The 72,089-nt window shown below is 40.7% G+C and overlaps 1 long non-coding RNA gene and 1 other non-coding gene across 2 annotated transcripts; one reads left to right on the top strand and one right to left on the bottom strand.

Moving 5' to 3' along the window:
- Positions 1–522: 522 nt before the first annotated feature.
- On the top strand, positions 523–628 carry LOC120439505. Its single transcript, XR_005612671.1, has one exon. It is a non-coding gene; the product is annotated as a U6 spliceosomal RNA (small nuclear RNA).
- Positions 629–40,298: 39,670 nt separating this feature from the next.
- LOC120438351 lies at positions 40,299–54,503 on the bottom strand. The gene is made up of 3 exons (XR_005611827.1): positions 54,444–54,503; positions 40,676–40,781; positions 40,299–40,359 (listed from the first exon to the last, which is right to left on the bottom strand). It is a non-coding gene; the product is annotated as an uncharacterized LOC120438351 (long non-coding RNA).
- Positions 54,504–72,089: the final 17,586 nt, after the last annotated feature.

Genomic DNA, 72,089 nt, shown 5'->3' with positions numbered 1-72,089 from the left:
CGAGAACACTCACGTTAACTTTTATCGAGTGGAAAAAAAGTTAGCTTGTTTATATTATGCTAACATAGCTGTGTCGCTAGCGGTCACGTAGCACATCATTATATACCAGCTAGCCAAACTTCAGTAACCCTACAAACGTCACTGCTGTTTAGTTTTCTGTCTTCATTTATGTTGGAAGTGATAGCAGAGCTGTACGTTTTAATTTGTTTCCAAAACCCCCGCAGTCAGGACATGCTATATTGTATTTAGATAGAAGCTAGCGAGCTAACTTCCTGCTAACTTCTAACTCCGTTAAATGTCATAAATTCCATTTTCATGGATGCCTGGATGTTAAACTCAATTGTTACACCTGGTAGAGCAGAACACTGATCATTTTATTAAAGATGAAAGACTTTAGACAGTTTTTCAACTCTCAGTAATGCCATAGTGATCGTTTGATATATGGACCTGCAGCGGAGTTTAGGCCCAGACACGGCCAGTGACGTCAGACTGAACAACCGGTGCAGGGGTGCCAAAGGGCTACCTTGCTTCGGCAAGCGCGTACGCTAAATTGGATACGATACAGAGAAGATTAGCATGGCCCCTGCGCAAGGATGACACGCAACTTCGTGAAGCGTTCCAAAGCGCTACCCCCGCCGCCCGCCCCCCTTACGCTATAAAGGTGTGTGTGAGGAATGCTCCTCAGATCAGCCTTTAGAATACTACTTCAAAGGATGATCTCCAGATGCATCTGTATTTTATTTATTCCCAGCCAGGGGCGATTCTAGGATCAGAGCTTTGGGGGTGTTGTCAGTCCCTGCATCCTTAAATGTTGTTGCTGCAAAAGAAGAATGGATTGGAATGGGAAAAAAAATACATATCCTAACCTTAATTACTGGGGGAGAATAATGAATGATGCTCATAGTGAGTAAAAAGTAAACTGAGTGCATTTTTTGGACAGAGATTAACTTTTAATGTGTATAATGTATAATACAGAAACATAAAAAAAAAACACTCCCAAAACAGAATAAATTATTACAAAATATTAATAAAAACGATAAAAATGGAGGCATCTTTGCCTGTGGTAGAATGTATACAATGTATGAATTTTTTTTTTTACTGCAGATACTAATTTTACTAATTTAATAATAATAATTTTGTGTTGTAAGATTTATGAGTTTCATGCTTTCATAGTGGTACTTAGGAGAGCTTGACATTTTTATCAAGTGTTACACACTGTAAAAAGTTTGAGAAACACTGATAAGTGTATGTGTGCTTTTGGAAAACATTTAAAGCTTCTGTACAGAATCTTTGAAACAAGCTTACAACATTTTTAGAATATAAACAGAGCGCTCTGCTTCTCTTTACAGCTCCTCACTCCACCAGGGCTCTGTTTGGCACTTTCTGATAGTGTGCAAATGTGATGTATGTACTGCGGCAGTCATACAGACAACTAGATGGTCCAAAAGTTGGCCTACCTATTACTGGCTGAGGTTTTAATAGAGTTGTGGCTGAACCACATAAAATATATCATTAATTTTAAAATCCCCAATCAATGATAATGTTATGTTGGAATGTTGTTAAAGGGGGTCAAAAATGTTTCAACTCAGTTTGTTTTGCAGATTCTGTATAGCAGCTTTAATATAGGGAGAACACAACTTCCAGATTGTGTGAGTAAAATCAGGTTTTGTCTCTTTGTCAGTTTAACAGTTTCTGTTTTGCCTGTCAGTTGTCTGTTTTATTACCTGGTTCTTCCTGACCTTGTACTTTCTCCTCACGTTCCCCTCTTTCTTCTCTCCCATTTTGCACTGACAATCATACACAAATAGATTGCATTCAATTAGATGAAAAATTACATTAATATGAAAAAATACTATTAAGATGACTAACAAAAAGTCCTCTCTCAGTATCCATTGCAAACAGGACAGTGGTAACAACAGTAGGCTACGGACAATCTTAATTTTTAGATTTTAAATAGGCTATATAAATTTCAATGGGAGCAACAGGACGGTCAGATGTGGCTAATTTTACTACAGAGTAGGACGGATTGTAGAGTAGCAAACGTCTTCGGAAAAGACGTTTTCAACACTGCAGGTTACCTGGTGTGATGTTTTTCTGCTAAAAAGAAACATGGTCTGAGTCCTACCTAACTATATAAAGAGTAACTGAAGGTTAAATGCAGCTAACATGTCCTGTTTTAAGCCAGACACTCAACCTCCGCTCCGCTGCCTCTCAGCCGCCATCACTCTGGCTGAAGCACCCCAAAAAATGGGTCAATATCGCCCCTGCTCCCAGCGCAAATGAAGACGTCTGATTTTGGAAGTATTGCTACCATCAAAAAGAATCGTACTTCAACAGCTCCTGGATGAGGTCTTCTGCTGCTCTCCTCAGTATCTGTTCACAGTTTATTGTGAAGAGGTTGAGAGAAGAGTGAGGCTGCGTCCACACTAGCCCGGATAGATTGGAAAACGGCGTTCTCTTCTGAAAACATTCCATGTCCACACTAGCATTTTCAGTCGTTTTCACAGTGTTGCGCGTCCACATTGAAACAGCTGAAAACGCTTATGTGCCAGTACTGCACATGCGTGAAACGCAAGAAGATTCGACCTGCCTCATTTCTGTCTGCTGCTTATTTACTTTCTGGTGTTTTGACAAACCATCGTACTTTGGCAAAACGTCCTACCGTAAGTAGTTTATGCAGATTTCTGCTGTCACAGAGTAATTCCAGCACAAATTTAAGTTTGCCACTTAACTTTGCCCATCAGAGTATGCTTGTAGCTCATATTCAAAAAGCCAGGACAGTTTGCCACTTAATTTTACCCATTAAAGTATGCTTGTAGGTAACATTCACAAAGGTATCATGGTTTGGCACTTAATTTTACCCATCAGAGTATGTTTCTAGCAGTTATTGACAAAGGTTTTGCGCATGTGCTGAAACAACGTGTAGGATGGTATGTTAGGTAGGATGGATTCCCAGAACACGGGCTCTTTGAAACGTGGCAGCAAAATGTTGAGGAAAAGCACAGAGTTTTTTAAATGGACTAACAATGAGGTGGACTTGTTGCTGTGAGTAACACAAAAGTAAAAAGTTGCAAAAGCGATTGAGAGTTAAATAATTTCAAGAAATCTGGAGCATGTACAGACTGATATTAATCTTTAATAGGACTGTCAAAATTGAGAGCAAACAAAACAACTGCTGTATAACGCCCTCCGCTATCCTAGTTTAATTGGTCACATGACTGCATCATAAGGTTAACATGCGTCATCGTTTTAGAAAGTTTCCGTTTTCGCTGTCCACACTGCAACGCAAATCCACCGTTTTCAGATGTATTCGTTTTCAAGAGCGTTTTCAAACCACTGCGCTTTCCATCAGCGAAAACGTCGTCTCAGTGTGGACCGGATGCCAAAATGGAGAGAAAACGTTGTATTGTCAAACAAAAACGCGTTAGTGTTGACGTAGCCTCAGGCTACACTCACACTATTCAGCAGGTGTTTCCACTTCAATGTAGTCCACATCTATTCCATTAAAATATGCTCAACAAGTGTCAGTCCCATACTAAACACGCTTATCTGGCTAAGTGTTTTTTGCTCTCCCACAAAACCATCTTCACTAGGGCTGTGCGATATGACCAAAATCTCATATCCCGATATTAAGACATCTATCGTCCGATAACGATATAAATCACAAAAATGTAACATTTTCTGTAAATTCTGTGAATGTCGGGCAGCTCGACTTGCGTGAAGTGTTTCCAGCTGGGCGTCGCGTTCCTGGAGTCGAGTGTTTTAACCCATGCATGAAACGATACATTTTTAGACATAGGTTGTAACGGCCGCCGTTTTATTTGTAAGTATTTATTACACAGCGTGCTGCGGGGAAAAGCCTGTTCTAACGTTTGAGTCTAAGGTTTATTTTTTTTAGCACCTGACTGCTCTTTTTTGCTTCTCATCCGTAAATACTCTGCATCTTTCACGTGATTCAGTTTATTTTGAAAAGTCTCAACAGGATCTTGAGCTTTATTGTGAAAGGTTTATGTGGAAAATAAACAAGCGGACACGCCGTGGTTTTACCGTCGGTGTTGCTAACGACAACGCATAAAAACAAGCGCTTGTCCATCCGTAGTGTGGTTATATTAAATATAAAAGAAAGAGAGAACTTTAAGAAATTAATGTAGCCATTACAGTGACCATCAAAATGATGAAAAAATATGGCCGGAAACAGTTTATTTTGCGACACCACTAATCAAACGATAGCGTAAAATGAAACGATAGACGTTTTTATATCGTCATCCGATATATATCGTTATATCGAACAGCCCTAATCGTCACCTGTGTCTCTTTCTTCTCTCTGTACTAAAACTAGAACCTCTGTTGTAGGAGCTTTTGACATTCTCTACTTCAATCTCAGTGTCTTCCGTGTTGGGTGATTCTCTGCGTTCTTCCTCCTCTTCTTGCTTCAATCTCAGGGGTAGACTGCCCTGAGATATGTTTTTCCACTGACTAGGGGATTATTCTGCCCCTGCAGTTGAGATTTGAGATGGACAGATCCGATATTACGTATTGGTCCGATACTCACCTAAATTACTTGATCAGTTATCGAAAAGAAATACAAAATTTAATCCGATCCTTTAAATATCAGAAAAGCACTTCACAAAAACTTGCGACATAGCGTAACCCAGCTCATAACCTTAGCACGTTGGAGCAGCATGCGTCATGTGATAGAGGGGCTGTGGCGTAAGAGAGCTGTCGGTGGTCTCGTGGAGCATTTGGAGCTTTGCTACGAAACCAGCATTTCATCTAAGAGAAAGCTGTCCCGGAGAAAGCAAGAAAGCATTCTTACACTAAGCTTAACAACCGATATATGGAGCGACTGCCTCTTCTTCTCTCCCCTTCCCTCTCCTGTTGCTACTTCAATCATAAAACTGATCAATGATCAGCTGATTGGCTTTTCTGTTGTAGTCTTGGATCCTGGACCTGACCACACACATGCAAAACCAGTGTGCTGTGCTGTGCAGTTTCTCAACAATGACGTGCATTTTTGGAGATGTGTTCGGCAAATAAACAAAAACGTCATATTGCCAGAAGTGTCATCACTAAAAACACTATGTCGAAAATCAAGCCTTTTATCATCACATTCTTGGTCTACCAATAAACAATGGCCTAGTGTTTATTTTTATCTTTTGTAAAGACAGCATCTGTGAGGATCTCCTGTTGCTACTTCAATCATGAAACTGATCAATGATCAGCTGATCGTCTGACTTTCATCCTCGATGACTTTTATATCTCGTCAGGACTGGATTTTATATTCCTGATGGCAACTTGACTTGGACGCGGTGAGTTTTCTTCTTTCTCGGAACTCCTTCCCCCCCATTTGTTCATTTTTCTGCTCTCCCCAGACCAATGGTAGAGGTCGAGGGCTAGCTTCAGTATTTAAAAACGATTTTCGCTGTCGGCAACTGCCACCTGTTTCATATGCCAGCTTTGAGGGGCAGCTTTTGGAAATGAACTGCGCTTCATCAGCTGTCTGCGCGGTTGTTTATCGTCCACCGAAATGCGTTAAGGATTTTAATCTCAATTTTGCTGACTTACTGGGGAATCTTATGTTAGGATATGGCCGTGTTTTAATTACTGGTGATTTTAACATCTATGTATGCTATGAGACTGGACCACTAGTAAAAGATTTCCTTGCCCTTAGAGTGGGTAAGTGATCCAACCCACGAGAAAGGTCATACACTTGATCTGGTGCTGGCATATCTTCTTGATGTCTTTATTACAGAAATCAAGGACTGTGGGATATCGGATCATTTTTCCAGTTATGTGCAGTGCGTAACGTGGAGTTGGACAGCGAGCGACCTGCGCATCAGATGCGCATGATAAATTCAGTAACTGCTGCTCGCTTTTCCTCCGCTTTTACTAACTCGGTCCTCTGTGATCCCAACCCCGGTGTGAAACTATCAGCTGATGACCTAGCTAACCTTTTTAACTCAATATCCTCCACTATCCTTGACTCTGTTGCTCCACTAAGGACTAAACGCACCAAATCTTCACATCAACCTTGGCTCAATGAAACAACCCACGCTCTCAGACGTGAATGTCGACGTTAGGGCTGCACGATTAATTGTTAGAAAATCGCCATCTCAAATCATACTTATGTGCGATCTCATTTCCAAATGACAACGATTTAAAAAAAAAAAAAAGACGAAGAATTGTGATTCTCATTTTATGCAAAATCGTGCAGCCCTAGTCGACGTGCAGAGAGAAAATGGAAAGAAAACAAGGTCCAGGTGTCTTTGGGCATCCTGCGTGACTGCTTAACAAAATATCAGAAAACTGTTAAAGCTGCAAAATCTGCTTTCCTGTCCGGTGTAATTTCTACCAACTTTCATAAGCCCTGAGTTCTTTTTAATATTTTTAATTCTGTGATTAACCCCTGTGCCACTGTTCCTATGGAGGCTTCCTTTGCACTTTGTGAAAACTTTTTGAATCACTTCATTAAAAAAATCTCAACCTTACAAACACTGTATTCCCAGGCAGTGTTAGACCTAGATCCACCTTGTAAATGCTCGGCTGTTTTTCAGCAGTTTGAGCCTTTGACCTTTTCTGCACTGAAGGAAGTAATTGATCACTTAAGACCATCTAATTCCCCACAAGATATTCTTCCTTCTCGCCTCCTTAAAGAAACTCTTCATGCCATCGGGCCTAGTATTTTATTTTTATTAAATACTTTATTGTCAACAGGTTGTGTACCAGCTGTTATTAAACATGCTGTTGTGCAACCCATTACTACGAAGAAAATTCTTGATCCAAATGTACTTTCTAACTTCAGGCCAATTTCTAAACTCTCTTGAGTCCAAAACTTCGGAAAAAGTTGTTTTCAAGCAACTTCAGACCTTTTTAGACACTCAAGGCATTTGTGAAGTGTTCCAGTCTGGTTTTAAATCTCTTCACAGTACTGAGACGGCGCTTTTACAAGTTTTTAATGATCTTCTTTTAACTGTCGACTCAAGTTGCTCTGTTGTTTTAGTCCTTTTAGATTTGACTGCTGCCTTTGACACAGTTGATCACAGCTATGGGAAGAAATCTGTGCCATCAGAAACGGAACTGGAATAAGTTAAATTTGAATTTGAATTGCTCGGATTGAATCTGAATTGTAACTTGAATAAAAGCTTTTGAAAACTGAATTTGAATTAGTCTAATTTGAAATTGAATTTATGGTTTGAAAATGAATTGATTTGCTTTGAAACTGCATTTTATCCTTTAAAAATTCAGCTCTCGAATAATTTCAGTTTCACTTCTCACCATTCAGTTTCAGTTCTACAATTCAATTTCAGTTCCAAAATTCAGTTTTTTGGGACTTACATCCGGTTCCGGTTCAAGCCCAGATTAATAGAACTACGTTCTAGCAGACTGAAAGTGTTACTGACGGGACTCTACAGCGTCTTGAGCTGAATTAAGACTTCAGAAGTCATTCGTCATGTCGAATGACCAGCGGATAAACTTTCAGTTTGGTAATAAATGCATTACATGTATAAGAACAAACGTCATGTTAACAATTGATAGCCGTACAGTAACTTTTATGCTTATTGTAGCTGCTAGCTAAAAACGCAAATTTAGCGTAGGTTGCCCTGGATTCAGCTTTGACAAACAAATATGATCGACTGTTTCTAGTAGAATTCCAAAGTTGTCATCTTGTACCCTGTCAGAGCCCTGTATGCTTGCAGAGACCCCTACAGTAGGGAAACATGCAAAACGGTGTCCAAACCTTTGTATTTTCGCTTTATTTATGTCTTACACAGCATCCCAACTCTTTAGCTAACTTAATAACTTTAGCTAAAGTGAATAGTTAGTCTAATTCATTAGTGCAGCATTACTGGATCACCTATAATGATATACAACTATCACTGAAACAGCAAACTTTGTAAATCAACAAACAACACCTCTCATTCTCATGGCCACAGCTGTAGATTACACTATTTTTTTTCTTTCTTTTTTTTTCTTTCTGTAATGCTGCCGATCTCCGACTTTTATCCCCATGTGATGTCTGTGTTGTGTGTGTGTGTAAGGTCGGGGGGGCGGGGGGTTCTATTCCACTGCAGGGTGACCTGCATGTGGCCAATAAAGCCTTCATTCATTCATTCATTCATTCATTGCTCTCCGTTGTTTTTTCCCTGCCAGCTGGCTTCTGTATCACGTGGTATAAGACTCCGCCCTTGTCATATGTTGACCTGGAAGAGTGAGCGCTTGTTTTCATGCAGATTATGTTCCGGATCAAAATGCGGTACAATCGTCTTTTTTTCCACATCATTGTCATTTGGAAATGAGATCGCACATAACTATGAATTGAGATCACGATTTTCTAGCATTTAATTGTGCAGCCCTAAATGATGCCATTGAACAGATTTTTGTCCATTATTTTTAATTTTATACCACAGGCTGAATTGTAGGTGGTGCTGCTTGGGTCCAAACTGTCATACAATATGAAACATGAGAATATCATGGAATGCTGTCACAGTCTGGCAGACAAAGACTGTATGGAGTGATGTAGAGGACCCAAAATGCAGACAAAATGGAATGTGGAACAAAACTTGAATTAACAAAAAGCGAGCCGTTTAATGAGGCTGGTTTAAAAAAAAAAAAAAAGGTCCAACAAAGGGCAAGGCAAACTGAAGTAAAACTAGCATTAACCTAAACTGGAAGAACTAAACACACAACATGAAAAACTTGCACATGAAATTTAGAAACATGGCATGGAAAACTCATCGTTTATCTGATCAGGAACAAGAAACTAAGAATCTGTTAGTCTCACTCATTTAAACCCTCTGCTGCATTCTGTTCACCCCTGCTATCATTCAATCATCTTTCCTAATATAACATTAGTCCACTAGTTCATATATCGCTTCTCATCTCACTAAGTGAACCGAACAAGATGATAAAATCAGAAACACAGGCTTAAAATACCATCTGGTATTCATGAGCTTCATTTCATGTGTGTGTATGTGTTAGTAGGATTAAAACATTCTGTGCTTATGTATGTCGTTTTAACTACTTTCCCCTTTTTCTGAAACAAATCTGTTTACTACACCTTCTTGTTTCAGAAACATCTAAAGAAGAAAGTCTCTATTGTAGTCAGGCACAGCTAAATTCTGTTTGTGAGTTAACCTAGCCAACCACACTGTGTGTTGTTAACACCTATAACATGTACCCCCTCGTGATGTGTGCCACTTCCTCTATGTCCTTTATTTGTACCACCATATGGAGCCACAGACATCGAAACACACAATTCATAGATGCTTAGATGATGAATTGTAGAATAAATTCTCCATTTGTGAAATAATTTTAGAATTCCACATTAACAAAGTGAGTTTCGAAATGTTTTCTAAAAACCTCACTGCCATCCTAGGGGAGCTAGGATGGTAATGAGGTGCTTGGAAATGTTGTAGGTGGCTGAGTTTATACTGCTACCATTGAGACTGATCGGGACTCCGTCTTTGTGGATCTATGGAAGTCCATATATACAGGGTGTAGCATCCCCTGGGTAAAGGCAGTGATATGGAGGGGGGTCAGGGGTTTTACCCTTTTAAGTTCTTGTAGGCAACTGATGACTTTCTATTTGTATCTGGGGTTTGTTAGGATCTCCCTGTTCTTTCGATCTTTGGGCTGACGGAAGGACAATACTCGGTGTATAAATGCTCAATCAACAATTACTTTATTACACACAATTCAACACTTTTGAGCATAAACCATCATGATGGGGAAACATGCATGCAGAGGGTCACAGCAAATCTTAACCCGGTGGAGGGTTACTCAAACTCTTACAGCCTTAGTGGCCCCCACCTAGTCGTAAAAGCCTAAACATTCACATTCTTTCTCTCACACGGCGCCTAAGTTATGACCTCGGCTCCCTGTGCAGTATGCTCTGTTCTTTTCTAATCAGACAAATAAGGTGATGACTCTCTGAAAACAGTATTACTTATACCCCAGCAGTATAATGCATTATAAAACAATATCATTCATTCACCATAAATCAGCAGTCTAATGTGATCTCCAAAAGTTGATTCTGTTCATCTGGACGTAGCGTTTTGTGGGAGAAACGTTTCGTCACTCATCCAAGTGACTTCTTCAGTCTAGATGAACAGAATCAACTTTTGGAGATTTAGTTTCCTGGATGATTGAGAATGCATCAAGACGTCTAATGTGATACAAATCAGTTTAATAGGTGTAATAATTATCACCTTCTATTAATTCAGGAGAATAATGCAAACTAAAACTACATAATAATATCACAATCTTTAATTAGGGGTATAACATGGCATAAGATAATATCACAATCTCACAGGTTTCACCTTGAAGCTTCATAGGTATTGTTGTTACTGAGGAGTTTAGTCATGTTTATTTGCTCTGCTTCTTTTTGTCAGGGATAAAATACATATATATACTTTTTGTGTCACAGCTGAGTAACAGGAGGAGAAGAGTCTGGTGGTGCAGCAGAGGAACAATTTCAGCCATTTGGACTCAGCTCAGCCACTACAGAGGAAGCAATGACTTCAACACAAAAGGTGAGAAAAACATCACAGTTACACTGTTATTGAAACTGTGTGCACAGCTGGTTGGTTTTTAAAAACCCATCAACAGCAGCTTCATCTTTTCCATCCTGGGCTCCTCCATATATACAGAATCTACATTCACAACCAAAAACCACAGAAGTTACAAGAAAATACAAAGATCATATTTTCTCTACACACATTGAAACAACAATATCATCAGTTGAACTCAATTTTTTTCTGAAATAAGAGTTTCTCTACTGAGATCAATATTTCTTCAATAATGTAATTTTCATTACAACTCTCATTGTAGCACATCATTGTAATGTGATACTGTCACCAGAAGGTGGTGGTAACACACCTACAATGTGTTTTTTTTGACATGTTTGATTCCACCAATGGAGGGAGTTTCAGTTTGTTCCACGACTGCATTTCACTCACTGCCTCTGTTTGTATCTCTGTCACTGCAGGACCAACATGGAGCAAGAAGTCAGCGCTCTCAGGAGGCCGACAAACCTCACAGAAGAAAGGGAGAGAAAACCTACAGCTGTGATGAGTGTGGGAAGGATTTTACCCTGGCTCGAAGCCTAAAAACACACCAACTTATCCACAGTGGAGTTAAACCTTACAGCTGTGAGTTGTGTGGAAAGTCTTTTACCCAGGCTCAAAGCCTAAAAACACACCAAGTCATCCACAGTGGAGTTAAAGCGTACAGCTGTGACCTGTGTGGAAAGTCTTTTACCCAGGCTGCACACTTAAAAACACACCAAATCATCCACAGTGGAATTAAACCTTACAGTTGTGACTTGTGTGGAAAGTCTTTTACCCAGGCTGGAAACTTAAAAACACACCAACTCATCCACAGTGGAGTTAAACCTTACAGCTGTGACTTGTGTGGAAAGTCTTTTAACCGGGCTGAAACCTTAAAAACACACCAACTCATCCACAGTGGATTTAAAGCGTACAACTGTGACTTGTGTGGAAAGTCTTTTACCCAGGCTGGAGACTTAAAAACTCACCAACTCATCCACAGTGGATTTAAAGCGTACAACTGTGACTTGTGTGGAAAGTCTTTTACCCAGGCTGCACACTTAAAAAAACACCAACTCACCCACAGTGGAGTTAAACCTTACAGCTGTGACCTGTGTGGTAAGACTTTTGCTCAAAATAGCGACTTACAGAAGCATCTAGTTACCCACTCTGGAATTAAGGCGTACAGCTGCGAATTTTGTGGAAAAAGTTTCAGCGACAAACACTACCGAAATAGTCACCTCCGGATTCACACTGGAAATGATGTTTACTGCTGTGATCAGTGTGGGAAACTGTTTGCAACAGATTCACAGTTACAACAACACATGTTTAGCCACACTGAGGAGAGACCTTGTAAGTGTAACCTGTGTGAGAAGACTTTTAAAACTCCACATCAGCTGAATAAACACCAACAGATCCACCCCCAGCGGCGTTCGTACGGGTTCTTGAAATTGTTGGAAATGCTTGAATTCTAATGTTGTCTTTTCAAGGTTTGAAAAGTGGTTGAATTTCAAATGTGGTGCTTAAAAGTGCTTGAAAATGTAACTGTATTTCATTCACAATAAATAGCTAACTGACTGAATAGTTTTCTTATCAGATAGAGAAATAAAATGAGTTGCAAAAGCAAAAGCAAAATTTCCTCGCCTGGGCTGCCTTACGTCTGTTTCAATATAGACCACGCCTCTCCTTGGACAGTCGGGGATGAGTGCGCTAACATACCTGTAGGTCGCTGTTTTAATGAGTTTTTGATGGAAAACAATAATGGCGTTTGTGCTCTCCGGTCACCTGATAGGTGAGTCCTAGTAAATAATTTTCCACTACGCGTACGTTACACATGCTATTTTTTTTTAAAATTCTGATTATTATTTTGCTAGCTATCAAACTGGCTGGAGAAATGATTGTTCTACTAGTGAATGTCAAAGTTGCTGCAAAAAAGCCTCCAAAGGCAACGCTGAGTGACACACCTGCTGTCAGACCTGCAGGTTTATCCCTGTGCTGTTCTCATCTGTTATAGTGGAAAAGCTTAAAAAGGGACCTTGAAAGTAGGCCTGCTCGATTATGGCAAAAGTGATAATCACGATTAAAATTCGATTAATTGAGCAGCCCTACTTGAAAGTGCTTAAAAAATGCTTGAATTTGACCCTGAAAAAAGCGTACGAACCCTGTTTCCTGTAGTATATAAAAATTTGTGTATCTCAAAAATAAAACTATGAAGACACTGAAAATAAATTTCCTGTGGTGGGAAACTAGTTTGTGCAACTTTTTTGTATTTACAGTTTTGAGGGATAAGCCTCTTTAAATTTCTCTAACTAGAAATATATGTTAAAAAAAAAAAAACTAAAAAGATTTTCAATTTTTTTGTAGTTTATTGCACTGTTTTTCAATTTATGTAGTTACTATGGACTTAATGCATACATATTATTAAAATTTGGGCTATAACGGTTGTATTGATGTATAGCAACTTGAAATGCTCCCACAAATGGCACTACAGTATGTAAAATGTAAAGATAAGCTCTGGCGGACTTGGTTCTATGGTAGGTGTTAAAGGGTTAAATAGCCTGTGCAAATATATTAGTGTTGTCTTCTCACTATACATACTCTTAACTTTACGCAAGAGAAAATAAAGTATAAAAAAATGATATTTTTCGCAAAGAAACTCTGTCTTGTGGTTTTGCAACAGGGTGCTGCTTTATGTGCACCCGGATTTGCGACATGCTTTACGATAACTCAAAACAAAGACTGCACCCTCTCCACTCGCTGTTTAAAGACTGCATACTTTCCAGATGACCACAGGTCAGGTGGCATATCGTGATAAATATTTTTTCCATATCGCCCAGCACTACATTGTATACATTCTACTACAGGCAAAGATGCCTCCATTTTTATAGTTTTTATTATTAATATTTTGTAATAATTTATTATGTTTTGGGATCGTTTTTTTATGTATCTGTATTATATTATACATTCACATTAAAAGTGAATCTCTGTCCATAAATTGCACTAAGTTTACTTTTTGCTCACTATGGGCATCATTCATTATCCTCCCCCAGTAATTAAGGTTAGCATATGTATTTTTTAAATTCCAATCCATTGTTCTTTTGCAGCATTTAAATAACCTTTATCAGATTTGATGGTTTTGTTACAGACTTTTCAAAAGTCGTTTTGTTTTTCTTTCACAAATGTGGGGATTAAATTTGTGTTAAAATGTATAAAACACTGATGTCATGTTTTAAGACGAGGACCCAGGCACAGAGAGACTTGATGAATTTAAGAATCTTATGATTTTATAAAGAAATTTGCAGACTTGCACAGAGATGGTAAAATTTTGATGAGTGATAACGGAGACGAAGACAACAAACAACGAGGACAGGGAGAAACGGGTTTAAATGCACCAAGGAGACAGTCAGAGAGAACTCAGGACAACTGGAGACATTTAAGGATGCAGGGACTGACAGAGGCAGGGAAGAAGTCTTATCGTGATGTGTAACGTTTATCTTGCCTGACTGGGCAGCTGTCTGTCACCCCCAAAGCTCTGATCCTAGAATCGCCCCCGGTGTGCCATATGATTGCATTAGCAATACAGGGCTCGCAAAATTTCAAAATCTCTGATAGCCCTTCGGGCAGGGACTCTTCAGTTTTTGGTAGCCCAAAATAAATTTAAGTAGCCCGAATAAAAAAGGGAGCAATTTTTTTATGTTTTGTTTCCTGTTTTGTTTCTGTTACAATATTATACTTTAATGTATAATATTGTAACGGAAACAAAACATTAATCAAAAAATTGTTGAAACACAAATTACAATATTGTATAAAAATTACAATCATCAAATGAAATACTTGGTTGTAATTGAACAGAAATTTCTATGAACTCGTAAGAAGTGTACAACAGGAATCAGTCTGTGTCAGATCTTGAATTTGAAATTTCCACTGAAATCACTGGTAAGAGGCAAGTGGAACCAAGATCTTGGACATTTGCTTTTTGAAGTTTGCAAAGACTGCTAAATTTTGCCAGTGGTCAGTAGCGGTTTTAGATACGGGCGACACGGGCGGTTGCCCGGGGCGGCATCATGATGGGGGGCGGCATCACGGGCATCGGCAAAAAAAAAAAAAATGCTCGTACTCATGCTGCCCCGACGGCAGCCAGCGCATATTGGGAATGTCATAGGCACCGATTGGTTTTCGATCGCCCATTTGCTGGGAGTAAGGGCCCTCCGTTTGCGGTGCGCCTGCTGCTTGCGGCACAGGGAGGAGAGGGCGGGCGGCGGGGATTCTCTGGCTGGCTGGAGCAGCATCTAATAACCAACTCGCAAAATAAAACAAAATTAAAACAAAACAACAAACACGAAAACACCAGACATTATGATACAGACTTATAATTTGCACCGATGTTTTTTCGAAATTCTATACACGAAAACTGAGCGCGAGAGCCCTCGAAAGCGCCTGCGCGCTGCTGAAGTCAAAGTAAAATTTATTGTCATGTCCGCTACATACAGTCCAGTATATAGAGAGACGAGACAACGAGGCTCCAGTTACAGCAGTGCAAATAAACGAACAATAAATATAGTAGAGTAAGAAAATAAATATACACTTTAGGACTCGGGGTAAAGGGATCAATAACAATTTAAAATTTATAATTTACAGTTTGATGATTTAAAGTCTCACACATAACCCGTCGAAAGGGAGGAGACCTGCTGCTTCCAAATAGAGCACATTTCATTCATAATGTTGTAAATCCAAGCCCATTATGTATTCATGATTTGAATCCTGGCTTGTGTGAAATCCCAGAAATGCACCTTAGACAAAGTTAATCTGTGAACTAAGGTGTAGGTCTATTAGGTTATGTTGTGGTGATCCTCTGGTTGAGGGATGGGTGTTCATACTGGAGTGCAAAATTAAAACCAATGGAAGATGGACAAGAAAAGTTCAAAGCCATCAGGTGCTCAGTTTAGAAAAAGAGAAAAGAAGAGGAGAAGAAACGAACAAATGATACAGGTAAACAGATGTGTCATTGGATAATGGCAGGTCATCCTGAAACAATCAGAATCAGAATACTTTATTAATCCCTAAGGAAATAATGTGGGTTACAGTTGCCCCAAGAAGAAACGGTAAAAATAGTAACAGTAACAGACTAAACTCCAAACAATACATTATGTTACAGATTTTAATATTAATTAGTCATTGTCAATTGTTGATTTGTCCTGTTCTCATTGTATGACGAATTATGATGGCTGTTTGGTAGCCGTTTGCATACTATGCATACTCTCTCTCTCTCTTCATATGTGTGTGTGGACAACAGTTTTATGTTAATGTACAATCCTTAACATGTTTTGTGTGGGGGGGGGGGGCGCCAGAGGGAGTGTTCGCCCAGGGCGCCAAACAGGCTAGGACCGCCACTGCCAGTGGTAGTTCACTCTTTGCAACATAGTAGGCTGTTCTAAACAGATTTTTCAGGTTCATTTTTAGTATGTTATTTGCAGACTGAGCAAAAATCCATTCCTTGCATTTCTCATGGGTCCTAATGGGGGCCTTTCTTAAAATTACTGGTCCCAGTAACAAAGGCACTTGTTGACTCAGAAATCGAGGGAAACCAACAACACACCTGGCAGAACATTATGTTATTTACGCGGGTGCACATAAGTGGTCCGCATGTGCGCATTCGCTGTCAAAATAAGAGACGCGCACCGGATAAGAAGTTGCAATGCGCGTTTGCGTCCATATAAAACTCACTGTTTTTGTCCGCTAGAGTGGGATTTTCATGGCACATTCTGCACCAAATCTCTGTGCATTCATCATTTGTTTAAAGCCAGCTCACCTCCTGCAACCACTTTTCCTGGAATATGGGCTTCTTTTGTGGTTCGGACTCCTTCTGACATTTCTTTGGAGGTGGAGGAACACCAAAGTAATTGCTTAAAGGAGCTTCTTCCACATCTTTAAGAGTTCTAAACAAATGTCTGTCCTCCTCCAGAAAATCTTATGGACGCAAAAACGCGTTGCAACTTCTTATCTTGTGCGCGTATTTTATTTTGACAGCGAATGCGCACCTGCGGACCACTTATGTGCACCCCTGGTTATTTAGCTTGTCATATTCCAGCCACAGAAATTATTTTGTCCATGAAACCATAAAGCTGCACTTTCTTTTTGCCTTGTCTGATTTGTCATAACTTTTCCGTTTTGTGGTAAGCTTTTCTTTGGCTGTCACTTCTTCACCCTGACCGGTCTTATTTGGCTCAGCAGAACTAAAATATATATCCTGCTGCCTTTACACACGCACTCACATAACGCTCAGCGATTCTCTGCGCGATCAACCTCTCACATGTTTAAGCTTCCTGTGGGAGATTTCACTTGTCATGTTTGCATAGTAAACTAACGATTGATAAGACGATGTCAGAGGAATTGGTGCGCAAATTATCGTCACTCACCAATCAGTACTGTCGCTCTCTATACACAGTTCGCGCGATTTCAAAGTGAAAGCAAAAAACAAGCACAAATTCAAATGCGATTTCAATATGTCACATATAGGGCTGCTCGATTATGGCAAAAATGATAATCACGATTATTTTCACTGAAATTGAGATCTCGATTATTTGATGATATTTATTTAACAATAACAATGTATTGAATAATGGCTTTAAAGATTGTCAAAAATAGTATAAAATAGTGTGCAAATGCTGATAACAGTGCAAATGTTTGCAATATAAAAAATAAAATGTAAACATCTATGTTTAGTGAACTTTGCCATGTCGCTCTGTGGTGCAGCGCGAGAGTAAAGCACGAGGGAGGTGCTAATAATCGGTTCATATATATATGTGTATATATGTATGTATGTATGTATGTATGTATATATATATATATATATATATATATATCGATATATCTATATATATATATATATATATGTGTGTGTGTGTGTGTGTGTATGTATATATATATATGTGTGTGTGTATGTGTGTATGTATATATATATGTGTGTGTGTATGTGTGTGTGTATATATATATGTGTGTGTGTGTGTATATATATATATATATATATATATATGTATGTATATATATATATATATATATATATATATATATATATATATATATATATATATATATATATATATATATATATATATATATATATATATATATATATATATATATATATATATATATATATATATATATATATATATATATATATATATATATATGTATGTATATATATATATATGTATGTATATATATATGTGTATGTATATATATGTATATGTGTGTATATATATGTATATGTGTGTATATATGTGTGTATATATGTGTATATATGTATATATGTGTGTGTATATGTGTATATGTATACGTGTATATATCCTGAAAGATAGGATCATGGCCAAGCTTGAAACCTGGATCGCCCGTAGAAGTACCCTCAGAAGGTCTGCTAGATGATGTTAATGCAGCACTACGGATGATACCTACAACCACAATTACCGACACTAACAAGCTGATCTACACTACGGCAGCAGTGATCAGTGAGATGCTTGGCTACAAGTTGAACAGCCACAAGGGGGCAGTACCCTCCATGAAGAAGGAGGCTAGAGGGCAAGATCAAAGTAGCACGGAGGGAGGTTAGCCAACTAACGGAGTTGCAGAAAGGTGCGACAAAGAAGGTGAATAAGAAATACAGCAATCTGTCCATACCTGAGGCCTTGGAAACTGCCAAGCAAAGACTCACAGCCTTGGCAAGCCGCTTGAGGAGGTACAGGAGAATAAACCAGCTGTTCTCCACAGAACCAGCAAAAGTGTACTCTCAGTGGCAAGGGAACAATAACAGAACAGCACCACTAAGGCTGGAGATGGAGCAATACTGGAAGAGCATATGGGAGAAGGACGCAACCCATAACGGCAATGCTCAGTGGCTAGTGGATCTGAGGGCAGACCATAGCGACCTCCCTGAACAGGGTCCAGTAACCATCACAGTGGCAGACATCCAAGAAAGGGTCTCCAGTATGAAGAGTTGGACAGCACCAGGGCCCGACATGGTTCACGCCTACTGGCTGAAGAAGCTGACTGCACTCCACGAGCGTCTGGCAGCACAAATGAACCAGCTGCTAGTTAACAAGAGTCACCCGGAATGGCTAACCGAAGGTCGGACTGTCCTGATCCCATCCAACTACCGACCAATAACCTGCCTCAGTACTACATGGAAGCTCCTGTCAGGCATCATATCGGCTAAGATGAACAGGCACATGGGTCAATACATGAGCGGGGCACAGAAAGGGATTGGCAAGAATACCAGAGGCGCAAAACACCAGCTACTGGTAGACAGAACAGTCAACCGAGACTGCAAGACCAGACTGACCAACCTGTGCACAGCCTGGATTGATTACAAGAAGGCCTATGACTCAATGCCCCACAGCTGGATACTGGAATGCCTAGAATTGTACAAGATCAACAGGACCCTAAGGGCCTTCATCAGGAACTCAATGGGGATGTGGCGTACAACACTAGAGGCCAACTCCAAGCCCATAGCACAAGTCATCATCAAGTGCGGGATCTACCAAGGAGATGCTCTGTCCCCACTGCTGTTCTGCATAGGCCTGAACCCCCTCAGTGAGATCATTAACAAGACTGGCTACGGATACCGACTACGGAACGGAGCGGTTGTCAGCCACCTCCTGTACATGGATGACATCAAGCTGTATGCCAAGAGTGAACGAGACATCGATTCACTGATACACACTACCAGGATATACAGCAATGACATTGGAATGTCATTCGGACTGGAGAAGTGTAGTCGGATGGTAACAAAGAGAGGGAAGGTAGTCAGAACTGAGGGGATTGAACTACCAGAAGGCAACATTGCAGACATAGAGGACAGTTACAAGTACCTGGGGATCCCGCAGCGAATGGGAACCATGAAGAGGCCGCTAGGAAAGCTGCAACCACCAAGTACCTGCAGAGGGTCAGGCAAGTCCTGAGGAGTCAGCTGAACGGTAAGAACAAGATCCGGGCCATCAACACCTACGCCCTGCCCGTGATCAGGTACCCTGCTGGGGTAATAGGCTGGCCAAAGGAGGAGATAGAAGCCACTGACATAAAGACAAGAAAGCTCCTTACCATGCATGGAGGGTTTCACCCCAAGTCCAGCACCCTGAGGCTGTACGCTAAGCGGAAGGAAGGGGGCCGGGGACTGGTGAGTGTCAGCACCACAGTCCAGGATGAGACAAGAAACATCCACGAATACATCACGAAGATGGTCCCAACTGACAGCGCGCTCAGTGAATACCTCAGGCAGCAGAAACCCAAGAAAGAGGAGGAAGGCGAGGAACCATCATGGAAGGACAGGCCCCTGCACGGTATGTACCACCGGCAGATAGAGGAGGTGGCTGATATCCAGAAATCCTACCAGTGGCTGGACAAAGCTGGACTGAAAGACAGCACAGAGGCACTAATCATGGCAGCACAAGAACAAGCTCTGAGTACAAGATCCATAGAGGCTGGGGTCTATCACACCAGGCAAGACCCCAGGTGCAGGCTGTGTAAAGATGCCCCAGAGACAATCCAGCACATAACAGCAGGGTGCAAGATGCTAGCAGGCAAGGCATACATGGAACGCCATAACCAAGTGGCCGGCATAGTGTATAGGAACATCTGTGCCGAGTATAACCTGGAAGTCCCGAGGTCAAAATGGGAGATGCCCCCAAGGGTGATGGAGAATGACCGAGCTAAGATCCTGTGGGACTTCCAGATGCAGACGGACAAAATGGTGGTGGCTAATGTTGGGATTTAGAGATTCTTTTATTGCTGCCATATAATCTGCCTTATGATAAATGCATTAATAACATGTTTTAGAGTATTATTTTAACAGTAATATTGTTTACAGGGTTCATATTGCATTGAATATGTTTGTCATCACATTCATTCTATTCACAGGTTGAGTTCATTTTATACACATTGCATATCTGTGCTTGTTTAGAGTTGATGTTCCATCCAAGAGGGTTTTAAGCTTCACTGGTGAGAGTGTCCAGGTGATACATGTTGAGGGAAGATGAGAACATAGCAGGTTAATTGCATGCATGCTTACAATACACATAAATCTAGTAGCAGGCCTGAGCGAAGGCCCGAGTGTCTTCTGCTTCTTATTTGAGACCTGCGCCAATTCAGTCTACTTAGTGATTGAGGACGAGGGTCCATTATTAGCCCTTAGAGGCCCTGAAGCTTGAAGTTATTACCTTAAAAGGAAGGTGTTATCAAAAAGAGAAGTTATATGTCTGTTTATAGTTATTAGAGATGTACAAGATGTACCCTTGTCTGTAAACAATGACTGGACATAATGTATTTTTGACCTGTATTGACGTGTATGTGGGGGTGTGATCCTCTATGCTATAAAACCAGAACCCAGTGTATTTTTATCAGAGCAAATAAGCCATATGCTGATGGTTGTTCTCCGTTGTCAATAAACTCATCGTTTGATTGCACTTTTCTGGGCCTCCGTCGTTTGTTGTCTGGTCTACAGTTGATTGATCTCGCTTCACTAACCAACCGGACATAGTGGTGGTAGACAAACAGAAGAAGACGGCTGTAGTGATCGATGTAGCGGTTCCGAATGACAGCAATATCAGGAAGAAGGAACACGAGAAGCTGGAGAAATACCAAGGGCTCAGAGAAGAGCTCGAGAGGATGTGGAGGGTGAAGGTAACGGTGGTCCCCATGGTAATCGGAGCACTAGGTGCGGTGACTCCCAAGCTAGGCGAGTGGCTCCAGCAGATCCCGGGAACAACATCGGAGATCTCTGTCCAGAAGAGCGCAGTCCTGGGAACAGCTAAGATACTGCGAAGGACCCTCAAGCTCCCAGGCCTCTGGTAGAGGACCCGAGCTTGAAGGATAAACCGCCCGCAGGGGCGAGATGGGTGTTTTGTTTTGTTTTTTATATATATATATATATATATATATATATATATATATATATATATATATATATATATATATATATATATATATATATATATATATATATATATATATATATATATATATATATATATATATATATATATATATATATATATATATATATATATATATATATATATATATATATATATATATATATATATATATATATATATATATATATATATATATATATATATATATATATATACATATATATCTATCTATATATATTTATATATACATATATATGTGTGTGTGTGTGTGTCAGCTGAGTAACAGGAGTCTGGTGGAGCAGCAGAGGAACAGTTTTGGACTCAGCTCAACCACTACAGAGGAACCAATGACTTCAACACAGAAGGTGAGAAAAACATCACAGTTACACTGTATTATTGGTTGGTTTTTAAAAGGACGTTAACAGCAGCTTTAATTTTTCCATCCTGGGCTCCTCCATATATACAGACTCTACATTCACAACCAAAAACCACAGAAGTTACAAGAAAATACAAAGATCATATTTTATAAGCACACACTGAAACAACAACAATATCATCTGTTGATTTTTTTCTGAAGTAAAAGAGTTTCTCTACTGATCAATATTTCTTCAATAATGTAATTTTCATTACAACTCTCATTGTAGCACATCATTGTAATGTGATGCTATCACCAGAAGGTGGTGGTAACACACCTACAATGTGTTTTTTGACATGTTTGATTCCACCAATGGAGGGAGTTTCAGTTTGTTCCACGACTGCATTTCACTCACTGCCTCTGTTTGTATCTCTGTCACTGCAGGACCAACATGGAGCGAGAAGTCAGCGCTCTCAGGAGGCCGACAAACCTCACAGAAGAAAGGGAGAGAAAACCTTCAGCTGTGATGAGTGTGGGAAGGATTTTACCCGGACTGGACACTTAAAAAGACACCAACTCATCCACAGTGGAGTTAAACCTTACAGCTGTGAGTTGTGTGGAAAGTCTTTTACCAAGGCTGGAGGTTTAAAAAACCACCAATTCATCCACAGTGGAGTTAAACCTTACAGCTGTGAGTTGTGTGGAAAGTCTTTTACCAAGGCTGGAGGTTTAAAAAACCACCAATTCATCCACAGTGGAGTTAAACCATACAGCTGTGATTTGTGTGGAAAGTCTTTTACCCTGGCTGGAGGTTTAAAAAAACACCAACTCATCCACAGTGGATTTAAAGCACACAGCTGTGAGTTGTGTGGTAAGGCTTTTGCTCAAAATGGCGACTTACAGAGGCATCTAGTTACCCACTCTGGAATTAAGGCGTACAGCTGCGACTTTTGTGGAAAAAGTTTCAGCAACAAACAGTACCGAAATATTCACCTACGGATTCACACTGGAAATGATGTTTACTGCTGTGATCAGTGTGGGAAACTGTTTGCAACAGGTGCACAGTTACAACAACACATGTTTAGCCACTCTAAGGAGAGAGCTTATAAATGTGACCTGTGTGAGAAGACTTTTAAATCTCCACATCAGCTGAATATCCACCAATAGATCCACACCAGAAAGTAACTCTACAAGTGCAGTTACTGTGAGGATGTATTTATTTTTATTTTGTAATTGTAACCTGAGTGTTTGGAACAAGTCTGATCAGTAAACTTATGGAGTTATACTGAATGAACTGTTTTAAAAAAATGAAGAAGTAACCTGAGTGTTATAATGTAAACAGTAAAATTCAATTGGACGTTGGCAGGGATGCTTTTTATTTCAGGTGACGTTCAGGTTTAAAATGTTGAAGGAATTCCCTGACTTACCCTGTCTTTGTTTAGAAGTGGAGCAAAGCACATGGATCCATTTCTCAACCCTGTCGTCACTGTGGTGGTGGGAAAGAGTTTCTCTGTGACCTTTGTGGAAAAACTTCAATCATCAACAGGACCGAAAACCACATCAACGTAGACACACTGGAGACAAAAGGAACTACTGCAAAGAATGTGGGAGAGGCTTCCACACACCAAGTACATTAAAAATACATGAACTCTTCCATAGTGGGGTCAAAAAGCACATCTGTGACCAGTGTGGGTCATCCTTCACCACAGCACATGAGCTTAATGAAAAAGCATAAGCGAATCCACACAGGAGAGACACCATACAAGTGCAGACACTATGACAAAAGCTTCTCACAATCAGGACATCATAACAAACATGAACGTACACACATGGAAGTGAACTTCAGCTGTGACCAGTGTGACAAGAGCTTCAGGAATCTCAGTTCATACTCCGAACACAAACGATCCCACACTGTAAATAAACTGCTTCACTGTTACCAATGTGCAAAAACATTCACTTCATTATCTGCTCTGTGCAAACATCAGCCTGATCATGCAGGACTGAAATCACTGGATCACAATGAATCTGAAGAGAGAGAAAGATCCTCTTCTGGTTTCAGGGTCGGACTTAAAAACCTTGAGATCAGGCTCCACAGAGTTCAGATGGAATCTCCTGTAAAGAGTGTCAGCTGATGTCACACTTGGATCTGATGAGGTAGCTCTGATTTCTGGAGGTGCAGTGAATAATCCTGAATGTTACATTTAGGAAGCTGCATGTATAGATATGCATATCAAGTTTATGTTTTTTCCTTTGAGGGATTTTAATTCTCTAAAATGTTATCCCTGTTTCATTTTAGTCTTTGTTTCCTTAGGACACAGTAGTAGTTGTACTTGTTACTGTATTATTAAACTTATAGGAATGTCTTTTTTTTTTTCAAACTAATCATGTATCAAAATTGCAGATATGGTTTTATATATCAATTTCTTTTATTTTAGCTTTCTTAGTTTTTCTAAAATTAAATTCTTTTTTATGTATTCATTTTATGTGTTACCTAAGTTAAATTTCAATTCTTCATTCATATTTAAATTTTGCTGTTGTAAAATCTTCTCTTAACTCATTTTCTCCCAAAACTGCAAATGTTTTCACAGCAGTTGTTCGTAAAACTTCCAAAATGAACTAAATCTGTCCACCAGCTTTGAAATAACACCTACTGTGACTTTATGTCCAGAAAAAAGAAACTCAAGCTAAACTGGTTTTGGGCTGTACTTCCATATAATACCAGTTTGTACCAGAAGATGAAGCAGTGAGTCAGTGTAACCTTTATTCAATTAGGCAAAGAACACAATCTTATTCACAGTGGCAGCAAAGAAATGTTGAAAGGTAAAAACAGCAGCACACATCAGGACCATTTTAAAGATCACAGGTGACTTTTACTTAATTCAAATTCTGTTAAACCTCTATTTTTTTGCTCCTCCTTTCACTTTTGTGTTTTTAGTCCTTGAAGTCCACATGTTGTTTTTTAATGAATTTTGATCCACATGTTTGCAGCTGTTTTCTTGTTGATTTGAAGTTTGTATTATGAAATCCTGATAATGTTAAAGCGTTAGTTATATTTGATGAAGTCTGTGTAGAGTTTATCTTATTAAACAGTTTGGTGTGAAAAATACAGAAATGGTCTCAGAACAAGTAGTTTGAGCCATGATTTCAGATACAAACTAATTTAACTGTTTTCAGTGGTACATGTGGAGGTTTATCAGAGGAGAAGACTTGGCTGTTCTCCACTCACACTGAACAAGGATCCTGCAGCTCATTAAAAACTCTAAAATGATCTTCAAGGATAATATGTTTGATTTTTCTTAAAAAAGTGCTGCTGATATGAAGTTTTCAGACAGTGTGTTTAAGATACATTGTGGTTAACGTCTCACACATTCCAATAAAGCAGATGTTCCTGCATTGCAATAGCGGTTTGCAGATGTGTTCTCCCCCCTGCTTGTCTACAGGACTCTCATGGAGCACCACTTTGAAACTTTGTAACTCTCTCTCTGCAAAATACAATATATAAAGACCAATGCTGGGCAATTAATTATATAGTTACTTCTTCAAAAAGGTTACTGAGTATTGCAAACAACAAAAATGTTTGCAGCTGTTTACCTAAAATTGCTGCTAAGGGATTTTTTTAAACAAACACTTCAAACTATTTACAGAACAATCAACTGTTCTGCATCAAATCTGATGCCACACAAATTATTTGTGCCTCTCCAGAAAATAATTTCTGTCCACTATGAGATAAAGGAGAACATCAAAAGCCTGATACCTGCAGGCCTGACAACAGGAGATGTATCACTCCTGTAACATTTAGCAGTCGCGTCATTGTTCTGACACACACAACAAAACTATTGACTACACTACACACTAACTACACAAGATCTGCGCTAAACATCGCAAATCTCTCACATCTCAAAACACCGCCGTCATTCCTAAAATTTCCTCTTCTTAACAAGTTCTGTTTTTTAACAACTAAATGCCATGTTTTGATTGGTCAACATGGTACATTTTTTTGACCAATGGGAAAGGGTGGGGTGTTTTGGTTTTGTCTTTGCTCACAGGCAGAGAGTGCTTTATAGCGTTTCCTTATAAAACACAGTTTCTTCCCGCAGTAAATATAAACAACAATAGTATTCAGGAAGAAAACCAAACATTACATTTTTTTTAATCACAACTCTGGTTTTACATGGCCTATCAACACAATTTAAAAAGTGAAACAAGTCTATATTAAAGGCCTATCAGTCAAACAATACTGTTTGGTCTTGGTCTAAACAGAGCGCGTTGTGTGTGACGTCTTTTTTGAGCATACAGGCTGCTTTGAGGGTTCACACTAGAGCGTGTTTGCTGTCACATTTTATTTGTAGTGTGAACAAGCAGACAAAAAATTGTATTTGATCAAAAAATTGGAATTCAGCATTAAGACCTGCAGTGTCAATGTAGCCTGAGAGGACCCTGCCCGTCAATTCTCGATGCGAGGGGGGTACCCGGCGTGTCAATAAGTGAAGCAGAGGGAGCCTGACCATGCATCGCACATTTGACGAGTTAGGATTGAAAACGAATTGAACATCTATATTCAAGATGTTTTAAAGAAAAGAACAATAGAAGCTGAACAAACCTACAAAAAGTATAAGAATAAACTGATAATAATTAGGAAGCAGAAAAAGAAATTACTACAGTGAACTTTTAGATGAAAATAAAATCAATGTGAAAAACATGTGGACAGCAATAGGTCTGTCTAGTGCAGACCTATTGCTGGCACAGCCAAGACAATTCAATTGCCGCTAGCACAGCATTGGGCACCAGGCAGAACTCTTTGTGTGATCTCGTGCACGAGGGAGAGAACCGTGACGAGCATACCGTATTTCTAAGATTTTCAAGGCCGAGTACAATAACCTCAGTTTTATCTGAATTAAGAAGCAGAAAGTTAGCGGCCATCCAGGTCTTTATATCGTTAAGACATTCCTGCAGTTTAACTAATTGGGGTGTGTTACCTGGCTTCATGGATAGATAGAGCTGCGTGTCATCTGCATAGCAGTGAAAATTTATGCTATGTCTTCTAATGATGCTGCCTAAGGGAAGCATGTATAATGTAAATAGAATTGGTCCTAGCACTGAACCCTGTGGAACACCATAATTAACCTCAGTGTGTGAAGAGGACTCTCCATTTACATGTACAAGTTGGAGTCTGTTAGATAGATATGATAGAAACCACTGCAGTGCAGTACCTGTAATACCTACAGCCAACACATTCTCACTCCCAACTCGTCAAACGTCTGACGCATGGTCAGGCTCCCTCTGCTTCACTTAGAAGAATTAACGTCCTTAGAGAATTGATGTGCAGGGTCCTCTCATTGAATACTATACTGCTCCCTAAACGTTGCTTATTGACGACAAGAGATTGCTGCGGAAGAGCCTGTTGTCCGTATATTTATACATTTCCAAAATCACATTGTAGTGACGTATACAGAACACAATAAATTATATAATGTAAGCAACTACCTGAGAAACAGCAGATACAGCAGATAAATTAATTATAGGCTATTACTTTTGTATCGTTTATTGCATTTATGGAGGGAGTGGTGTATGCTGGGTAATGGCACAGCTAGCGACTGTCAGTCCCAGACTATCAGTCCCAGACTATCAGTCCCATAGATATGGGCCATCTCCTGCTAGATTGTTCAGAAGGTTGTTATCATCCATCCAGATGGAGGATCACTAACTGGAGCGTGGAAGACTCCAGAATCCACTCTGGCTGGAATCTGGTGGATACAGCAGTGTTACAGGTAAGACCATTTAAACGGACGGCATTTATAGAATGACTATTAAAAGTCAGCGAGTGTCAATAATGTTAATGTGGTTATGTTAGTAATACACTGAGTGCTAATATAACAGCTTTAAGATGCATTTGTAGATATTATTACGTGTTTTACCGTCTTTATGGTGCTAGCTTAAAGTTACGGTGTAAACGTTAGCTTATATTGTAGTAAAGCTGTTACTGTTTAAACGATGTTAGGACAGAAATATTAGCTTCTGTCATGACTGATGAAGTTACTAGTTAATAAAGTTTCCAGTAAAGTGATTAATCGCAGCCACAGATTGACAGTAAATATCCCGATTAGCTTCAATGCATCTGTAATAAATATGTGCAAGTTTCAGTGCTTCGTTTAAACTGTATGATACTTGTACTGACCCAGGGTCAGTGTAAAATACAATCCTAGCTGTGTGAACAAAGCCTGGCTCCTTTAATCCTGCATGACAAACCTCAGGATGCAGGTTATTATTACTCTTTCCTGCTGGCACACCTGTCACACCTGAGAGTCAGCTAGAAACTTACAGTGACGTGGACATCATGCAAAGACTGCCAGACTCTGTAATACTGTAAATGATCAGTGACTCAGGTTAGCACTAAACTTTAAACGGTACCTCTGTGTCTCTGTGTGTGCTGAACATTTAGGACTGAGTCAGGCTGCATCAGCTGAAGCTGTTATTTGTATATATCAGTATTTTTTTTTAATGCCCTTTTTGCCTCCGGTACTGGGGGCATGGGGCTTAAGTGGTTAAAGATATAAAGACCTGGATGGCCGCTAACTTTCTGCTTCTTAATTCAGATAAAACTGAGGTTATTGTACTTGGCTGTGAAAATCTTAGAAATATGGTATCTAACCAGATTCTTACTCTGGATGGCATTACCTTGGCCTCCAGTAACACTGTGAGGAACCTTGGAGTCATTTTTGACCAGGACATGTCCTTCAACGCACATATTAAACAAATATGTAAGACTGCTTTCTTCCATTTGAATCACCCCCAAAAAAAAAAAATAAAATAAATAAATAAATAAAAACAAGCTAAGTCAGGAAAGGAGGTGCTATCTAAACCCTATTTGAAACATAAACCAAACAAAAGACACATGCTACACCTAACTCCCTAACTGAAATAAAAAGGAGAATATTAAGGCAGCTCACCCCTTCTGCTTCAGTGCCTATTTACAGTTTACTATTTACAAGTGAAAATCTGTCTACACACTATGTACAAAGCTCTGTAGGTCTCAATCACACACATGAATGTCACAAAGTTTGGAGGCCAAGGATGGCTCTGCTGCTGCTGTCACTTGCTGCCGCCAACAACTGCTTGTGAGAGATGTTGTAAAAACAGCCACATGATGAGGGGACCAATAACCCACCGCCAGCTCTCCAATCAGAAAGGACCTGTAGATACTTAAAGACATAGCGCAGAAACAAACTCTAGACGGTCAGGACCATAACGGTTATTGCCAATAACCTTCAACTATTAAAATACATTTTGCTAAATGACTTTAATGTCTCCTGTATTAGATCAAAATAAGAGAAAACAGATAACCACTGTTGTGATCCCCTTTATCTCTCACCTGGGTTTGTTAGTTTTGTCTAGTCAATTAATACAAAGAAGGACTGGCTTTGTTGAGCTTCCTCAGTTAAAACCCTGAAGTTCAAGATTACAGAAAACAAACTGGAGCAGAATTAAGAGAAACTCTATATTTGTTTTTTTTATCAGTACCTGTGACAAGACTGTTCATACTGTGTTGTTCTCTCTGCAAAGGTTTCTATCAGTAAATCTCAGAAAGACAAAGTAGACATTTAGGGTCAGGTCCCGAGCTACTGCTAAAGATACTCTTACTGTGCCACGTGCATATCTTTGGAAATTGAATTAGGTAGCAAAATTTGAGAATTAAAATCAGTTAATTAACTAAAAGGACAGAAAACAAGTTGAAAACCAAATTGAAAGGAAATATGTGTCAGTGTGGCCATATCATCAGCATGAATATCAAACAACTTCAGGTTCTGTCACGACCGGGTAGCCAACACAAGGAAGAGGACTCAGATGCAGACACCACACAGAGGCTCAGTGTAAAACAAGATTTTATTTTGGCAAAAAAAATCACTAAATATGAACTAAAGGTGAGAGGCAAATGAATCTACCCTCTGGAATTGCTCAAACCCATACACTAACACGCGATGCTACAAACTCAGGGGACTAAGAAACTGAAAATTAACCCACACTATGGCAAGCAAGAAACTCAGTGTACAAAATTCAATATCCAAGTGGGACACTATGAACAAGAGCTGAACTATGAAGTACTAAACTATCCATCCATCTATTCGCTTCCTCTTATCCTTTTCAGGGTCGCGGAGGGTGCTGGAGCCTACCCCAGCTGTCATAGGGCGAGAGGCGGGGTACACCCCGGACAGGTCACCAGTTTGTCACAGGGCTAACACACAGAGACAGACAACCATTCGCGCTCACATTCACACCTATGGGCAGTTTAGATCTTTGGACTGTGGGAGGAAGCCGGAGTACCTGGAGAGAACCCACGCAAACACGGGTAGAACATGCAAACTCCACAAAGAAAGACCCCGGCCTGATGGTTTAATTGAACTCAGGACCTTCTTGCTGTTTGGCAACAGTGCTAACCACCGTGCTGCCCCTAAACTATACTATAGTACTAAACTATATTAGAGCAATCTCAGTAATTCACTCAATAGTCACAAAACATGAAATCATGAGACAAGAGTCAGACTACGTGTGTTGTAGCAGAGTAGTTGGGGTCTGGGATGAGGGTCCTTCCTGCTGCTGTGATGCCAGGGGCAGTCTGCTTGTCTCCACCCAAGGGAAAAGGGTAACATCTCCTGGGTCTAGGTGCTGTTTCCCCCTCTGGGGGCAAGGGTACCTGGAGCTGGGGTATAGAGTATGTTTGGGAAGTGTGACACTGTGTGTAGAGTGTCCATTTGTGTCTGTCTCCACATTGGGTGAGTGCCTAACCCCTTTAACAGTCCACCATATACAAGCACAGGTGAGCCCATAAATGGCAGGAAGTAAACATTCTTTACTAAATAAGGAAACCAGAACCTTTACATGGAATGTACCTGCAGTTTAAGACAAGGTTTAAAAATTTAAGTACAACAATGACAACTTTTATCAAAATCACTCCAAGAACTACAGATCAACTTACCTCAAAATATATAAAGCATATAAACAATTACAGCAATATGATACAACAAACACAGCAGTGCTACTAATGCTAAATACTCAAAGCTTCATAGAACTGAAACAAACATTTTTAGGTCCATTCTGCTGCTGATACATACTTTATGTTTTCTGAATATTAAACTTGTTGCTGCCTTTCATAGTGTGTAATGTGAAGGCCCTGAGTACTTTCTCCCACACTGAAAACACTGGAATGATAAAATTATATTAACATTACCTAATAAGACTGATTCAGGACAGACAATTAGTTATTTAAAACATTTCTAGCAGTCCTTCACAAACAGTGAACAGTCTATTCTCTCCATCTGTCAGCTGCTGCTGGCTCTTCCTCCTCCTCACACACTGCTTCCTCACACAAATCAAAAGAAACAAGTACTGTTGAAAAACTATAATACAAAAATTACAATTAAAATTGTTAACAACAAAAACAACTGGTGAATATATAACTAATATGTAAACATCTTAACAATCCCCCAAAGTCACGTCACATGACAGCGTAACATCTAAACACAAGAGGGGGGAGGAGGAGCAAAGTCTGCCTGCCATTCGCTGACACGGGAGCAGCAAGTCCGGCGACCTGGCTGTTTCGTCTTTGCCGAATGCACAGCATTGCAAACAAGAGCAGAAATTAAAGTAAAGAATCGATCTCACCAGGCTAGAATTGATCCGATACCGACTTGGTATCAAATCGATACCAAGTCGGTATCGATTAATAACGCATTGAATAATGCGATAGTGATTCATTAAATCCTGAATTGATTTCTAAATATAAATGTATTTTGCCAAAAACGCAGGGAGCTCACAAAACAATTTCAATGACCACCAAACGGTTAAAACAATAAATGAGAGCAGGTGAACAGATTCCACACAAAGACGTGAACACAGAGCGCGGACCTGATGGATCAGTGACATGTCGTCTTTCTCACCCGATGGCACGAATACGCCGTCGGCGCAGAAAGTCAACTTCTCACTGATTCTGAGCTGCAGCTTTTGTTCCTCTCCGACCAAAAGAAAGCTTCATTTTTGCTGTTTAATACATTTGTTTTTTTAATTATGCCAAATTGAAAAACGCTTAGTTTGCTTGTTAATTTGGGTTAACATAGTCTGCAAGGTAGGGGGGAGGTTGTACTTGGCGCCTTGGGCGAGTTGATTCTGAGACATCTTCATTGAAGAAGAAACTAGGCTGCATCTTTAGGATCCAAGGAAAGCACCATCCGGCTCGAAGGACCAATGTTAATTTGGGTTGAACCCAGGACTGTATAGGTGTTGGCTGAATAGCAGTGGTGTTCACCTTGGGGTGTCGGTCAGAACACACAGGATGCACAGTTAAAGGTTATACCGTCTTTACTGTGATTCCTCAGCTTAACAGCACAGTACAGCAACACAGTAATGCAACCGCAGGCTTACAAATTGGCGAGGGGTGTGGGTGTGGTCTGTGAACAGAACACATACAGAATACTAAATTTAATAAAGACCTAAGTCATGAATTATGATTCATTAGCTTTCTTCGAATTTAACCAGAACTACAAATGGGAATTCCTATATGAACATTTACATGCACAAGTTTCATACACTACTCCCAAACCCTTACAGTACATGACACTGATTGCCAATACACCCAACAACAATATATCACAAAACACCAAATGGCTTTAGCTTACAGCTAGCAAGCTGTAACAAGTAGCATTAGTAGCATGAACTAGCCGCATAGCGAACAGGTCAAAACACATTGCACTTCTACATCCACTAAATGTCTAACTGGCATAAAAGACTAAAACTGTCCTTTCCAGGCAGGGCTCCACGTCTACTCACAGTTCTTTAGCGACGCACACAACTCACACCGTGTGTAGACATCCCCTGCTGAGTCAGTCTGTCAGGTGGCTCTTGCTATGTCTTAGCTCCAACTCTGATCACTGGAACATGTGCTCATTAGTGCAACTGTGCTCTCTCGCCACAAGGGGGCTCCCCCACACAGTTGACAGCCTTTCCAATATTGCTGTTTTTCTGTGTTTTATCCTCCGTTACTTTGAAACAGTTACTGAGTTAAAATTGAATTTAATCAAATCGATTATAGAAATCAGTGATGATACCCAGCCCTAGTGAGTAACCTAAGCCCAACAGAAGTGGATGTAGCTGTGGGTAATGAGAAAAGATGAAAAGGTTGATAACACATTATATGCAGTAAATGCACTGCCCAAGTGTCCCCTCTCCCGACTGCCTGTCAATAAAGAACTTTGTGTTGACAAGATTGTTAGGTAATCATTTACAAATCTATAATATCTGCACTGCAGCAATGTCTATTTGTGTCTGTCTACATGTTGGGTAAGTGCCGAGTATTTGGTTGTGTATATGGGGGTGGGAATGCACGTTTGAGTCTGTGTGCGCCTGTGTCTATATGTCAGGTTGGGCCTTAGACTCTACCTCTCTGGGAACATCTCAGGCCCTCCAAAGTACGGAGGCCTATCTCCCCTCACCACACTCCCTGCTGGTGGCTGATGCCCTCAGACGTTGGTGTGCTGGTGGTTCTTGTCAACTGGGGCTGGGCGCTCATGTATGTACCGGCTCACTCCTGGTGGCCAATTGGTGGGGCCTGGTGCCTGTGGCCCGGCTGGGCCCCTTCCGGGGGGTGGGGTGCCCTCAGGCCTCTGGCCTCTGGGCCTGAAGCTCGGTCCTCTCTGGCGCAGCTGGCCGCTGGCAGAGCCCGCGGGCACGCCACTGCAACCCCCTCCGGCCTCTGCTCTGTGGCTGCTGGGTGACTTCTCGTTTGGGGGTCTACTCAGCTCTTCCCAGGAGGGTGGCACGGTTCCCCCCCTTTGGTGGTCCTCCTTGGGTCCTCATACTCTGGGGCCTCTGGATGTCTGGGGCCTGGATCTCCTCCATAACTGCTTCATGCCCTGGGAGACGGGGCTATGGCTCCCCACACTCCCTAGCAAATCGTTACATGGAGAAACCTTTGGAATACAAGCATGCTTATCCACACAGGTGTACACACGGGTGTTCACAGACAAACTACACCTTTCTTGGCTACTACCTCAAAGCATATTGTGAGCTATCTATCTTGCGTGCTGCACAACAACATTTGATATTTAGTATCTACTGTTATCTACTGCTAGCTAGTTTATTGTGATGGTGCTGTATTTATTATGTAGCTGTTTTTTGGGGGTTTGTTTGTTTTCTCTTCTGTTTTTTTTCTCCACAGGTGATCCAGGTGTTTTGTTTGTTTTCTTTCTTTCTTCTCCCCTTTCTCACATCTCTTCTACCCTCTATTTTTCTTTCTCTCCCTCTCTTTCTTTCATTCTTTCTCCCTGTCCTATCCCCCAGTCATGTCTGTCCTGACTGTAACAACTGAAAATAAAATAAATACATAATTATAATAAAGGTCAATCAAATGGACCAATATGGCAAGGCCATGATGATCCACTTGGTAAAGTAAATCCGCTTGGCATCTCTCTTGGCCTTAAGACAACAATTCTGATGGCTAAAGATCCAAACGGGACAGGGAAAAAAAAAAAAAAAAATCTGCATGGACAGCGTTAACTGATGAGGTTGAAAAATTCAATACTTACTGTGGTGTCGCGATTGAGGAATGACCAGGGACGGTAACTAAGATATTGACAACGCCACCTGGGGGAGGGTGTTACAACCCAGGAAAGATTTCTCTAGCCAATGTACGTGTTGCACTGGCTACCAAAGCCCACAGACTCGTTATTAACGGCAGAGGTGAGACAGGTGAATTTTACAAATCGAAGTTTATTAAGAACTACTACTAAAAACATAAAATTATAAAATCAAAAAGGCACCTAAGGTAGCAGGGTTGAGACGGCAAAATAGACAATTAAAACACTTTATTAACAAAACGATGATTAAAACGACCAGACTCCGTACCACGATGTTACCTATGCCTGGTGTGTACACTCGCATGCATCGGGGAGGGGATTCCACCTCACGTGCCTAGCCCCTCAACAAGCGGCCGCACCTCCACTAAAGCAATAAAAGAAAGCATAAAACGTTAAACAAATTAGTAAAAGATCTACATAAAACAAATACACCCCAAATCACTGTTCGTTATAAAAGTATTGCGTAACAAACAAAACAGCATATGACAAGACAGCAGCAGTATAATGCAAACCTGCAACAAAAGAGGGGAACAGTTGTCAAGAGTAGTGATGGGACGTTCTGTATCGAGGCTTCGAAGCGTGTGTCGAGTAATGGAGGGGGTTTTCATGCGCGCGCCGATCGAGGCTTGCTTCATTTATGGGAGGAGCTGAAAATGATGACGTCCGAAGCCTCGCTGCCCGGCTGTACCACGTGACTGGTTCATGAAGCGGTTCGAACTTTTCCGCGAGCTATGACAGCGATATAAACCCCTTTGACTTCATTCAAAATTTGGGTGTTTGATGGAGAGTTGCGATTAGTGAGAGTTTGGAGACAGTTTGGAGAAAGTTTGGAGGTTTATGAGAGTGAGGAGAGAAAGTCAGGAGAGGATGGAGCCAGCTAAGAAGAGGAGGATGTCCTCCCGTGTGGAAACATTTTGATTTTATTCCTCCCAACAAGGTATGTACATTTCTACAGAAGATGTATTTTCATAATACTGATGGTGCAATACAATTTATGTTAAGCTGTCTTTACTTTTGTACAAGGTGAAGTGTTTGCTATGTGCCAGGGAGCTGGGATATAACAACAACACCTCATCCATACTTAGGCACTACAGAGCTTTGCATAAGAATAAGGGGAACACCGACTGTGGAGCAAGACCAGGTGAGCCATCAAATGCCATGATAATATAGCATGCAGTAATGTTACTAAATGATATAACAATATTATACAACTGTAATAAATTACGTGTGTGATATTTATATTTGTGCTTTGTTTTTATTGTCTTTCCTCAGGAGAACAATCTCAAATAGATGAAGACCTGGTTAGCATGGTGATTGAGGACCCCCAGCCATTTAGCATTGTGGAGGACAAAGGATTTAAAAGATCTGTTAAATCATTAAATCCTAGCTATGTTCTCCCCACGAAAAAGGTCATAAAAGCAGTGAAAATCTAGTTTTTACAGAATAAAATGTGAACAGGCAGGACTGAGGCTCAAAGCCTCAGTGTGTAGCTGTCCATACCTCAACGTTACAAAAGCACAACCACTGTCCACACCCCAACCACACCTCACCTCACAGTAAATGATCATTTCCATTTCAAGCATTTCCAAATAATCATTTTCCATACTGCCAGTATAAATATACACAGTATACTGCCATCACTACAATATACATGTTTTACACACTCCTTTTGTTGTTGACATTTACAGGCTGTGTGCAAAATGCCACACGCTTCAAATTCATGCCAACTAATATTTTTACGTCCACTAGATGTCCTACTAGAGCAAATGAAGCTTCACGAAGCTTTGCGCTGGAGTGAACCAATTGGATGAAAAGCTTCAGTGCTTTATGAAGCTTCATCTGCCCATCACTAGTCAAGAGTCCACCCTACTATATGCCACATTATAATAACACAAGAGTCACACTTACCACTCTCTAAAGGGCAATACTAAACTGAGTAGCTTTCCTAGAGAGATCTGCAGCGCATAGCTGCCTAAAGCTCTCAGCCACCTTGACTGGACAAGACTGCCAAATGCCTCCTTCTGGTAGTGGAGCACAGCTGTTTCTTATAAGCCTGGTAATTGTCGGCTGGGAAGGTGTGGATGCCAGTGGTGCGTTTGTGGACAGCATGTAAAATCCTACCCCAGAATCTACTTCACTACATTACATTTAAAAGTTTACTCTTTGGCCACCACGCTTCTGCCATCTGCCATTTTTTGTTTTTCAAAATAATTAGCCACAGTCAAAGCTGTGCTATGAATTCTGGGATGTGTTGGGCCGCGAATGATACACCTGACTCATCCTTCAAGTCTGGGGAAATGAAGGGCGCATTTGGGATTGGGACAGCCTTCATCACGTTGCTGTGGTGTAATCAGCCTTCAAATGGGGTCTCAAAATTGTACCAAAAAACTCTGTACCTCCCTCCATCCAACCACACACTTCTTCGGGTTTGCCATCAGCCCTGCCTGCCTCAGGGAAACCGGGACGGTAACCAACCACTGCACATGCTCCTATAGCTATCACTATGAATGACGACATCATCCAGGTAGGAAACAGCATATGCAGTGTGAGGACGCAGCTATCGCTACAGGAGGTGCTGAAAAATGGCCGGGGCTTCAAACAAGCCAAACAGAAGTGTGACGAATTGGTACGAACCATACAGAGTGGAGAAGGCCGTTTTTGTCTTTGGACTCTGCAGACCAGGGAATCTGCCAATCAGCTGTGTTTCAAAGTGGTGCTCCATGAGAGTCGTGCACACAGACAGGGGGGAGAACACATCTGCAAAGCGCGGTTGCAATGCAGGAACATCTGCTTTTTTGGAATGTGTGAGATGTTAATCACAATGCATCTTACACACACTCTCTAAAAACATCATGCCCACAGCACGTTTTTGAGAAAAATCTAATAGTTTTGTCCTTGAAGATCATTTCAGAGTTTTTAATGAGCTGCAGGAACCCTGTTCTGTGTGAGTGGAGAACAGCCAAGTCTGCTCCTCTGATAAACCTCCACATGTACCACTGAAAACAGTTAAATTAGTTTGAATCTGAAATCATGGCTCAAACTACTTGTTCTGAGACCATTTCTTAATTTTTCACACCAAACTGTTTAATAGGAAAAACTTTACACAGAGTTCATCAAATATAACTAACACTTTAACATTATCAGGATTTCATAATACAAACTTAAAATCAACAGGAAAACAGCTGCAGAACATGTGGATCAAAATGAATTTGTTAAAAAACAACATGTGGACTTCAAGGATACAGTAAATACACTAAAGTGAAAGGAGGAGCCAAAAATTTGAAGGAATTTGAATTAAGTAAAAGTCACCTGTGATCTTTAAAATGGTCCTGATGTGTGCTGCTGTTTTTAACTTTCAACATTTCTTTGCTGCCACTGTGAATACGAATGTGTTCTTTGCCTAATTAAATAAAGGTTACACTGACTCACTGCTTCATCTTCTGGCACAAACTGGTATTATATGGAAGCACAGCCCAAAACCAGTTTAGCTTGAGTTTCTTTTTTCTGGACATAAAGTCACAGCAGGTGTTGTTTCAAAGCTGGTGGACAGATTTAGTTCAATTTGGAAGTTTTAAGAGCAACTGCTGTGAAAATATGTGCAGTTTTGGGAGAAAATGATTTAAGAGAAGGGATTACCACAGCAAAAGTTTACATATGAATGAAGGATTGAAATTTAACTTAGGTAACACATAAAATGAATACAACTACTAAACACTACTGTGTCCTAAGGGAACAAAGAATAAAATGTAACAGGGAGAACATAAACTTGATATGCATATCTATACATGCAGCTTCCTAAATGTAACAATCAGGATTATTCACTGCAGGTCCAGAAATCAGAGCTACCTCATCAGATCCAAGTGTGACATCAGCTGACACTCTTTACAGGAGATTCCATCTGAACTCTGTGGAGCCTGATCTCAAGGTTTTTAAGTCTGACCCTGAAACCAGAAGAGGATCTTTCTCTCTCTTCAGATTCATTGTGATCCAGTGATTTCAGTCCTGTATGATCAGGCTGATGTTTGCACAGAGCAGATAATGAAGTGAATGTTTTTGCACATTGGTAACAGTGAAACAGTTTATTTACAGTGTGGGATCGTTTGTGTTCGGAGTATGAACTGAGATTCCTGAAGCTCTTGTCACACTGGTCACAGCTGAAGTTCACTTCCATGTGTGTGCGTTCATGTTTGTTATGATGACCTGATTGTGAGAAGCTTTTGTCACAGTGTCTGCACTTGTATGGTGTCTCTCCTGTGTGGATTCGCTTATGCTATTTTATTGAATTATGTCCAGTGGTGAAGGATGACCCACACTGGTCACAGATGTGCTTTTTGACCCCACTGTGGAAGAGTTCATGTATTTTTAATGTACTTGGTGTGTGGAAGCCTCTCCCACATTCTTTGCAGTAGTTCATTTTGCCTCCAGTGTGTCTACGTTGATGTTTTTTTTTAGGTCCCGTTGATGATTGGAGGTTTTTCTGCAAAGGTCACAGAGAAACTCTTTTCCACCACCACAGTGACGACAGGGTTGAGAACTGGATCTATGTGCTTTGCTCCACTTCTAAACAAAGACAGTGTAAGTCAGGGAATTCCTTCAACATTTTTAACCTGAACGTCGCCTGAAATAAAGAGCAACTCTGCCAACGTCCAATTACATTTTACTGTTTACATTATAACACTCAGCTTACTGAGAGAAAATGAGTCTTCATTTTTCCAAACAGTTCATTCAGTATAACTCCGTAAGTTTACTGATCAGACTTGTTCCAAACACTCAGGCTACAATTATAAGATAAAAATAAATACATCCTCACAGTAACTGCACTTGTAGAGTTACTTTCTGGTGTGGATCTGTTGGTGTTTTTTCAGCTGATGTTGATATTTAAAAGACTTTCCACACAAGTCACAGCTGTAAGGTTTAACTCCACTGTGGATGAGTTGGTGAGATTTTAGGCTTTGAGCCAGGGCAAAAGACTTTCCACACAGGTCACAGGTGTAATCTTTAGCTCCACTGTGGATGAGTTGGTGAGTTTTTAAGCTTCCAGCCCGGGTAAAAGACTTTCCACACAACCCACAGCTGTAAGGTTTAACTCCACTGTGGATGAGTAGGTGAGTTTTTAGGCTTTGAGCCAGGGCAAAAGACTTTCCACACAGGTCACAGGTGTAATCTTTAACTCCACTGTGGATGACTTGGTGTCTTTTTAAGTCTCCAGCCAGGGTAAACGACTTTCCACACAGGTCACAGCTGTAAGCTTTAACTCCACTGTGGATGCGTTGGTGTGTTTTTAGGTTTTGAGCCAGGGTAAAAGACTTTCCACACAGGTCACAGGTGTAATCTTTAACTCCACTGTGGATGACTTGGTGTCTTTTTAAGTCTCCAGCCAGGGTAAACGACTTTCCACACAGGTCACAGCTGTAAGGTTTAACTCCACTGTGGATGACTTGGTGTCTTTTTAAGTCTCCAGCCAGGGTAAACGACTTTCCACACAGGTCACAGCTGTAAGGTTTAACTCCACTGTGGATGACTTGGTGTCTTTTTAAGTCTCCAGCCAGGGTAAAAGACTTTCCACACAAATCACAACTATAAGGTTTAAATCCACCGTGGATGCGTTGGTGTGTTTTTAGGTTTTGAGCCAGGGTAAAAGACTTTCCACACAAGTCACAACTGTACGCTTTAACTCCACTGTGGGTGACTTTGTGTGTTTTTAAGTTTTCAGCCCGGTTAAAAGACTTTCCACACAAGTCACAGCTGTAAGGTTTAACTCCACTGTGGATGAGTTGGTGTGTTTTTAAGTGTCCAGCCTGGGTAAAATCCTTCCCACACTCATCACAGCTGTAGGTTTTCTCTCGCTTTCTTCTGTGAGGTTTGTCGGCCTCCTGAGAGCGCTGACTTCTCGCTCCATGTTGGTCCTGCAGTGACAGAGATACAAACAGAGGCAGTGAGTGAAATGCAGTCGTGGAACAAACTGAAACTCCCTCCATTGGTGGAATCAAACATGTCAACAAAAACACATTGTAGGTGATTCAACTGATTATATTGTTGTTTCAATGTGTGTAGAGAAAATATGATCTTTGTATTTTCTTGCAACTTCTGTGGTTTTTGGTTGTGAATGTAGATTCTGTATATATGGAGGAGAAAAGATAAAGCTGCTGTTAATGGGTTTTTAAAAACCAACCAGCTGTGCACACAGTTTCAATAACAGTGTAACTGTGATGTTTTTGTCACCTTTTGTCTTGAAGTCATTGTTTCCTCTGTAGTGGCTGAGCTGAGTCCAAATGGCTGAAATTGTTCTTCTGCTGCACCACCAGACTCTTCTCCTCCTGTTACTCAGCTGGGACACAAAAAGTATATATATGTATTTTATTCCTGACAAAAAGAAGCAGAGCAAATAAACATGACTAAACTCCTCAGTGACAACAATACCTATGAAGCTTCAAGGTGAAACCCCAGAAGCAACTACAAAAAGAAAGTCATCAGTTGCCTACAAGAACTTGAAAGGGAAGAACCCCTCACCCCCCTGCATATCACCGCCTTTACCCTGTATATATGGACTTCCATAGATCCACAAAGACGGAGTCTCGATCAGTATAAACTCAGCCGCCTACAACATTTCAAGCACCTCATTACCATCCTAGCTCCCCTAGAATGGGAATGACACAACACAGTGTGGTTGGCTAGGTTAACTCACAAGCAGAATTTAGCTGTGTCTGACTACAATAGAGACTTTCTTCTTTAGATGTTTCTGAAACAAGAAGGTGTAGTAAACAGATTTGTTTCAGAAAAAGGGGAAAGTAATTAAAACGACATACATAAGCACAGAATGTTTTAATCCTACTAACACATACACATACATGCAATGATGCTCATGAATAGCAGATGGTATTTTAAGCCTGTGTTTCTGATTTTATCATCTTGTTCGGCTCACTTAGTAAGATGAGAAACGATATATGAACTAGTGGACTAATATTATATTAGGAAAGATGATTGAATGATAACAGGGGTGAACAGAATGCAGCAGAGGGTTTAAATGAGTGAGACTAACAGATTCTTAGTTTCTTGTTTAGGGCTGGGCTATATCATACCGTTCACGGTAATACCGGTGTAATGTTGGGCAACGATAAGAAAATGAAATATCGCGATAGAATATGGGTAAAACGCGCATGCGCAGTGCCTTTGTTTACATACGCACATGGCGGCGACGCAGAATGAGAAGAGCGAAAGCGGATTGTTGAATGAAACGGATGAACCAGAATTGGTTTGTAAAAATGCTGCAACTTCAGTGGTGTGGAACTGGTTTGGCGTCAGATATACAACAAAGCATTATTTTTGGTAGAGCATGCTAGCGGGCCGTCGTTATTACCGTGTTTTTTGGAAAATACGGCACACTTAAAATCAATCCTTTGATTTGTCTGAAAATCGACAGTGCCTTATGTATGAATTCTGGTTGTGTTTACTGACCTGGAAACGATTTTATGTGGTACACGGCGCTCGAAAATCTGTCAGATGTTTCAGTACGACTTTGCTAAGCTACGAAGCCGCACCACTTGATGGATTGTCGGAGCATTACGGCTATTGTAGGCAGGCGCCTCGCGGAGTGATACATACTGTGCTTCAACATAATATTACCGTATTGTGTGTGTATAACCTCTTTTTAAGTTTTGTGGATATTATACATGGTTATGCTGAGGATATGTCGGCCAATTTCCACTGGAAATGCCTTTTGGTTAAACTGTCAGCAAGGAATTTGCATTTGCACTGTTAATTTTTTATATTTATTTTAATGCACTTAAAAAAGCTGCTTGTTTAAGTGAAAATACACTGATGGGGTTTTTTTTTGCACTAATAAAGTTGAGGAGTTGTAAAGTATGTTGTCTAGTGTCAATTATATCGTCAGTTATATCGTTATCGCAAATTTTCAAATGTATATCGTGATAAATATTTTTGGTCATATCGCCCTGCTCTATTCTTGTTCCTGATGATCAGATAAATGGTGAGTTTAAAATCCAGTTAAGGAACGAAAAAGGCCAAAGATTTTAAGTTTTTAGGAATAATTTTTGATTTACGTCTTAAATTGGACAAGCATGTAAGGAAGATTGATAAGATGGTCAAGGCTAATCTGAATTGTTTTGAGTTAATTCGGCACTATATACCTGCTTCAGCAGCTCAGTTATTTATGTATTTGTCACGTTTCTGGGTCTTTTGAACCAGTGTTTTGAGTTCTAGTTCATTTTTGATGTTTATGGTTTATGTTTAAGTTCTTTAGGTCAGCGAAGTTCATTTGGTTATTAGATTCCTCTTGTGTTTTCTTCCCCTGCATTTAAGTTTCCCTCACCCTTTGTGTTTCATGCTGCGTGTCTTATGTTATCAAGTTTGTATTGTCATGTCTGCGTCTCATGTTTCCTGTTTTATTTTGAAGGTCTGTGTCCTGTGTCAAATCTGTTCGATGGCATCATTTAGGGCTGCACAATTAAATGCTAGAAAATCGCGATCTCAATTCATACTAATGTGCGATCTCATTTCCAAATGACAACGATGTAAGAAAAAAAAAAGCGGAGGGCATTACACAGCAGTTGTTTTGTTTGCTCTCAATTTTGACAGTCCTATTAAAGATTAATATCAGTCTGGACATGCTCCAGATTTCTTGAAATTATTTAACTCTTTTGCAACTTTTTACTTTTGTGTTACTCACAGCAACAAGTCCACCTCATTGTTAGTCCATTTAAAAAACTCTGTGCTTTTCCTCAACATTTTGCTGCCACGTTTCAAAGAGCCGGTGTTCTGGGAATCCATCCTACCTAACATACCATCCTACCCGTTGTTTCAGCACATGCGCAAAACCATCCTACCTTTGTTAATCTGAGCTAGAAGCATACTTTAACAGCTAAAATTCAGTGGCGAACCATCCTACCTTTGTCAATAACAGCTAGAAACATACTCTGATGGGTAAAATTAAGTGCCAAACCATGATACCTTTGTGAATGTTACCTACAAGCATACTTTAACGGGTAAAATTAAGTGGCAAACTGTCCTGGCTTTTTGAATATGAGCTACAACAGGGGTAGGCAATCCCAGTCCACGAGAGCCGGTGTCCCTGCAGGTTTTAGATGTGTCCTCGAACCAACACAGCTGATATAAATGGCTAAATTAGCTCCTGAACATGTCCTGAAGTTCTCCAGAGGCCTGGTAACGAACAAATCATGTGATTCAGGTGTGTTGACCCAAGGTGAGATCTAAAACCTGCAGGGACACCGGCCCTTGTGGACTGGGATTGCCCACCCCTGAGCTACAAGCATACTCTGATGGGCAAAGTTACCGTATTTTCACGACCATAAGGCGCACTTAAAAGTCTTAGATTGTCTTCAAAAAGTATGGCGCGCCCTATAGTGCAGTGCGCCCTGTGTGTTGTAATGAGGACGTAGTAGAGAACACCATGAGAACGCTAAAGGGTGAAGTGTGGGCGTTGACTGTACCGGTATATACAGGGAGTGCAGAATTATTAGGCAAGTTGTATTTCTGAGGAATAATTTAATTATTGAACAACAACCATGTTCTCAATTAACCCAAAAAACTCATTAATATCAAAGCTGAATGTTTGTGGAAGTAGTTTTTAGTTTGTTTTCAGTTTTAGCTATTTTAGGGGGATATCTGTGTGTGCAGGTGACTATTACGGTGTATAATTATTAGGCAACTTAAAAAAAACCAAATATATACCCATTTCAATTATTTATTTTTACCAGTGAAACCAATATAACATCTCCACATTCACAAATATACATTTCTGACATCCCAAAACAAAACAAAAACAAATCAGCGACCAATATAGCCACCTTTCTTTGCAAGGACACTCAAAAGCCTGCCATCCATGGATTCTGTCAGTGTTTTGATCTGTTCACCATCAACATTTCGTGCAGCAGCAACCACAGCCTCCCAGACACTGTTCAGAGAGGTGTACTGTTTTCCTCCTTTGTAAATCTCACATTTGATGATGGACCACAGGTTCTCAATGGGGTTCAGATCAGGTGAACAAGGAGGCCATGTCATTAGTTTTTCTTCTTTTATACCCTTTCTTGCCAGCCACGCTGTGGAGTACTTGGACGCGTGTGATGGAGCATTGTCCTGCATGAAAATCATGTTTTTCTTGAAGGATGCAGACTTCTTCCTGTACCACTGCTTGAAGAAGGTGTCTTCCAGAAACTGGCAGTAGGACTGGGAGTTGAGCTTGACTCCATCCTCAACCCGAAAAAGGCCCCACAAGCTCATCTTTGATGATACCAGCCCAAACCAGTACTCCACCTCCACCTTGCTGGCGCCTGAGTCGGACTGGAGCTCTCTGCCCTTTACCAATCCAGCCACGGGCCCATCCATCTGGCCCATCAAGACTCACTCTCATTTCATCAGTCCATAAAACCTTAGAAAAATCAGTCTTGAGATATTTCTTGGCCCAGTCTTGACGTTTCAGCTTGTGTGTCTTGTTCAGTGGTGGTCGCCTTTCAGCCTTTCTTACCTTGGCCATGTCTCTGAGTATTGCACACCTTGTGCTTTTGGGCACTCCAGTGATGTTGCAGCTCTGAAATATGGCCAAACTGGTGGCAAGTGGCATCTTGGCAGCTGCACGCTTGACTTTTCTCAGTTCATGGGCAGTTATTTTGCGCCTTGGTTTTCCACACGCTTCTTGCGACCCTGTTGACTATTTTGAATGAAACGCTTGATTGTTCGATGATCACGCTTCAGAAGCTTTGCAATTTTAAGACTGCTGCATCCCTCTGCAAGATATCTCACTATTTTTGACTTTTCTGAGCCTGTCAAGTCCTTCTTTTGACCCATTTTGCCAAAGGAAAGGAAGTTGCCTAATAATTATGCACACCTGATATAGGGTGTGATGTCATTAGACCACACCCCTTCTCATTACAGAGATGCACATCACCTAATATGCTTAATTGGTAGTAGGCTTTCGAGCCTATACAGCTTGGAGTAAGACAACATGCATGAAGAGGATGATGTGGACAAAATACTGATTTGCCTAATAATTCTGCACTCCCTGTACGATCGCACATACCTGTATACAAGAACAGGTATGTGTGTTATGCAGAACATTGTTGTTTTAACAACCCTGAAAATGGCAAAGAGACACGCTTACGAAGTACAGTTTAAACTGAAGGCCATCAGCTACGCAGGGGAACATGGAAATCGAGCAGCCGCGAGAGAATTTAAGATTAATGAATCGATGGTTCGCAAGTGGAGGAAGCTAGAAAACAAGCTCCGGCAGGTCAAGAAAACGCAGCTGAGTTTCCGCGGACATAAGGCGAGGTGGCCCGAGTTGGAGGAAAGACTCGAGCGGTGGATCATCGAGCAAAGAACGAGTGGGAGAAGCGTTTCGACGGTCACCATTCGGCTAAAAGCAGTTTCACTAGCAGACGAAATGAAAATTGAACATTTCCAAGGAGGCCCGTCTTGGTGCTTTCGTTTTATGAAACAGTGCCATTTTTCCATCCGGACCAGGACTACGGTAGCGCAGCAACTTCCAGCGGATTATAATGAAAAGCTGGCCATCTTCCGCTCCTACTGCAGCAAACACATCGGCGACAAAAACATCCAGCCCAGCCACATCACAAACATGGACGAGGTGCCGCTAACTTTCGACATCCCGGTGAGCCACACTGTGGAGAAGAAGGGGACCAGCACGGTAGCGATACGCACAACGGGGTACGAAAAGTCTTCTTTTACTGTTGTGCTTGGCTGCCATGCTAATGGACAGAAACTGCCGCCTATGGTGATTTTTAAGCGAAAGACTTTGCCTAAAGAGAAGTTTCCAACAGGAGTCATCATTAAGGCAAATGAAAAGGGCTGGATGGATGAGGAAATGATGAAAGAGTGGCTGAGGGAGGTGTATGTAAGGAGACCAGGTGGTTTTTTCCACGCATCACCATCGCTCTTAATCTGTGACTCTATGCGTGCCCCCACAGCATCCCCCCCACACCCTCTAGCAGATCATTACATGAAGGAACCTTTTTTAAAGAAAAAAACCAAGCGCGTCCATGCTCACAGGTGTACACACAGGTGATCACACACAAACTACACCCTTTTTGGCTCTTACCTCAAAGCACACTGTGCGCTGTCGATCTTACGTGCTGCACAATAATGTTTAATATTTAGTATTTACTGTCATATTCCCATAGATCATTGTGATGATGTTTATTACTCTCGTTTTCTTCTGCTTGCTTTCTTCTTTCTTTCTCAACAAGTGATCCAGGTGATCGATATATGTATTTTTTGTCTGCTTATTCTGTTGGTTTTTGGTTTTTTGCCCTTTTTCCCCGTCCCTCTTCCCCGCTGTTTTTCTTTCCCTCTTTCTTTCTCCCCTTTCCTTCCCCCAGTCAAGTCTGTCCCGTATTCAGCAAGTAAAAATAAAATAAACAATAAAAGGTGAATCAAATGGACCATTACGGCAAGGCTGGGATGGTCCATTTGGTAAAGTAAATCCGTTGGGCATCTTTCTTTGCCTTTAGACAATAATTCTGATGGCAAAAGAACCAAACGGGACAGGTTAAAAAAAAAAAAAGAGAAAGAAAAAAAAAGAAAAAAGAAGGGGACCAGCACGGTAGCGATACGCACAACGGGGTAGGAAAAGTCTTCTTTTACTGTTGTGCTTGGCTGCCATGCTAATGGACAGAAACTGCCGCCTATGGTGATTTTTAAGCGAAAGACTTTGCCTAAAGAGAAGTTTCCAGCAGGAATCATCATTAAGGCAAATGAAAAGGGCTGGATGGATGAGGAAATGATGAAAGAGTGGCTGAGGGAGGTGTATGTAAAGAGACCAGGTGGTTTTTTTCCACGCATCACCATCGCTCTTAATCTGTGACTCTATGCGTGCCCATCTCACAGCCGATGTGAAAAAACAAGTGAAACAAATGAACTGTGAGCTTGCTGTCATTCCGGGAGGCCTGACAAAGGAACTCCAACCGCTGGACATCGGTGTGAACCGCCCATTCAAAGTAAGGCTGCGAGCGGGGTGGGAGCGATGGATGACCGATGGAGACCACAGTTTCACCAAGAGTGGAAGGCAGCGCCAGGCGAGTTACGCCACAATTTGCGAATAGATTGTAGATGCTTGGGCTAACATGTCTGCTGGCACTGTTGTTCGAGCTTTCGCAAAAGCCGACATCATTTCCGAGGAGCCGCACGGCACGGAAAGTGACTCTGACAGTGAAGAAAGTGAACCTGGCATGTTTGATGGCGATTTATGGCAATTCAGACACAGAGGATGAGGACGTCGATGGGTTTGATTGATGACAATTACCGGTAATAAAAATGTGAGTACCAAACTCAGTTTTGCTCCCGCTTTATTTTTAAATACGCATACTTGTATGCGCCCTATAATGAAGTGCGCCTTATGTGTGTGTTAAATACAGTAACCGCACACATAACTGAGACTGCGCCTTTTAGTACGGTGCGTCTTATGGTCGTGAAAATACGGTAAGTGGCAAAGTGTCATACCTACTAAAATTTGTGCTGGAATTACTCTGTGACAGCAGAAATGTGCATAAACTACTTACAATAAGACGTTTTGCCAAGGAACGATGGTTTGTCAGAACACCAGAAAGTAAATAAGCAGCAGACAGAAATGAGGCAGGTCGAATCTTCTTGCGTTTCACGCATGCGCAGTACTGGCACGTAAGCGTTTTCGGCCGTTTCAATCTGGACGCGCAACGCTGTGAAAACGACTGAAAATGCTAGTGTGGACATGGAATGTTTTCAGAAGAGAACGCCGTTTTCCAATCTATCCAGGCTAGTGTGGACGCAGCCTCACTCTTCTCTCAACCTCTTCACAATAAACTGTGAACAGATACCGAGGAGAGCAGCAGAAGACCTCATCCAGGAGCTGTTGAAGTATGATTGTTTTTGATGGTAGCAATCAGGTGGAGACTTTTACTTCCAAAATCAGACGTCTTCATTTGCGCTGGCAGCAGGCACAATATTGGCCCATTTTTGGGGTGCTTCAGCCAGAGCGATGGCGGCTGAGACGCAACAGAGCGGAGGTTGAGTGTCTGGCTTAAAACAGGACATGTTAGCTGCATTTAACCCTCAGTTACTCTTTATATAGTTAGGTAGGACTCAGACCATGTTTCTTTTTAGCAGAAAAACATCACACCAGGTAACCTGCAGTGTTGAAAACATCTTTGCCGACAATGTTTGCTACTCTACAATCCGTCCTACTCTGTAGTAAAATTAGCCACATCTGACCGTCCTGTTGCTCCCATTGAAATTTATATAGCCTATTTAAAATCTAAAACTTAAGATTGTCCGTAGCCTACTGTTGTTACCACTGTCCTGTTTGCAACGTATACTGAGAGAGGACTTTTTGTTAGTGATCTTAATAGAATTTTTTTCATATGTAAATTTTCGTCTAATTGAATACAATCTATTTGTGTATGATTGTCAGTCCAAAGAGGGAGAGAGGAAAGAGGGGAATTTCAGGAGAAAGTACAAGGTCAGGAAGAACCAGGTAAGAAAACAGACAACTGACATGCAAAACAGAAACTGTTAAACTGACAAAGAGACAAAACCTGATTTTACTCACACAATCTGGAAGTTGTGTTCTCCCTATCCGGTCGTAAAGTCTGGTGTCACTAGCCGTGTCTGGGTCTAAACTCCGCTGCAGGTCCATATATCAAACGATCACTATGGCATTACTGAGAGTTGAAAAACTGTCTAAATTCTTTCATCTTTAATAAAATGATGAGCGTTCTGCTCTACCAGGTGTAACAATTGAGTTTAACATCCAGGCTTCCATGAAAACAGAATTTATGACATTTAACGTAGTTAGAAGTTAGCAGGAAGTTAGCTCGCTAGCTTCTATCTAAATACAATATAGAATGTCCTGACTGCGGGGTTTTGGAAACAAATTCAAACGTACAGCTCTGCTATCACTTCCAACATAAATGAAGACAGAAAACTAAACAGCAGTGACGTTTGTAGAGTTACTGAAGTTTGGCTAGCTGGTATATAATGATGTGCTACGTGACCGCTAGCGACACAGCTATGTTAGCATAATATAAACAAGCTAACTTTTTTTCCACTCGATAAAAGTTAACTTGAGTGTTCTCGGTGGTCGGGAACAAATGTAATCGCATGGCAGGATGCTGTAAAAGGACCAAACTTCAGTCAGGAGAACAAGTGAGATAATCCATCCACAATACGAGGTTAGGCATTCATATACTGCTGCATGGGCTGTGCTGTAGTTACATCATAAGGTTTTAAAAACTGAGCTTAAATAAATGATTAGCGGTAATAAAAGCCGAGGGATCAACAGTGATCACTGATTGTTTTAGGAGCTTTTTGAGATTAAATAGAAGAAAATACAAAACATTAAACATGTTGACAACACAAAAGTGATATTAAACGCAGACTACTTATCTCATTCATCTGTTGCTCTGTCTCTCCTGCTGCTTTGAGCATGTACATGACAAAAGAATTTCCCTCGGGATAAATAAAGTTGTTCTTATTCTTATTCTTACTTTAGGCCCGGAAGTAGGATTCGTCACGTCATCACTTAACAACCAGATATTAAAGCTGCTATACAGAATCTGCAAAACAAACTGGGTTGAAACATTTTTGACCCTCTTTAACAACATTCCAACATAACATTATCATTGATTAGGGAGATTAAAATTAATGATATATTTTATGTGGTTCAGCTACAACTCTATTAAAACCTCAGCCAGTAATAGATAGGCCAACTTTTGGACCATCTAATTGTCTGTATGACTGCTGCAGCACATACATCACATTTGCGCACTATCAGAAAGTGCCAAACGGAGCCCCGGTGGAGTGAGGAGTTGTAAAGAGAAGCAGAGCGCTCTGTTTATATTCTAAAAATGTTTTAAGCTTGTTCCAAAGATTCTGCACTGCAGCTTAAATGTTTTCCAAAAGCACACATACACTTATCAGTGTTTCTCAAACTTTTTACAGTGTGTACCACCTGATAAAAATGTCAAGCTCTCCTAAGTACCACTATGAAAGCATGAAACTCATAACTCTTACAACACAAAATTATTATTATTAAATTAGTAAAATTAGTATCTGCAAGATTTTTTCATACATTGTATACATTCTACCACAGGCAAAGTTGCCTCCATTTTTATAGTTTTTATTCATATTTTGTAATAATTTATTCTGTTTTGGGAGTGTTTTTTAATGTTTCTGTATTATACACTCAGTTTACTTTTTACTCACTATGAGCATCATTCATTATTCTCCCCCAGTAATTAAGGTTAGGATATGTTTTTTTTTTTTTTTATTCCAATCCATTCTTCTTTTGCAGCAACAACATTTAAGGATGCAGGGACTGACAGCACCCCCAAAGCTCTGATCCTAGAATCGCCCCTGGCTGGGAGTAAATAAAATACAGACGCATCTGGAGATCACCCTATGAAGTAGTATTCTAAAGGCTGATCTGAGCAGCATTCCTCACACGCGGGGGTAGCCCTTTGGCACCCCTGCTCAGTAGGCTTCCACTACTCTCTCTCTCTCTCTCTGTGAAAATGTGACGTCATTCAGGGGTAAAACCGCAAAGAGTTCTGGGAACTTGTGGCAAGAGGTACTAGCGCACGCAGGCTTTCAATTGAACTCAGTTACACAGCGATTAAAAGAAACACAAAAAATGGCAAGAAGCTGTTGTATTATTAACTGCAATAGCCGATCGCATGACAGCCACGGGAAGCTGACGGGTAAAGAGATCGGTTGTTATCGGATTACGTCGTTGAAGAGAAATTGTTCGAGCCATGTTTCTGAAGTAACAAACAGGCGACGGATAGCCTGGATTGCAGCCATTCAAAGACCAAATATAACGTCCCAGAACACTGCAGCTGACATGTTAGTCTGCTCCAAGCATTTCCACAAAGGTCAGTGTTTTGTAGTAGTTAATACGTCATTTTTCATAACATAATTGGTGATATAGGTTACAAGCAAGTCTGTCGCTGAACAGAAATTGTCGCACTATGCTCCTTTGTTTATTGTGCATAAATAGTGAATTGTCCTGACAGAATATTGCGTTTCGCTTCTGTTATTACCACGGTACATTGACAAAAACATATACTTTTATTCACAGGATAAAACAGTTTTTTTGTATCACTAATTGGCCAGTACGATTACAGCATACAATATTATTGTCACTGCTACATTTCTGTAATGTGTACCAGAAATTATTTCCACTACTAATTAATTACCGTTGAGCTCAACGGTCCTATATATAAACAGTTAACAAACGTGTATTTATGAAGATGATTTGTGAGACTGGTAAACTTATGTACGATGGTCTTTCGTTCTACACGGTGCATTTCAAGGTCCTGTACCCATCCGTCGGTAAACTGTACCTGGGCTTGTTGCAGTGACCTGAAGTTACTAAAAACTTCATGAGTGTATGCACTCACTCCAAGAACAGTATAATTATAAATATGAGCGTGGTAAAAGTTGGGCAGCACGCTGACGTCTTTTGTCCAAACCTCTCACTCCCTTTGATTTTTTCCTCGTATCTTGTCTTTGACTTTTCATCAAGTCTGTCTTTGTACGGACCGGCATTGTTCTCCTTCGCAGGGGCGGATCTAGAACGGTGGCATGGGGTGGCAAGTGCCACCCTAAAATGATCCCTTGCCACCCCAAGTGCCACCCCAGTTTTGCATATGACAGTGTTGTTTGTTAAAATAAGATAGCATTAACAGTTTGAGCGTAGTTACAGTCAACAGTGAATATAAATGCTAAAACTAAATATATTGCATAGTGTTCCCCCCCTCCACCATTAACAAATGGTTCAGCCCATAGCAGGACCGGCTTTTTTCTTGTTTTCAGTAGCAAGCGATGTTTATGATTGTGCCAGAGCACATTTTGAACAGCACCATGGGAATTTCGGATTTTACACAGGTGGTTGGATGTTACACTCTGGAAATGGAAGGAAGGTGAGTGTTATTAACCCTCTGTGGTCCACAGACACGCTGCACCTCCAAATCACATGATTATTTTAAGCTGACATAGCAATAAGCTGCAGCCACGCTGAGTCTCTATTTCAGCCCACATTGAAAGTTCGGACTTCAAAGTTTTTAAATTTTAATTACAGGCCAGTAAATCCAGAGTTATGATAATATATATAAGCCATGCTTTTTTCTAAATACTGTCGTCACGTTTTTGTGTGTGTGTTTTAAGCGTTTTCTAAGGACAGCGCGAAAACAGTAAAGAAAGGGAAAAAAGCCACCTCTTTCCTATCGGTGGAAAAATGTACCATGTCGACCAATTAAAAAAAAAGTCAACACGTGGGATTTGGTTGTTTAGGAAGAGGGGAGAGTTTTGGGAGTGACGGTAACAGCAGCGAGACAGAGCAAGCGAGTGAGAGAGAGAGAGAGAGTTTTTAGATGTGGGAGATTTGTGACGTTTAGTGTGGAGTGTATACTTAGTGTGTTGTGTGGTCTTGTGTAGTTGTTCTGTTGTGTAGTCGTTTTGTTTTGTGTGTCAGTGAGGGCACTAATGAATGTCACAAAGGCACATTGCAGTGTAAACACTGTCACTAAGTAGAAAACCAGCGGAGTGATACACCTGCTGTTGTCAGGCCTGCAGGTTTATCCCTGTGCTGTTCTCCTCTGTCGTTTGGTGGACAAACTTTTTTTTTTACTGGCACACATCATTTGTGGGGCATCTTATTGCGAAACCTGACTGTTCTCTCATTTTAGTTTTAGTAATATTTTTAAATGGTTGTACAAAAGGAAGAAAACGGCAGGAGTATTGGCTGCATTTTTAGATAAATAGTTGTATGTGTTTACAAAATGTACATTTTATATTTGCATTTCAAGTTATAAAAATTTAGTCAACATGCCTGTGGGGGGTTTTTTTACAGTAAAAAAATACTACTAGGATTTTAAGTTCTTTGTGTGATTTCAGATCAGTAATAGTACTATTAATAGTAATAGTAGTACTAATGCAGTATGTCAGTGAAAAAAACAACTAAATTCAGTTGAGCTGAAAAGAATGATACCAAACAAGGGGAAAAAAAATAAAATGAAACAATTTGAGGGTGAAATACAAACGTAAACTCAAAAGGAGTCAAAAATGGCCGGTTGTATTTCAGACCTCAGTGGGTTAATCCAACAAATCATGAAAAATGAGGTTTAAATTTTTGTTCATGACAGTGCAGATTTATGACATTTTGTGTAATTTAAGCTGTAACAATGTGATTGTTTTCTAACAAAAAACAGTGTGAAACTTAAGTTAGACTTGTGTTTGTAAATGAACCGCCCCATGTTGTGTAGCTTTCTGGATTTTATACTTATTGGGCTACATATTTATTTATTATACAGGCTATACAGTACATAAGATCAAAACTCACATGTTTTATGTAACTAAAGTGTGTAATTATGTGGGCTACAGACAATAATTAAGTTATAGACTATGTTTATATGAAAAACGTGTATACTTAGTGCATTTTAATTATTTTAACCATATGTAACCACCTGCATATGTGTTTGGGGGGAAAAAAAGGCTTTGATTTTGCAACCCCATTTGATTTCTTTGCCACCCTCATGCCACCCTAAGAAAATTTCTCTAGATCCGCCCCTGCTCCTTCGTTTTGTACATACCTTTTTTGGGGAGCAAAGAAAAAGCAAGAATTCATTGGAACCGGAGAATGAACGTTTTTCGGTGCTGCAAATGCTTGCGGCATGCAACGCGCGAAAGACACGTTGTCTGTCCCCCAGGCTTGTACCTGTGGCTTCCTGTCCTGGGGGTGGGGGTTGGCTGTTCTCCTGCCCTGCACCCCATCCTTTTGTTCATATTCAAAGACTATTTTTCTATATGTATTCTTTCCCCCTAGCAACCGTCATTTCATAATGTTGCAAGCAATCACGAACTCTACAGTCTGTCTAACTCCAGTGTATACCAAGCAATCTATTATTCTCAACAGAGATAAACTCAACATAAACTGAACCCACATTAAAGTTAGCTCGGTGCTTACCTTTAGATGATCCCACAAACCGAGAGAAACTCCGCGATGAAGCTGGAAGTCTTTCCAAACAGGAAACAGATCAGGGAGCAGAGACCCACGTGGTTCACGCTGATCTCAGCTACAATCCAGGAGACAAGGGTGTACAGATCGATGCAGATATCGATCCAAACGTTGGTAGTGGTATATGTTCCTGTAAGTTCACTACTTTACTCCCGTTTCGTGAAAAAGCAGCTCTCTCTGCTCGACTCCTCTCCTGCACACACACTTTCTCCGCCCCCTTTTCCTGGCTCTGCTGTGATTTGTGGCTGTGCGGTCACGTGACTCAGCGTCACAAGGTTCACAATATTGCTTCAATATTTGTGTCCTGTGTCACTAAAAATACATTTTATTTTAATTTTATATATTAATGACCTGCAGAATCTCCTTATCATATTAAGTGATTCATAATTGTCACTTTATGCTTTCTCCATCTCTAAAGTGATTACATCCTTGCATTACATACTTTAGGTTCATTTTCTGCAGGCAGGTTTCTGACAGAAAACAGGCAGATTTAGAATATAAAATGCAGCGTTTTATAGATGGATGCATAAAAAAAATGAAAAATTACATGTATGTGCCAACTTTCTAAACACTTTGTTACATTTATGATAAAGTAGATAAAACACATTTATGTCGGCCTTGGCTCATAGTTCTTGTCTTTAAATGAACTTTGTCTGTGTGTGTTTCAGGTGCTGCACTCTCAAAGACTGAATGAACCAGCATTGCAGCCATGGGTCATTGTGAGCATCACAGGGAAGGTTGAAGCCGCCCACTGCACCTGTATGGCCGGAGTCGTGGAGACCTGCAGCCATGTCGCTGCTCTTCTGTTTAATGTAGAAGCAACAGTGCGGATCTGTGGCACAAGGCCTGTTACAGATGAACCTGCATACTGGGTTTTGCTGGGTAATATGACCAAGATACAGTCAGAGGTTGGCCATAAGATAGACTTCTCCTCTTCAGCTGCCCAAAAAAAGGCTCTTGATCAAAACATAAACAGACCATCCGTATTGAAAGGTAAAAGGAGCCGTCCTCAAAAAAGAAAAATCCCACCTGCTACTGTGGAGGAGTTGTCACTGCTATAATGCCATAATGTTTTATATAGGGGTCTAGATTTATGCCTGTAGTGCACTGCCATGTAAATAATTTGCATTTACTGAATATGTACTGACTGAGTACCACTGTTCAAAAATTCAATAAAGAAACAAACTAATTTTTGCCTCTTTTTTTTAAATTAAAACCACTTTATAGAACATCACATCAGTTACAATGTAGAATCCATGTCATTTATAGTTTATAAATGACAAAATGTTTACACAAAATCGTGACAGTGTTTACATGATATCACCCACTACTAACATTATTTACTGTTATCTTTTGAAAAAAAAAATACCGCTATTTATACAGCACAAGACTTAAGAATATTTAACAGGAGCAAGTTTCATTTTTCCCTGGTTTTACTACCACACTGTTCACCAAACGCAGCAAACCTTCACCATCTTATCCAGAAGGGTCACCTCTTCACCCTCACATGGAAGAAGTAATCTGATTGGCATGGTGGTATGTTTGAAGCGGGTCCCTTGTGTAGCGCTGGAACCCAGTCACGATGTTTCATCCATTTCATAGGCTGGTTTGCTGCAATAATGCCAAATAATTAGCAACTCTAGAAATAGAAGATACTTCTGCAAAATCACTCAGTAGGATGTTTGTTCTACTTTGCTATGACCTCAGAGCGCATCGAAAATAAAACTAATAGGCTATAAAGAGTGATATGAACAGATTTAGAACTTACCGGAATGAAACCGTCTGGAGCACCAACAGATATTTGGAGATGGAAGAGAACTGGATATCAGCTCGTCTCACAGCTGCTATCCAGGCTAGACGCCTTCGTTTGGTAACATCCGATACACGAGCTGCCTCATGTTGCTTCCAGGTTGGGAAAGAATGAAAAGACAAACCCTTTTCAAGCTTATTCTCTTGCCGGTCGTGCGATCGAACATTGCAGCCGACCACACAGCCTTCGCTCCCTTTTCGCTTGCGCTTTGTTTCAACAGCTTTAGACCCCCAAAATGGCAGATCGGGCCAAAATCCTTTCCACGCCCACCCCCGTGACATCACGCTCCAAAGCCCCTCGTGATACGTCATCAGTCGGAGACCAAGGCTGTGTCCCATTGACTGTAGAAAACATGGACGACGCGACCCCGCCTCCTCCCATTGTGCAAAAATGAAGCCAAAATATCCCGCTTGTGGAGGCTGCCATTTTGCAAATTTGGAGCCAGAGTCTGCGCAGTAGTGACTTGAGGTGGAGCGACTGTGTAACGCTCCCGCCCACACACCCGCTGGCCGTGACCGCAAACACGCCCCCCTACACTTTTTACATAGCCCGGCTGCTCCACTTCTTTTGCTGGTTTACCGCTACTGACGACTCGTTTAATTAAGGTAAATACAACCATGTCACTGTTATAAAAAAAGACACACAGCTTATCATCTTATAGTTCTAAAATCACTCTGTTGTTCATTCGTTTGCTAGATTAGCCGCTAGCATACGCACTGTGTTGGAGGCTTGTTGCTAGCTAGTTAGCGATGCTACACACCTGCTACTCTAATAGTCTGTGTTATTGAAGGATTCAGCATTTCTTATGTTTTTTTTTTTTTATCCATTTTTAGACAGCGATGAGATCATCTGCACACTCTACAGAGGGCCAGAGTTACTGTTAATATCAAAAATGTAATGCTGTCCTTTGAGATTTTAACATAAGACTGTGAGTGTCATGGATCTAAAACTGTTTAAATCCAGGCTGTTACCAGGTTACCAGCCTCCATGTTACCAGGCTGTAGAGAGCCCTCTACAGCCTGGTAACATGGAGACTTTAAAAACGGCAGCAGAACGTTTCAGTAGTGTAGTCTAATTTGTTCTTTTCATTTAATAATAGTCCATATTATATCAACAGCTACATTCACCCTGGAGAGAAACTAGTGAGGGAAACCATCAGGACTAAGCTGGGTTTCCTGGGTCCAGAGGTTTGGAGAAACTTCTTCCCTTTCTTTCATCACAGCTGTCCTGTGCCAGAAGTTCTGTTGACCCACTCAAAAAGGCATCATTTAAGAAACACCAGGAACACTGAAGCTCATCGCATTGATGAAGCAGGACTCATGATCTTCACCAGCAGCTCCCTCACAGGGAAATCTTCAGCACTCCTCTGTAGGCCCGCCCCAGGAGATGGATAAACCCAGCATTTCATGAACACTGTGATGGAGACCTTTGGTTTGTGTAATGTTATAAATACTCGGATACTCCCCAGAGGCTCCAGACTTTTACATAAAGATATTATATTCAGTCCTGTAAGTTATATATTTAAAAATATATGATCCTCTCTGGTTACTCTGGTATGAATAACTCTGCATCACTTTATGGTAAATAACACATTATCTGCAAAAAACTGTGAAAGAATTCCAGATGACAAGTTTGTAGTTCAACATACAAGTGACGACCTTTGACCTTCATCAGGTTTTATTTAATTGTGTCAGAGAAAATCTCATATGCTCTTCATGCAGCTGAGTACATCAAGTGTTTAAAACGGAAGCTGTGCAGGTCTGAGATACAAACTGAGGTCCTGTTAATGCTGATATATAGTGACACAGTTACATGAGTGATTAAACCTTTTGTTTTTTTGTCTTTAACTTTATCAATAAAACAGCTGCAGCTTTCACTGACAGCACATGTGGTACTTTAACCTTTGTACTGTTTTCATCAGTTCATTTTGCAGTTAACATGTGAACATGTTGGATGATCTGTCTGCTGTCACTGGGTGGTGCTGAGGTCTGAATCTGAGGGCAGCTCCTGTAATCACAAAGACAACAGAATCATCAAACTCAGATATAAATTTTATCCCTCAAAATTGAAATAAAGCTGATTCTTCTGTCCTCACACACTCAGGATCTGAAGTTCTTCTCTTACATTTTTTTCAGTATTACAATACACTACAGTACTTTAATCCATAGTTCCTGATAGAGATGGACCGATCCGATATTAGGTATTGGTATCGGTCCGATACTGACCTAAATTACTGGATCGGATATCGGAGAGAAATAAAAAATGTAATCCGATCCATTAAATATCAAAAAAGCACCTCACAAAACTTGCGACACAGCGTAACTCGGCTCATAACCGTAGCACGTCGGAGCAGTGTGATAGAGCGGCTGTGTGTATTTGTAGCCTCGCTACCAAACCAGCATTTCATCTCCGAGGAAGTTATCCCAGAGAGAAGTAAAGCAAGTGTGTAAGTTCATCTCTGAATGTTTGTAAAGCATTCCCGCGTTAAGCTTAACAACCGATATATGGAGCGACTGCCTCTCTCTCCCTCTCCTGCCGCTACTTCAATCATGAAACTGCTTAATGATCAGCTGATCGGCTTTTCTGTCGCGAGTCAGTCTCTCTTCTTTGTTTTTGGCCCACTTTGCACCAGAAAGATGAAACCAGCGGCGGAACAACAGCAGCACGTTTAAGCTTGATAAGCTGTTGTTAGAATTTATTTAATATTACTTTCTACACCAGGATCCTTTTCTACATAGCTGACGGCTGGTAACTGTGCAGGGGCGGATCTAGCAAAGTTTAGCCAGGGGGGCCGATAGGGCATGAACAGGGAAAAGGGGGCACAGAGACATACTTTTCTTTCTTATTCTCATTTAAAATGTCTAGCTTTTAATAAATAATTATCTGAATCTTACACCCAAAGTTTTAATCTGATGTAAAATGTATAGAAGTCCATTACTGTATATAGTAACTGTTAAGTCTAATATACCCTAGTAAGCTATAGTACTTTTTCCTTTGGGAAGGTACCATCTGTGCAGTCTGCAATTCTGTTGAAGAAAGATGTTGAATCTATTTAATTATTCTTGAAAAATAATTTAATTCTGTGCATTTTTTTTCACCCTGCATCAAATTAAAGTTGATTACATCGATTAAGCATCGTGAGGTGGAGGGTGGGGGGTGGTTCCCTATGTTCTTTTGCTGGGAGTTTGCAACCCTATTAGTTAGGTTGCTTAATATTTCTGCTAAGTACTCTTTAAAATACCAGAATAGGAAGGATGGAGTAGGTTTAAGTTTATTAGATTGATCAGTATTGCTGAACTATGAAATATTTTGGGTGCAGTGTATTTTTTACACACAGGTATAACAGAATAGCTTTAGTGTTGTTGTTTATTTAAACTTGAGTATGAACTTATACAAAATGCAGCAAGATATTTAAAAAACAGTTTTATTGATTAAAAAAACACACAATATCAGATTCATATCGGTATCGGCAGATATCCAAATTTATGATATCGGTATCGGTATCGGACATAAAAAAGTGGTATCGTGCCATCTCTAGTTCCTGATTAATGAGGAGTTACTGAAGTACAAGCTTTTAAAAAAGATGTTACTGTCTTTACAGATTTCAAGAGACTGAAAACATGCTGTTGTTTGCACATATTTAATAATCAGCTCTGCACAGGAGCCGCAGCAGGGTGCAGCCTGTTACCTTTACAGTATAATACTTGTAATAAAAGTGCAGTAACAGTAATTAGTGACTGAGTAGCCCGGGGTGTTTCTCTTGATTTCTTTAGTAAATTCATTCACCTGCACAGATTAGCTAAACGAACCCCGACAGCCGAGTGCTCATTTTAGCTAGCTAGGTCTCAGGACCTAAGGACAGTAGTTATGGATTAGCTTACAAACACGTTTAACTTACCGAAAACGTGCAGCGGGGCCTCGGGTCCTTCTGTCGGGTAGTCCAGTTTACTGAAGAGCACCTCAGGCTGTCAGGTTAAAACAGTCCGTCGTGTCTTCGTAGCGTAAACGCTGGCCCTCCTCTCAGAGCCTACGCTCTATCTGCCCGAACACAGATACGCAAGTTTCTCCGTGACTACAGCTGCCAGTCAAAGCTGCTATGATGACGTTTCACCCCAATTTAACATCACCGCGGTAGGAATTAGAATCAAACTTATGGGAAAGGAGACCCCTTGGACATCAATAAGCATGATGAGAACTATTGACAACAAAAGAAAGAATCTTTGGAAAAAAATTATTTAAGGAGAATAAATTTATTTTAGTCTGACCCCAGTCCCATCCGCTAACATGGAGGAGGCGGGGTTTATGACCTATACTGCAGCCAGACACCAGGGGGCGATAGAGACGTTTTGGCTTCATTTTTGGGGAGCTGTTGCGTCGTCCATGTTTTCTACAGTCAATGGCTGTGTCCCAATTCAGGGTATGCACGCTTGAAGTACGCATTTCAAGTGCGATTACGTCACCGCCACGCGACGACGGCTGTCCCAATTCAAAGTGCACTTCAAATGCATACTCCAAATGCGCCGTCGATTTCCCCAAATATCAAGCGTGGTCCGGTGCACGCTTTGTGGCCCCATATATCCCACAATCCATAGCGCGGCGGTGGGTGTGGATAATTTTACCGCAAAATACGGCAGAAGGGCGCGTCAAGAGTGAACTGTCAAAAGTAAGTACTGAATATGATGTCACTTATTTATGTGCGAATGTTTAAGAACATTAAAACATTACTGTTGGCCACATGTCGGCAAAGTTATGTGACATTAGTGATGTTTGTACTTTCAGCGGTAACTTGGTTTTACAGAGAATGTGATGATTTTATGCGTAATTAAAGTCAGTCATATATCCACAAACACAACAAGCTGAAAGTCAGTGATGCTGCTCGGTTTGCAGTCCTCTGTTTCTTTCTCTCTGATTGTGGAATAAAAGTATGAACATGTATTTATAAGTTACACTTGTGTTTGAATCCTGCAGCTTATCACACATTTGATTTCCATGTGTGACAACCGCAAGTGTCCAGAGTGAGGACAGACTGAGGGACCCACTGATGCATTACTAAATTTGGCTCAATGCTTACATATATGTGTAAAAAGAAAATGTATGAGCTGTGCTAACTGTTTCTGATAGAATGAAGAGTAGACTGATATATTAAATATTCCTTTATTGGGTGAGAAAATCAGACCATGTCATAACTGCTTTAAGTCATACAGAATAGATATCAGAGCCTTAAACAGGCTGACTTCTGCTAAATGGGTCAAACTGGGCAGAAAGTATACAAACACATAACATCCTTATAGAATATGATGTAACACTATAGACACTACTTACCTCAGAATATATAAAGCATATAAACAATTACAGCAATATGATGCAACAAACACAGCAGTACTACTAATCCAAAATACTCAAAGCTTCATAGAACTGAAACAAACATTTATTTTTAGCTCCATTCTGCTGCTGATACATACTTTAGGTTTCTGAATATTAAACTTGTTGCTGCCTTTCATAGTGTGTAACTTGAAGGCCCTGAGTACTTTCTCCCACACTGAAAACACTGGAATGATAACATTATTTGAACATTACCTAATAAGACTGATTCAGGACAGACAATTAGTTATGTTAAACATTTCTAGCAGTCCTTCACAAACAGGGAACAGTCTGTCTATTCTCTCCATCTGTCAGCTGCTGCTGGCTCTTCCTCCTCCTCTTCTTCACACACTGCTGAGTTGGTCCTGGTGGATCATCAGGGGTACAAAGCCTTTATTCTTACAAGCTGGATGACTTGTAAGAATGAATGATGCTGCGAAGCATGAGAATGCCATTGGGTCTGCAGTGGTGGTTTACAGTTATCAATTCTTTTCAAATGTATTTTTTAGAAAAATCAATAAAAATAAAAAGTGCATGCAAACCAGTAAACAAATTAAAAGAAACAAGTACTGTTGAGAAACTATAATACAAACAAACAAAACATAATAACAAACAGCTAAAACAATAAATGAGAGCAGGTGAACAGATTTGACACAAAGACGTGAACACAAAGCGCGGACCCGATGCATCAGTGATATGTCGTCTTTCTCACCCGACGGCACGAACACGGACACGCCATCAAGGCAGAAAGTCAACATCTCATTGATTCTGAGCTGCAGCTTTTGTTCCTCTCTGACCAAAAGAAAGCTTCATTTTTGCTGTTTAATACATTTGTTTTTTAATTATGCTGAATTGAAAAATGCTTAGCTTGTTGTTCTTCTGTGTTTTATCCTCAGTTACTTTGAAACAGTTACTGAGTCAAAATTGAATTTAATCAAATCGATTATAGAAATCAGTGATGATACCCAGCCCTAGTGAGTAGCCTAAGCCCAACAGAAGTGGATGTAGCTGTGGGTAATGAGAAAAGATGAAAAGGTTGATAACACATTATATGCAGTAAATGCACTGCCCAAGTGTCCCCTCTCCCCACTGCCTGTCAATAAAGAACTTTGTGTTGACAAGATTGTTAGGTAATCATTTACAAATCTATAATATCTGCATGGACAGCGTTAACTGATGAGGTTGAAAAATTCAATACTTTTAAAAGTTTACTCTTCGGCCACCACGCTTTGTTTTTTCAAAAAAAAAAAAAATTGCCAAAGTCAAAGCTGCGCTATGAATTCTGGGATATGTTGGGCCACGAATGATACACCCGACTCATCCTTCAAGTCCGGGGAAATGAAGGGCACATTTGGAATTGGGACAGCCTTCATCACGTCGCTGTGGTGTAATCAGCCTTCAAATGGGGTCTCAAAATTGTACCAAAGAACTCTGTACCTCCCTCCATCCAACCACACACTTCTTCGGGTTTGCCATCAGCCCTGCCTGCCTCAGGGAAACCGTGACCGTGACCAACCACTGCACATTCTCCACCGAGGTATCACAATGAATGACGACATCATCCAGGTAGGAAACAGCATATGCAGTGTGAGGACGCAGCTATCGCTACAGGAGGTGCTGAAAAATGGCCGGGGCTTCAAACAAGCCAAACGGAAGTGTGACGAATGGGCACGAACCATACAGAGTGGAGAAGGTCGTTTTTGTCTTTGGACTCTGCAGACCAGGGAATCTGCCAATCAGCTGCGTTTCAAAGTGGTGCTCCATGAGAGTCGTGCACACGGGCAGGGGGGAGAACACATCTGCAAAGCGCGGTTGCAATGCAGGAACATCTGCTTTATTGGAATGTGTGAGATGTTAATCACAATGCATCTTAAACACACTCTCTGAAAACGTCATGCCCACAGCACGTTTTTGAGAAAAATCAAATATTGTTGTCCTTGAAGATCATTTCAGTTTTTAATGAGCTGCAGGAACCCTGTTCTGTGTGAGTGGAGAACAGCCAAGTCGCCTCCTGTGATAAACCTCCACATGTACCACTGAAAACAGTTAAATTAGTTTGAATCTGAAATCATGGCTCAAACTACTTGCTCTGAGACCAATTCTTCATTTTTCACACCAAACTGTTTAATAAGACAAATGTTACACAGAGTTCATCAAATATAATTAACACTTTAACATTATCAGGATTTCATAATACAAACTTCAAATCAACAGGAAAACAGCTGCAAACATGTGGATCAAAATTCATTAAAAAACAACATGTGGACTTCAAGGATACAGTAAATACACTAAAGTGAAAGGAGGAGCCAAAATTTGAAGGAATTTGAATTAAGTAAAAGTCACCTGTGATCTTTAAAATGGTCCTGATGTGTGCTGCTGTTTTTACCTTTCAACATTTCTTTGCTGCCACTGTGAATACGAATGTGTTCTTTGCCCAATTAAATAAAGGTTACACTGACTCACTGCTTCATCTTCTGGTACAAACTGGTATTATATGGAAGTACAGCCCAAAACCAGTTTAGCTTGAGTTTCTTTTTCCTGGACATAAAGTCACAGCAGGTGTTGTTTCAAAGCTGGTGGACAGATTTAGTTCATTTGGGAGGTTTTAAGAGCAACTGCTGTGAAATTATTTGCAGTTTTGGGAGAAAATGATTTAAGAGAAGATTTAACACAGCAAAAGTTTACATATGAATGAAGGATTGAGATTTAATTCAGGTAACACATAAAATGAATACAACTACTAAACACTACTGTGTCCTAAGGGAACAAAGAATAAAATGTAACAGGGATAACATAAACTCGATATGCATATCTATACATGCAGCTTCCTAAATGTAACATTCAGGATTATTCACTGCAGCTCCAGAAATCAGAGCTACCTCATCAGATCCAAGTGTGACATCAGCTGACACTCTTTACAGGAGATTCCATCTGAACTCTGTGGAGCCTGATCTCAAGGTTTTTAAGTCTGACCCTGAAACCAGAAGAGGATCTTTCTCTCTCTTCAGATTCATTGTGATCCAGTGATTTCAGTCCTGCATGATCAGGCTGATGTTTGCACAGAGCAGATAATGAAGTGAATGTTTTTGCACATTGGTAACAGTGAAACAGTTTATTTACAGCGTGGAATCGTTTGTGTTCGGAGTATGAACTGAGATTCCTGAAGCTCTTGTCACACTGGTCACAGCTGAAGTTCACTTCCATGTGTGTATGTTCATGTTTGTTACGATGACCTGGGGTCCGTTCTTCGTACCTCGCTTACTACATCCAAGATCAAATGACACATCCAAGATCAAATCATCGCGCCAACTTTGAGCTCGCTAATCCGGTTCTCCGAACTCCGAATGAAGTAATCTGAGATCACTGCGTGGCTTAAAAGGGGCTACGCATCGATAGTAGAAACATTGATTGGCAACCCTTTGATTGGTCGGCGAAGATGTCGAAGGAGCGCGCTCAGTGTCTTTCGGCAGCAGAGCAAGAACTCTTGATTGAGGGATATCAGGAGTTTCAGAGTTTAATTAAAACGCAGGGGAACACTGCAAAGGCTGCAAAAGCAAGCAGAGAGGGCTGGCAGAAAGTTGCTGACAAATTAAACTCGTAAGTAATTTATTATATTATATTACATTATATCCTCTTTCACATTAGAGCCACAACAGGACCCACTAGAACATGGGAACAAGTAAAAGTGAAATATAAGAATATTCTACAGAATAGTAATATTTATCACTTATATTGCTTTTAGTCTCTTGAAAAGAGACCCTGGAATAATCTGTTTGTTTGTTTATAACAGCAACCAAGAAAAGGGCAGAGCAAATAAAGACAGGTGGTGGTCCTGCACCCCTTTTTGTACTGTGACATTTATTGACATTGTGGGTTTTTTTGTGTGTAGTTTGACATAACACTCCATCACTTTTACCTGTTCCCATGCAAGGGGTGACTGAAGCATGCACAGTAAGTTCGTAGGTAGGTAGATATATATATATATATATATATATACATATATATATGTACATATACATATACATATATATATGGAGAGAGAGAGAGAGAGGGAGAGAGTGTGTTAAGTAAATAATACCCTCACGGGAAAATCGATATCTCTCTATGAGCACACTGTCGCGCTGAGCTAAAGGATCCTGTCTATCCCGCAATATCCGCTGAATTCTGAAAACTCTCCTTATCAATCTTGCACCTTCCGCAATGGGTTGCTCGCGTACAAATGGACAGGACATGGCTGCGACAGACTTCCCAAATCCACCTTCGCTTTTATAGCCGTGGTCTCTCATCTTGATTACACGAAGTGTTTTACTATTACTACTCTAAAATATGAATTACATCTGAAATAATCAAATACATGTAATAGAATGATTAATAGTACATTTCCCCTTTTTTTCGGAAATGACCTGTATGAATCTGTATGAAATCAATAAAAGAATCAAATACTGCATTATCTTTAGTTACACTGATAATATTTATTTATGGACAAACAGTGGAGAAATATCGCTGTTGCTTTCGTATAAATGAAGCGGACATACCTGAGTGGCCGCGATCTAATCCTGTTTACATAAAGTAAGCCTGCTCCCAAGCAGGTTTACGCTTACGGATCTGTTGCTATGACAGCAAGTCCCAGATGAGCTTCGGAGAACCGAACGATCCAAGATCACGCGAAATCATCAACAATCAAATCCAGCTAACTTACTTAGCGAGGTACGAAGAACGGACCCCTGATTGTGAGAAGCTTTTGTCACAGTGTCTGCACTTGTATGGTGTCTCTCCTCTGTGGATTCGCTTATGCTTTTTCATTGAGATCATGTGCAGTGGTGAAGCATGACCCAGACTGGTCACATATGTGCTTTTTGACCCCACTGTGGAAGAGTTCATGTATTTTTAATGTACTTGGTGTGTGGAAGCCTCTCCCACATTCTTTGCAGTAGTTCATTTTGTCTCCAGTGTGTCTACGTTGATGTGGTTTTAGGTCCCGTTCGTGATTGGAGGTTTTTCCACAAAGGTCAAAGAGAAACTCTTTCCCACCACCACAGTGACGACAGGGTTGAGAAATGAATCCATGTGCTTTGCTCCACTTCTAAACAAAGACAGTGTCAGTCAGGGAATTCCTTCAGCATTTTTATCCTGAACGTCGTCTGAAATAAAGAGCATCTCTGCCAACGTCCAATTACATTTTACTGTTTACATTACAACACTCAGGTTACTGAGCGAAAATGAGTCTTCATTTTTCCAAACAGTTCATTCAGTATAACTCCAGAAGTTTACTGATCAGACTTCTTCCAAACACTCAGGTTGCAATTACAAGATAAAAAACTAAATACATCGTCACAGTAACTGCACTTGTAGAGATACTTTCAGGTGTGCAGGGTTCGTACGCTTTTTTCAGGGTCAAATTCAAGCACTTTTTAAGCACTTTCAAGTAGGGCTGCTCAATTAATCGAATTTTAATCGTGATTATCACTTTTGCCATAATCGAGCAGGCCTACTTTCAAGGTCCCTTTTTAAGCTTTTCCACTATAACAGATGAGAACAGCACAGGGATAAACCTGCAGGTCTGACAGCAGGTGTGTCACTCAGCGTTTCCACTGCAACCTGCCTTTGGTGGCTTTTTTGCAGCAACTTTGACATTCACTAGTAGAACAATCATTTCTCCAGCCAGTTTGATAGCTAGCAAAATAATAATCAGAATTTTAAAAAAATAGGATGTGTCATGTACCCGTAGTGGAAAATTATTTACTAGGATTCACCTATAAGGTGACCGGAGAGCACAAACGCCATTATTGTTTTCCATCAAAAACTCATTAAAACAGCGACCTACAGGTATGTTAGCGCACTCATCCCCGACTGTCCAAGGGAGGGGCGTGGTCACATATTGAAACAGACGCAAGGCAGCCCAGGCGAGGAAATTTTGCTTTTGCTTTTTGCGACTCATTTTATTTCTCTATCTGATAAGATAGAGTTACAGTTACATTTTCAAGCACCACATTTGAAATTCAACCACTTTTCAAACCTTGAAAAGACAACATTAGAATTCAAGCATTTCCAAGGATTTCAAGATCCCGTACGAACGCCGCTGGGGGTGGATCTGTTTGTGTGTATTCAGCTGATGTGGAGTTTTAAAAGTCTTCTCACACAGGTCACATTTATAAGGTCTCTCCTCAGTGTGGCTAAACATGTGTTGTTGTAACTGTGAATCTGTTGCAAACAGTTTCCCACACTGATCACAGCAGTAAACATCATTTCCAGTGTGAATCCGGAGGTGACTATTTCGGTAGTGTTTGTTGCTGAAACTTTTTCCACAAAAGTCGCAGCTGTACGCCTTAATTCCAGAGTGGGTAACTAGATGCTTCTGTAAGTCGCTATTTTGAGCAAAAGTCTTACCACACAACTCACAGCTGTAAGGTTTAACTCCACTGTGGGTGAGTTGGTGTTTTTTTAAGTGTGCAGCCTGGGTAAAAGACTTTCCACACAACTCACAGTTGTGTGCTTTAACTCCACTGTGGATGAGTTGGTGAGTTTTTAAGTCTCCAGCCTGGGTAAAAGACTTTCCACACAAGTCACAGTTGTACGCTTTAAATCCACTGTGGATGAGTTGGTGTGTTTTTAAGGTTTCAGCCCGGTTAAAAGACTTTCCACACAAGTCACAGCTGTAAGGTTTAACTCCACTGTGGATGAGTTGGTGTGTTTTTAAGTTTCCAGCCTGGGTAAAAGACTTTCCACACAACTCACAGTTGTGTGCTTTAACTCCACTGTGGATGACTTGGTGAGTTTTTAAGTGTCCAGCCTGGGTAAAAGACTTTCCACACAACTCACAGCTGTAAGGTTTGACTCCACTGTGGATGAGTTGGTGTGCTTTTAAGTGTCCAGCCTGGGTAAAATCCTTCCCACACTCATCACAGCTGTATGTTTTCTCTCCCTTTCTTCTGTGAGGTTTGTCGGCCTCCTGAGAGCGCTGACTTCTTGCTCCATGTTGGTCCTGCAGTGACAGAGATACAAACAGAGGCAGTGAGTGAAATGCAGTCGTGGAACAAACTGAAACTCCCTCCATTGGTGGAATCAAACATGTCAAAAAACACATTGTAGGTGTGTTACCACCACCTTCTGGTGACAGTATCACATTACAAAGATGTGCTACAATGAGAGTTGTAATGAAAACTAGAAAGCGAAAATTTCAGAAGAAATTTTATGTGTGCCTATGCCGCTGCTAATCACTGTAGTTTCCCATTCATACGGCTACAGAGAGCAAAACTCAGAAGAGCAGCCATTCTCCACCATGAACTATGGTAAAAACAAACACCGCTCACGCTTCACAGATGACAGCTTACAGTTTTGTGTAAAGATGAAGTTACTTCATTACAGCGCCGATTTGCAGACGCTGTGCACACAGGTTCATGAGCAGAAGTCCCATCGTACCACGGCAGACCTGACAATGTTTGCATGAACACGCTTTGAAGCATTACATTATAGACCACTTTTCACACATGCATTCACTTTTTGTTTTTTGTTATTTCTACACAGTGTTCTGAATTATGAACAATGGTCTACAGCCAATCTTGTGTATTATTATACAAACTTTGGTTGTAAGATTCAGATAACTATTTAATAAAAGCTAAATATTTTATACAGGGAGTGCAGAATTATTAGGCAAATGAGTATTTTGTCCACATCATCCTCTTCATGCATGTTGTCTTACTCCAAGCTGTATAGGCTCGAAAGTCTACTACCAATTAAGCATATTAGGTGATGTGCATCTCTGTAGTGAGAAGGGGTATGGTCTAATGACATCAACACCCTATATCAGGTGTGCATAATTATTAGGCAACTTCCTTTCCTTTGGCAAAATGGGTCAAAAGAAGGACTTGACAGGCTCAGAAAAGTCAAAAATAGTGAGATATCTTGCAGAGGCATGCAGCAGTCTTAAAATCGCAAAGCTTCTGAAGCGTGATCATCGAACAATCAAGCGTTTCATTCAAAATAGTCAACAGGGTCGCAAGAAGCGTGTGTGGAAAAACAAGGCGCAAAAATAACTGCCCATGAACTGAGAAAAGTCAAGCGTGCAGCTGCCAAGATGCCACTTGCCACCAGTTTGGCCATATTTCAGAGCTGCAACATCACTGGAGTGCCCAAAAGCACAAGGTGTGCAATACTCAGAGACATGGCCAAGGTAAGAAAAGGCTGAAAGACGACCACCACTGAACAAGACACACAAGCTGAAACGTCAAGACTGGGCCAAGAAATATCTCAAGACTGATTTTTCTAAGGTTTTATGGACTGATGAAATGAGAGTGAGTCTTGATGGGCCAGATGGATGGGCCCGTGGCTGGATTGGTAAGGGCAGAGAGCTCCAGTCCCACTCAGGCGCCAGCAAGGTGGAGGTGGAGTACTGGTTTGGGCTGGTATCATCAAAGGTGAGCTTGTGGGGCCTTTTCGGGTTGAGGATGGCGTCAAGCTCAACTCCCAGTCCTACTGCAAGTTTCTGGAAGACACCTTCTTCAAGCAGTGGTACAGGAAAAAGTCTGCATCCTTCAAGAAAAACATGATTTTCATGCAGGACAATGCTCCATCACACGCGTCCAAGTACTCCACAGCGTGGCTGGCAAGAAAGGGTTTAAAAGAAGAAAAACTAATGACATGGCCTCCTTGTTCACCTGATCTGAACCCCATTGAGAACCTGTGGTCCATCATCAAATGTGAGATTTACAAGGAGGAAAACAGTACACCTCTCTGAACAGTGTCTGGGAGGCTGTGGTTGCTGCTGCACGCAATGTTGATGGTGAACAGATCAAAACACTGACAGAATCCATGGATGGCAGGCTTTTGAGTGTCCTTGCAAAGAAAGGTGGCTATATTGGTCGCTGATTTGTTTTGTTTTGTTTTTGAATGTCAGAAATGTATATTTGTGAATGTGGAGATGTTATATTGGTTTCACTGGTAAAAATAAATAATTGAAATGGGTATATATTTGTTTTTGTTAAGTTGCCTAATAATTATGCACAGTAATAGTCACCTGCACACACAGATATCCCCTAAAATAGCTAAAACTAAACACAAACTAAAAACTACTTCCGAAACATTCAGCTTTGATATTAATGTGTTTTTGGGTTCATTGAGAACATGGTTGTTGTTCAATAATAAAATTATTCCTCAAAATACAACTTGCCTAATAATTCTGCACTCCCTGTATGAGAGTAAGAAAGAAAAGTATATCTTTGTGTCCACCTTTCTCTGTTAACGCCCTACCTGGCCCCTGGCAAAAGCTTTGCTAGATCCGCCCCTGCACAGTTACCAGCTGTCAGCTAAATAAAAAAGGAGCTTGGTGTTTATTTCTCTCAGAAACAGTTCATAACTTCCTTCAACTCATTCATGTCACCTAAAAAAAAGGTAAACCTGTTTCTCCATCACCAGTTCAGCTCTGATGATTCAGTAAGGTCATCTCCTGGTTTCGACCAGCCGCTTCTACAGCTGTGGCTCCAGCAAACATCAGCTGATACTAGAAATTAAAATCAAATGAATTCTAACAACAGCTGATCAAGCTTAAACGTGCTGCTGTTGTTTAGCGCGATAAACAAACAAGAGAAAAAGCCGATCATTGATCAGTTTCATGACTGAAGTTTGAACAGGCGAGAGAATGACAGGGGAGGCTGTCATAAACTCCATCGTGCTAGCTACCACGCAGTACGAGTTATTATAACTGATTGTAAAAAGTCAGCACAACAAAATAAACTACACCTAAACTCGGTTTATATCTGACCCAAATAGAGTGCAGGTCATAACTTCTTACCTGAAATTCAGTTCACCTCACGCTCCGACCGGCAGCCGCCTGCTTCTCCTGCCTTCGGTTTCCTGATCCACGATCTACCACCGGTCGATCGGCGGTCGCCGCCGCCTCGTTCCCCGCATGTTCTTTCTGACAGACACCGGTGGATAGCTGCCCTCGGTTGTAGCTCGCGTCAGCGACTACCAAACAACTCAGTTATTTTTTCCACATCGACCAGCATCTGGACAATCCACCGCCTTTCACTGTTTGTACCGTTACTAAAATGAATAAATAAATAAATCATCGGTCCATATAAACGAAAAATAAGTCCAGCTAAAACACATACTGTCGGCGAAGCGACCGGTGCTGACACGAGTTTCACCCGCCTCAATATAAGCCAAGCCTGGGTGCTTTTTCACGAAGGGTCGCTAGCGGTGCTAGCTAACTATGCTAGCGGCACTAGCTAGCTAGCCGCTATCAGCAACACGTAAGAGAACTGCTGCTAAATAAACTACACCTAAACTCGGTTTATATCTGACCCAAATAGAGTGCAGGTCATAACTTCTTACCTGAAATTCAGTTCACCTCACGCTCCTGCCTTCGCTTTCCCTGATCCACGATTGACCTCCGCGTTAGCAAACACCGGTCGATCGGCGGTCGC

Source organism: Oreochromis aureus, linkage group 3 (assembly GCF_013358895.1).
Source record: "Oreochromis aureus strain Israel breed Guangdong linkage group 3, ZZ_aureus, whole genome shotgun sequence".
NCBI lineage: Eukaryota > Metazoa > Chordata > Actinopteri > Cichliformes > Cichlidae > Oreochromis > Oreochromis aureus.
Note: the sequence above shows the minus strand (reverse complement) of the source record. Positions and strands in the feature narration are given on the sequence as shown.